The 72,089-nt window shown below is 41.2% G+C and overlaps 1 pseudogene; it reads right to left on the bottom strand.

Annotated features, from left to right (window-relative positions):
- Nucleotides 1-32,788: 32,788 nt before the first annotated feature.
- LOC129065675 (cyclin-Y-like protein 1) lies at nucleotides 32,789-67,938 on the bottom strand (annotated as a pseudogene).
- Between the last annotated feature and the right edge of the window lie 4,151 nt (nucleotides 67,939-72,089).

The following is a 72,089-nucleotide window of genomic DNA, read 5'->3' as shown; positions in this document are numbered from 1 at the left end:
GAAATAGAGTAAGATACAAAATAGTTACAACAAAACTGCTCAGGAAAGTCAAAGTAGCTCTCCTCTGATATGACCAATTATTAAAATACAATATACATGCCCAGAAATGTTAATGATTAATGGGGAGTGAAAAGAAAATAAAACCTGATTCAATTCTTTTTTTTTTCCCTTGCCCCCTCCCCTCTCTCCCTCCCTCAATCCTTCCCCTTGATTCAATTCTCAGAGGGCCCTAAAATGGGAATTTGGAAAAGGTAAAGGTAGCCAGAGTAGCGGAGACTCAGACTAGATATCAAACAGTAAACTGGGGAAATAAGTGAAGATAAAAACAGGGATTCAGAGGGGCTTAATAGTGCAGAAATGTGAACCAAGAGTGGGGAAGGAAAGAAAGAAAGAAAAAAAAAAAGAATGAAAGGAAGGAAGAAAAATAATTGCAGACACAATCTTTATATAATGTGGAAATAAAAATCTCAAAATGCTATAAAATGGTTTTAAGCTAGAAGAGCGGGAGTTTGAGTAGGATTCACAACTTCTGCGTATTAAGAAGGATCTTTTTTTACCCTTTTTTGATAAGGATAAAATGAACAAATAGTGAGAAAGATCCCTCCTGTTTCTAGGGAACAATCTATTTGAGATACGTTGCCTGGAGGCTGTTCTTCCTTTTAATAATCATGGAGTTAAAATAAATAGCTCTTTAAAGGAAAACTAAAATCAGAGACTCCAGGAATCTTGCGATGGGACAGTCAAAGCCATTGGCCATTGAGCTACTTGTCCACAGGGTTGGGTTGGTGTTCAGAGAAACAAAATGCCCTGAGAAACAGGAGGAAACAGAGTTGGAGAATCATGAGACACTTTGCTGAAGGTCACACCATTAAATATTGACATAGCAAATTCCATTGTAATTTAGGTACTGCTAAGGAATTCGTTGACTCTGGAGCAAGTTGTGGACTGATTTGCAGGAGTCAAATGAACAGGATGTGCTAGGGCTACACATTTAGATGTACTTTACATTTTTCCCAACCCCTGTTTCTGTATCTGTGAAATGATGACAATGGAATACATGGTTGGGACCCTTGCAAAGGCTAAGGAGGAGGCTAGGGCTGTGCCATTGGGGTGAATTGGCTGTTATCTAGATAATAATGGATCAGTCGTCTGGGTAGGGCTAGCAGAGGAATCCACAGGAATCAAGAAACTTAAGTGGTGGTGGGTCAAAGATGAAAGGGGGGCGGATATTTAGGACACAGCCTCCAAACAGGGTCAAATGGCCAAAGCTTTGGTATTTTGCTGGTAAGACATTTCTGCCTTGCTCTGCACCTGAGCCTTGATAGTCTCAAAGCAGCTATGTTTGAGAGTAGCTGCTAAAGAGACGTTGAATTTGTAAGACCAAGTTTGTAAGTATCAGAAAACAGTGGAGCAAAACTGGGAACTCATTATGAGACTAGAAGCAAAGACTGGAAGTCTGTTGGGACTTAGCGCCTCTAGGCTTTGATCCTCTGGTGTTTCTGCCGGGTCTGTTAGGCATAGCTTTATTAGAATCAACACTGTCAGTGCACAGCTGGAGTGCAGTATCCAGGCCCGGACTCTGCATCCTGAGGGGCACATGAAGACTGTTCAAAGGAGAGGGCCATAGGAATGCTTAAACAGTTTAAAAACCAAACCCAAACAAAAACCTAAGCCCGAGAGGAGAGGAGATAGGAAAGGACTGGGGATGATTCATCAAGGTCTGGCCCTGGCCGGGTGGGTCGGTGGGTTGGAGCATTGTCCCATACACCAGAAGTTTGCAGGTTCAATTCTCGGTCAGGGCATATTCCTAGGTTGCGGGTTCAGTCCCTGGTTGGGACATGTAGGAGAGGCAACTGATCAATGTTTCTTTCTCATATTAACGTTTCTCCCTCTTTCTCTCTCTTTCCTCCTCCCTCCCGTCCTCTCTAAAAATCAACAAACATACCCTTGAGTGAGAATTTAAAAAAAGAGAAAGGAAAAGGTCTGCTATTAGGCATAATACGGTCTTCAGTTTATGATGAATTATTAGTGTAAGAAAGTGACCAACTATTCTTTGTGTTCACCGACAATAAACTAAGAATGAACGGACTTACGTCCCAGCAAGATTCAGGTGAGACGCGCGGCGGGAGATGACAGCAGTGCGGGCTGCGGGCCTCTCGAGGCCTCCAGGGGGAAGCCGAAACCTTCCCTGCGCTCGCAAACCGAGGGCTCTTTTCCCTCTGGAATGGTGTTTGCTCTGTCTTGAGGCAGGGTGATGACCTGGAAGGACATGTCAGCCCTTCTTAATTTGGGGGACAGATATTTGGTTGGGCCATACAAGCTTTTAGTTTTTTGTTTGTTTGTTTCTGGTGAGTCAGTGTCTGCAGGGACTTCTGAGGCTCTGTGGTATTTTCTCAGACTTACAACGACACGGTGCCATGAAATAATTTTCTGCCTTCTGTTCATTAGTCTTAAGTTTCAGTGTTCGGCTTACAAAGTGCATTTATATTAGATTTTCAGATTTCGAATATGTTGCTGGTTATTTAGAAAATGATCAAATAGTATGATTAAGTTACCTGATGTCCAAGCCGTTGTATGCTTTCGCAGCATCCAGTGGCTATTTCATGCCTTTCCAATCACTTGATTTGATTTTTTTGAAATAAAAATAAATAATATATTCTCTCCAAGTGTAAAAGAAAAATATTTACTCTTTCCTCTTCTTAATTACTTTAAACTCCACATTTGCCTTATGCAGGTCCATATGACTAGTATTGAAAGCTGCTCAGCTCATAGCATAAGGGGGGAGTAACATTTTGTAATGAAAACCTCAAAAGCAAGTCTCTAAATTTTGGTTGTCTTATGTGTTAAATGAAAACCTTCAGGTGATAGCAAACAGTCAAGTGAAACTTTCATTTGGTATTTTTTGGGAAACATTGGCTTCAGATGTTTTCCAGCTAAATGCACTATGACAGAAAAATTGTAATGAAAGAGTAGGAGTGTTGTTATGGGTTGGTTAGTGCCTAGAAACTCATTAGAACACAACTCACCCTCCCATTTTGATTTCTCTTTCTAGTGCATTCATCTCTCAATTGCCTGTCTCTCTGTAGGGTGGGTGGTGGTGTCTCTGACCAGCTGGAAGTAGTTTCAGTGGTGAACAGGACTCTATTCTAATAAAATAAAGCTGCCACAAAACATGAGGCCTCTGAAAAACAATAAACAATGTCTATATCTGATAATTACATACACAATTTGTATGTGCCTGACACTTTGACACAAATAGACTATTTGCTTCCAGATGGATGCCAATGTATGTCACTCTATAATACCTTCTCCCACATACTACTGACTTCCCACCTGATGGTAGAATTTTCATAAATATCTCAAGTTATTATTGCCCAAATTGTTATATTTAGTGGCGGGGGGGGACTGTATTAGTGATAGGGGAACTCAAGAGTTGAAGGTTTTAGCTGCAGTTACAGTGGATAGGCTTACGTGATTAATGCCCGTGGAAAGCTGTTATTCCAGGGCCTGGCCTACAGGACCTACATGACTCCAGGGGGTCGATGAGCCATTCAGCCTTTGTGTTCCAGGGAGTGAATGTCCAGGACAGATAAAGAACTGTTGATCAACAGATAAAAGAAATACTAGGAAAATCACCCCCAGGGTTGCAACTCTTATCTGATTAACCTTTTTTAATTTTTATATTTTATTAACCTTTTCCCAAACCCCTAACCTACCCTTTTCTTCTCCTCATAAAAAGGTTGGCTTCACATGGGATGTTAAGACGGGTTTTAGGGTACAGAACCGCACCCCACCCTGTCTTTTCAGATGGTCGGCATCTGAATAACGCACCCATAAGGATTCAGTCCTTGTCTCTGCTTATTGGTCTGGTAGTGACAGGCAGCATGAATGCTGACTTCCATTTTCATTAGGTTTGGATGAAATGACAAAGAATTGGGTTCAGAGGTGTGCTAGCCTCCCACAGCACCCATCACTCAAGTGAGGGGAGTCTTTTTTTTTTAATCCTCACCCAAGGATATGTTCACTGATTTAAGAGAGGGAGAAAGAGAATAAGAGAGAGAAACAGCAATCACTTGCCTCCTGTATGCACACTGACCAGGGATCAAACTGAAACCTAGGTAGGTATGTGTCCTGACTGGGAATCAAGACTTCAACTTTCTGGTGCACAGGATGTCGCTCCAGCTAACTGAGCCAGGGTGATAGGTATCTTCGAAGAGAGTGTGTGCTGCTTGAAGCCACCAGCTGCTAAAAGGGTCTGGTGAGAGTGGACAGGAGAGGATTAAAGGCAGCCTGTGCTGTTGCGATGGGCTTGTGTGGTCCAGGAGAATAGACTGGGTGCAGTGAGAACAGGTGGAGAAGTGGCTTCTCTCTGCGGTGGGGCAGGCAGGGTGAGGCCGGAGAAAACTCCCAGGGCACAGAGAAGCCTGCAGGAGTGGAATTCAGACAGTCTTGTTTTGGATGAACAACTGATACGGGTGTTGGAGACTTTGCTGCTGCTGGAGCAACGTCCTACCCTACAGGCCTTCACCCCAATTTTCCCTGAAGTCCTTTTAGAAATGTTGGCACTCTTATTAAACAAGGCATTTTATTCTAATTTCAGATTATCCCCCACGGCATTAGTCTGGAAACCATTAGATTTTTTTCCTTGTTTTTCTTATGATAACATTCTTTATTCCAGTACCATGTTGTTTTAGCAAACAGCCCAAGGCACAAACTGAACACCAGGCCTTTAGTGTTTATGCAGCCCAGCAGCCCAGCAGCCCAGCAGCCCTTGGGTGTGAGGCAAGCCTGGAAGTTATAGACTCTCATTTTTCCTGATCATGCTTAGGCTTTGCTTTCAGTTAGATGGACTTTTCCAAAGCATAGGCTGAGGGTCCTTTTAGGCAATGCCTGTCCTGTGTAAAGCAACCCAATTGGGTTATGAATCTTTGTCACTGGTCCATATTCAGTGAGGGAAAAGCAGACAGATTCATTGAAACAAAGCTGGTCCACCACATTACCCTTTAGATGGCATTTATTCCCCTAACTTTAAAAGTAGAGCTCTCTAAGATGATTAATCTATTTCGTAGAGATTTTATACAGCAAATGGAAATACACATTTTTGTGGTGTTTCTCTTAACATGGAAAATGGGCCAGCTGTCACGTAGCTACTGAAGCAACAGCACCTTTCCTAAGTCACCTGGCGAGGGTAGATTGTGCCCAAGTCCTACCACTGAACTGTGCTGTGCTGTTTAATGTCTCTTGTTAGCTCTGGGGGCTTTAAGTCCTGTGCACACAGAGTGGAATAGGAATGCAGGTGGGTGAGTGAAAGAGGATTGGCAAAATATTTAAGCAGATAGGTGTTGGGGGAAAGGGGTTAGACGGCTTCAGGAGAGCCAAAGATTTGTTCTGAAAGGTATGAGCTGTGTACTTGGAGCCCACATGTGGCTGAGTGAGGAGTGAGCCAGCCAGCCCACGGGCAAAGCCAAAGGAACTAACCAGGATGGAGAGAATCCTCAAAAAATCAACCAACTCCTGCTGCCTGACTTTATGGACAAATTCTTAGCACAGGGTGACCTCATGTTCTAAGTGGCCAACAGCATGTGGCTCTGTCTTGGAGCTGGGGAGAAAGGATTTGCCAGAGAAGAGCCTGGGAAAGTCTCCATTCCAGGCTCTGGAATAAAGGAAGAAAGTCTTGCTACCTGGCATAGTGACAGCTCAAAATCAAGAGGGAGACTTCTGTCTGGGAGTCATGACCTTTCCCGTCACATCTCCACATTCTGGCCGACTGCTGGAGAGGAGATTTGTGTGACAGGCTCACCTTTCAGCACGCCCCAATCACACCACTCAGATCACTGAAGGGAAGAGGCGGGAGAGAGAAGAGAGCTGGCCCCTGCTTCCTAAACACGTCCACACCAGCCAGGCCCCGGTTGCAGAGGTCACCGGTCCCGTGGTAACTTCCTGTCGATAAGGCAGACCACTCTCCCCTAATCCCCTCTGAATGTGGCTGGCGTTTGCCTTGGTTACTAAAGGAGGGATGTTTATCTCACCCGGGGCCCTGTCCATACATACCCCGGGCCCGCTCTCCACCCGCAGCCCTCAGAATCCCGGCATCCACGGCGAGGAACTCTTGATTTTTAATTATGCAGAAAACCACGTTCCCTCGCTCCCTTTTTACAAATGATAAATGACTTTGGAGAAGCAGACACAACTGTGTCTTTTCAGGATTGTTTAGGAGATTTGGAGGTAGAAATATGATGGATTGGGTTTGAATTCGCTTAGCTCTGACTGAGATAAATTGTCACTGAAATTCTAAGGTTGCATATTTTCACCATCAAGCCCATTTCATTTTTGAAACCAGCTATTCTCTATAGGCTTTTTGTCAGCAACAGGAAAGGAATGGTATAATAATGATCAGATTAGAGGAATAGCATTAAAAGCACGGAGGCAGGCCATCTGCCTGTTTGAAATATTTGGTTAGGCTGCTGGCCTCCTTGCTTCCTGTCTCGTCACTTGCCCCACAGCAGGAAGAGTGAGGCAACGCTTGGTCCCTGGGGCCGCCGCTATAATGAAACGTCCACATACCGGTCACAGCAAGCACCATGATGTTCCAACAATACATTGAAAGTGACCTCTGTTCACATCATTAAAAAGCATGCATTTCTAATTCATTTTTATAGTACTCAGGTAAAAACAATAGCCTTGTTCTGGGCAAAATTTTCTCCCAGATGATACATCTGTAATAACTTAGATGCACAGGCCACTTTTGAAATAATGCATAATAAATTGGTGACTTTGGCTGCCTTTGTAAAGGGGAACTGGATGGGGAGGGAAGTGGGCAATTGTTTAATATGTGAAAAATTACCCATTACAATATTACCCATGAAAATGAAAAAAATTTAAATTTCTTTTAAATATTTTCCTTTATTGAAAAGTGGACACCATGCTGGCTGGTTTGCCTTTGGTGGGTGATCGACCCATAGCATACATTCACCCGCCCTGCCTTGTGTTGAAGACAGATACAAAGACGTAGGCTCAGACCTAGCAAAAGATACAGAAAGCACGATCTATCAAAATAATTATTCCACCACATCTCCCTGTTTATCTGTTTCTATATATCACACATGACTGGGCATGTGTGATAGTGCCAACTAAGTTCTCTCTAAAGGCCAGGCAAATAACATCAATGTGTGAAATCAACTGTATATAAGGTAAATTAGAGAATGATGAGGATTATGCTAAATTGGAGAGTTTATATTTAGCCTAAATATACTTAAAGTTTAATAATGTGTGGCTAAGTATTATAATCTTTAGGCTGGATTTACCAGTTTATTTCACTGGAGGTAAACAAGGTTAGTTTTTTGCTCTGTATCCTTTCAGATATATCGTGTGTGTGTGTGTGTGTGTGTGTGTGTGTGTGTGTATTATATATGTGCACAAACATATGAATCCATCTTGCTTCCCCATTTTCTGTTAAGCAAGTGATAGCATGTCAGTTGCAATTTTCACTCCAATCACAACTGAACCTTTTGCTGACAGTTTGTTGCCCTGACTGCATTATCACATGTTACTTCTCTTCTGATTATTTCCTAGATCCTTTTTGGTCCTCTTTCCAAGATCAGGACAAGAGTGTAGGTGTTCTTCCCTACTATAATATATTTGCATTTCTTTTTTAGTGGAAAATCTCCCTACTTTAAACATTATGCAATTCTTTGCCTGTTTCTCTTCACTTTAAACCTTAAACCGTATCAAGTTCCTTTTACTTTCTTTTCCCTGCCTTGTTAATACTTTGATCACCTCTCAGTTACGATTATCTTCAGATTCTATTAGCATTCTGTTACACGTGCTGCAAGAATCATAAGGGATGTTAATAGGACTAAGCCTGAGCTTGACCCTTGGGTCCCCCTATTAGACTCAACCACCTTCCCCAAATGGAATGCAATATCATCCATCATTGTAAATTCTAAATGTTCTTGCCAACAGCTTTTAGCTTTAAGGAGCTGCTTTCAATATCTACCATCTGCTACCAACCTCCATCTAACCATGTAACAAATTTAATGAAGACTCTCGTTCAACTAATAAGATTATTAGGCATGATTCTGTTGACAGTGCACACATTGGCAGCTTTCCTTGAGAGCTTTTAAAAAAATTGCTTGGCTGCAGATAATTTGTGTAAAGTAGCTCTTTCTTCCAAAGTGCTTAGAGTGAACAAAGTGAAGTGAAAAGAACTGAGTTCTAATCTTGCTTTGATTGATGTACAATCTTGGTAGGCATTTAACCGCGGAGCCTTGATTTCCCCACGGACAAGAGAGGGTTAGCAATACCCATTCCAGTGATGTCACAGGGTTATTGTAATAAAGTCACTACACAAATGCAAAAGCAACCTTGTTAAAGGCCTTTTGAATCGATCCTTTCCCACTTCAGGGCTGTTCAACAGTCCATTGAGAAGATAGGGTGGCAGTGGTATTGGTATTTAAAAATTATAGTTTCTCCACAAACCTCTCTATTTTCCTTTAACCTCTCCCCAATACTCCTTATTCAGCAGGAGATGTTGACCCTGACTTTTCAGAGGCTCTAGGTGAAGGTTTCCTGGGTATCTCTCTTCTCTGCCTCCAAAATCTCCACTTTCAGTCTTTCGCTGCTGTGTTGAAGGCAGTAGGCTCAGGTCCTCATCCTGATGCACCCCTTCACCTATGACCTGCCTCCTCTTTCAGGTCCTCCCTGACTTTGTCCCATCTTCCTCGGGCATAATTTTTTCCCCTTCTCCATTGGCTTCTTCTCCTACATATGTGCTCATGTTTCTTTTTCTAAAATCCTCCCCTTAGTGCAGCGAGTCCCTCAGGGCTACCACTTAACCCATCTTCCTCCTTCTTCTCACCACTAAATATCTGGCCCTTCCTAGTCACTTCCCACTCACTTTAGTCTTAGCTTCTCACAGCCCTGTTCCCTTCACAGTACGATGCTGAGTCAGATGCCTGGAAGGCCACATTCTAATTAATCAAATTGGCTGATTTTTACTCAGTTCTCATCTTTCTTGAATTTCTTACGTCATTTAACACTATTGGTAATAAAGGATAATCCTGTTTTCATTCTCACCTGCCCAATAAAGCCTTCTCTTTTTCCTTCTCTTTACATTTAGGTGTTTTTCAAAGTTCCATTCCCAAACCTTGGTGGTCTTATCAAGTCACACATCTTCTGTGGATAATCCCCAAATACCCAAGTCATATTCTAAGTGCAGTTTCAAATTCCAGACCTGCATTCCCAAAGGCTGACAGGGCATCTCCACAGGAAGGTCATGAGGAAGCCATTCAGACTCAACATTTTAAAGCAGAGCTTATCATCTCAAAGGTAGTCTGTACACTTGATTTCCCTACTTCCGTTCAGGTGATTTTTCCTATGAATTGATAATTACATCTAAAGCGGCAAAATAAATTGGACCCCAGACTTCTAAGCTGGTGAGGAATTAGGTGGAAAGCAAATCAGGAAAAATTTTTAGAGTGGTAGCAGTCTGAGTGAAATTAACATGAACCCCAAGAGAAAACCAGGCAGAACAGGAAATTAACATCAAGCATTTTGCTTAGTTGTAGTCAGAGGACCAGGACTACTCAATATGTCAGTGTTTGAATTTCTAATTTTTTATCAAGGCTCCCGACTAGCAGGTACAAAGCCTGGGCACTCACCACAGTAACTTATTATTTAAAAATTGCTGTGTGATAACAATATCTCTTTAGACTATCTAATTCCTTATATTCAGATTTTAAGTTTATACATTCTTCATTTTTTTCTTACTTATGAAATATTTTAAACATGCACAGAAGTATAGATAACAGATTTTTCATTACCATTAATCACTTTGTCATTTTGTCATGTTTGCTTTGGCTATTTATAACACATTTTTATCTTGACACAATTTCAGACTTTAAAAAATTACAAAAATAACATCTCTATATATCCTTCACCTAGTTTCCTCAAACATTAACACTTTACATAACCATAGCACAATGATCGAAACCATGAATTCACATTGATACAGTACTCTTAACTAATCTGCAGAATTTATTCAGATTTCACCAATTTCCCCCACTAATGTCTGTTTTCTGGTTTGAGATCCTTCATTGCCCTAGGCCAGCTCCTCACTCTTCTTTAGCCTTTTGTGATTGGATACTTTTTGAAAAGTACTGGCCAGTTATTTTGTGGAATGTTTCTCAATTTGGATTTGTCTGGTGTTTTCTTATGTTTAAATTCATGTTATGAATTTTTTAGCAAAAATACCACATAAGTGATTTTGCTCCCTTTTCAATGCCACAGGAATGTATCAGGAAGTTCTCAACCTTGAAATGTTCCGTTACTGGTGATACTCACTTTGATCACTTGGCTAAGGAGATGTTGTCCAGGTTTCTCCACTGTGAAGTTACTCTTTCCTCCTTTGTAGTTAGTAAGTATTAATAAGGATCTTGTGCAGGAATACACTGAAACTACATAAATATCCTGTTTTTCACCACATCTTTACTTACTAATTTTAGCGTCCATTGGTGATTTTTGCCTGTAACAATTACTCCTTTTGTGTTTGCAAATGGTGATTTTTCAAATATTTTCATCATGCCTTCTCTTCCATTTGCTTATTTAGTTATTTATTTATATCAACATGGACTTATGAAATTTGCCTTATCCTTTAAACTATGACCTATTACTATCATTATTTTGTCACCCAAAATGTCCTCAATTTAGCCATTGGTAGTTCCTTTAAGATGACTCCTACATCCTTTCCACATACACATGGTTTCTGAGTACTGCCGTATTTCCTGCCGTATTTCACAAGGTTTCCTAGGCTTATCTTGTAGTTTCCCGACTCCATCCCTAGATCAGTTTTTAAAAATAAACAAAATATCATGGAAATCCCCTTTGCCCAGTGAACACTTCCTTATTCAAATTTTCTTGTTTTCCTCATCAGATGTTTCTACTCTCCTGATTTGAACATAACCCTATAAAGATTCCCATCATGACTTTATACTTTGCATGTATGTGTATCTATAAATAATATAGCTTTCTTGTTTATTTTATAACACTAGATAAATGAAATAAAATTATAACTATATGTAAACAAACTTTTACAAATTCTATTTGGTACACATGGCTCAAAAGCGTACTTATTTTGACTGCTGTGTAATATCCCATTGTAGGATTATACCAAATTTATTTTTATTACTTGATAGACTTTTCAATTATACCTATTTTTTGCTATTTTGAACATATTCTTGTAAGTTATCTGCTTGAATTACTTTGTTAAACTTTCACTGGATTATATATTTAGAAGTGTAATTACTAGTCCTTAGAGTATAATGTCTTTAACTTCATTAGATTTTGTCTTCCAAATGTTTGTTTTTATTTATTCTGCTACCTGCCACGTGTGTCCCTAAACCTACACATCTTCACTAGCCTTCAGTATTGTCACTCATGAAATGGAGTTTTGTTTTTGTTTTTTTTTTAACCTGCATTTTCCTGACTATTAGTGGGGCTGAGCATTTTTTAATCTTATTGGCCATTTTTCTTCCATAAACCATTTGCAATCTTTTGCCTATTTTTCTGTTAGATTGTTGTTCTCTTTTTGATTCTCAGTTTGGTACTTTGCTGGTTCTTAGTCATTGGCTTGTTTTTAACATTGCTTGAAGTGTCTTTTCATCCTCCTCATTTCAATTCAGTCTTCCAAGTGGGCTTCCTAATTGGACATATTAATGAAGTGGCCTTTGGCATGCTCATTTATCAATTTCTTCCAACTAAATTTGTTCATCAAGAGTTTGAAACAACTGGATGAGTTAAAAATGAACTTTTGGATTCAAAGATTAGATACCCACTCAGAGATGTTGAAAAAAAATAAAAAAATAAAAAAAAAACAACTTTGATCTTTTCTCAAGTGAGGTATAACCTTCATCTGTTTCTTTGTAATAGGATCTGAGTCTGGGAAGGGGGCTCTTTGATACCTGTAATATCCAATATAAAATTTACTGAATTCTAGAAATAAAGAACTAGAAGGAACCATAGGGACCATCTGGCTCAACTTCCTTGTTTTATGGGAAATGGAGGCTCGGAGAGATGAAATAAAATATTCTTGGTTGAGATCTAGTTTCTTTCCCCCCAAAGATCCCAGTTCTTAAAAGGATGGATTTAGCCCTTCATTCTCCCAAAGGAATGTGATTCTTACAATCTGACTTGGGCACACATAATGTCCTAGAAGTTTCCCTCATCTTTTGAGACATTATATACTCCCCACCCTATTACTATCACTCCTGGAATTGAATATAAGTCCTGGTCAAATGCTTTGGACACATAACAATTCATATCATGCCCCCTCCCGCACCCGAACCTAATGGTTATTATAAATCAGTCTGCAGAATGGATGGGAGATTTCTGTTTTCTTCCTTTCTTGTTTCCTTCCTTCCTTCCTTCCTTCCTTCCTTCCTTCCTTCCTTCCTTCCTTCCTTCCTTCCTTCCTTCCTTCTTTTTCTCCTCTTCCTCCTTCTTCTATTAAGATCCATTTTCCTTCTCTAGGGAGAGAATACAGAATATTCTTTCTTGGATTTAGGAAACTTTGGTTAGAAGTAAATCTTTCCAATGGTTAGATGAGAGTCCCTTCAGCAAGACTAAAATGTCTCACTATTTTTTTTTTCTCCCACTTATTTTTCCTATGCAGGGTCTGCATCTAAATGGCCCAAAAGTTTATTTTGGTTAAATCAATTTTCTTTTCTAAACAAAGTGCTAAATGAGGGGTTATAGATCTAGTTAGAGTCATTTTTAGCTCTAAATGTCTGTGAGTCTAGGATAAGATACATTAAAAGGGTCCTAAGAAAAAGCAGCGAAAGTGACTGAATGTAAAAATCCTTTGGGACCACTAGTGATGACCGTCGATCGTAACTAGCCAGTGTTGTTAAATTGCCCCCAGATTCCTCCTAAGCCACTTTTTGAAGCAATTGTCAGACTTGTCTGGGTCTTTTCTTCAAAAATGTCTCCCGACAAACAACCAGCATGCCAGAGACCAGATGGCTAGCTCCCAGAGGACAGTAGCCATGTCACCTTTGTTTGTTAGTGCTGCCTAATGATGACAACGGTAATGATGATGGTGATGAAAATAAAAACAAAATAATTATGCTTACAACATGCCAAGAGCATTGTTCTAAGTATTTCACGTGTATGAATAATTCATTTAACCCTCACAAGTTTATGAATTAAGTTACTATTATTATCTCCATTTTCTAGGTAGAGGAATGGAGAAGTTAAGTAATGTACCCAGAGTCATACTGTTTATCAGTCAAGGTCCAAACAGAACATAGATGGCATATAAAAATAGTTAGCTTAGGAGGGTTTATTTACAAAGTGGGCTAATTACAAATGTGGGTTTAGGGGGAAGCATCGATGGGTGTGAATGAACAAGAGGAGGGAGCAGTCAGCAAAACTCAGAAGGAGAGGGAGGTGCTTGAAGCCAATTGTAACTTGCAGGAAGCAGTGACCTCTGGTTAAGGGCACTGTTAGTCCTTGGCAGCCTTACAGAGAAGGAGCCAAGCAAGGGAAAAACACCCTCATTGTTCTCTCCCTCTGGGCTCCTGCCAGGAGCCTTCAATGGTAGACTGAGGCAGAACTTTAAGTTTATTAAAGCCTGTTGATGTCATCCATACTGTCCAACATCGGGGCTGACAGCAGGGTCTGTCTGTCATATACCAGACATTAGTAGCAGAGCTGAGATTTGAACCCAGGCAGTTCAAGTCCACAGTCTGTATTCCAATCTACTGTGCCATACAATGCTCTGTAGATTGAGGAGGCAATACAGCCCTCACTGACTAGCAGTGGCTGGTTCAGTAAATCACTGGACAGTTTCACATGTTGCTAATGTTTGTCCCGGTGGCAAAAGAACCATCAGTATCATGTTGATTTCATTATTTACTTATTTTGATGTGCCTAGCTTGATGCAGAAAGGATTCCAAAGCTGTTTGGCTCACTTTCCTGTCTATCACTAATCATATACTGATTTTTGCTTTTTAGGCTGAGCAGAAAGTCTACTGATGTCCCTCCAATTGCATATTCTTTCTTTCTGTACTTGCATTCTCTTGTCGATTCTTCCCAAGTAATTGGATTATAGTTGATCTGTAGTTGAAGGTTGCTAAGGGTTAGATTGTTCCCTTTTAGTTACCAATTTTCACATAAATGTAGCTGAATGCAGGATCAAATTTTATAAGCAATTACTAATTACTTCAAGAATTACCCACCCCTGGGATAAAATATTTTGATATTAATGTTATTTTGCACTTAGTTTCTATTTTACATAATGGAAAAAATACTGGGGCACTACATGTTCATTCAGGAGTCGGAACACCGGCCAGTTAGGGGTTTTTGGTTCGCAGGAAATGTAATTGAGGCAGAGAATGGCAAGAGAGTTCCATTCTGGGGAAGTGGCCTGAAGGCAGATCACATATCAGAAGCTTCAGCAAGGAGGCAGCCCAAAGGGACTGCACAGCCTTAAGACAAAGGAAAGAAAATAGAAGTTTTTCTTCTATTTTCTGGGGGGAGTGCACACGAGTGTTGTTTTAGAAAGCTAAGTATGCCTTTAATTTTCTTTTTTAATCTTTTGGAGTTGAAAAATCACCAATAGGAATAAGAATTATGGTTCAAATAAGATTATTCAAGTTGCAGCTTATTCTGAAGTTTGAAAAACAGAGTAATGTAAGAAAGGCAGGTACAGCGCTCCAACCTCTTTAACTTGTGCACTCTACCAGCATTTGCCCAGCTGCTCCAAAGGGAAGAACCCTGGCACTCAGAGGGTGGCTAGTTCTGCTGAAATAAAGGAACTCAAAAGGCGCTAGACTTGAACATCTTTCCTCCCAATTACAGAAACACAAGGCTTGGCGTGGAAGCATGATTCACCTTCCTTTTTTTTTGAGGTGTAGATTATGTCAAATTGCCACAGACCATGGAGAACAGTGTCAGCGTCTCAGGCCCCTGAGGCCTGGTGTGCTCCGGGGTGGCGCGTGTCTGCGAGGTCCGGGAGGGGAGCACAGGCTCTGTGGGGTGGGGTGGGCTGCTCCACCCGAGATCGCATTCTGTGTTCCCACCGCTTCCCCTTCCTCCAGGAAGAGGAAGTTGCCAGCTGCTTCACATGCAGGCGAGGACAGGAAATAATTCTGGAGCACGTTTTTCCTGCTCTTTAAAAGTAGCACTTGCGTGGCTTCCCTTAGTTGTGAGTGTGAGTGAGTAGGCGTCCTGCTCTGGAGGAGGGGTGGGGAGATGGGGGGGCTCGTCCTCACGCAGCCTTCCGGGAGGCGTCTTGCTCACTTGAAAGTGGCTGCTTATGTGAATGGGAAGAACTGATTATTACTAAGGGGCTAACAGCCGTCACTCAGGACTTTGGAGGAAGGGGTCTGCATGCGGAGGGAGGGGCTGCCATGCCTTGAAGAACCACCATGAAGAACTGTCTTTGGCATCCTTGGTGGCAGCTAGAACTCAGGCCTCAGTGGCGACACCTCGCTTTGGACTCAGCGTTTTGGGTAGCTCTGCGGGTGCAGGTAGCACTTCCCCTCCGTCTGGCTTCAGTCTCCCCGTTTGGCCGCAGCCTGCATCGACACTTTCCCACCCCTGTGAGAACTGACCTCTGAGGCCTCCTTACCTGACTTACCTGGGACAGGTTGGCTCCTGGTAGATGGAGCAGAATAAGAAAATGAAAAAAGGCCTGAATCCAAAGGGCCCCGGCTGATTTGGGAGGAAGCCTCTTTCTTGAACTTAAATATGGGGTGTGGACAGCCCAGCCCTGAAGAGCTGCTGCCACCTTAGCCCCCGTGTTTCCTATGGGAACTAGAGACATCGCTCAGCATCTCTGCAGTTGGAAAATGATTCATCAGTTGAACCCCACCCGCAGCCTCTGCTCCAGTCTGTGTCTTGTGATGGGGCTCTGCTGGGTTGGACTTGCTCTCTGGACACCTGAGGGGCCTGAGCAATTCTAGGGCAGGAGGAAGAGTGGAAGGGGTGTGGGGCCTTGGATAGTTTGTAAGTCCTACTATGTACCCCCACATGGATGCTTCAGCATTACTGTCTAGGAATTACCGGTAAGTGTTGTTTTCACTCCAAACTGTGTTGCTTGTTTGTGGTTTATATAGCATATAATCCCACTCCCATAAAAGAGTCCCTATTTGTAAAATTGTCTGTAAAAAATATAAAAGATAGTTAGACATTTTAACCCGTGCTAAGTGACTTGAATACATGGGTGCAAGGCACTGGATGAGTTAATTTTAAATATATATTTTAAACAAAAATACTATAGGAAAGGGGTACCCTCTTTCCAGACATTTACTTGAAATTGGATTCAAAAACTGTCAGGTTTCTCTTGGAAAGGCTTGTGCTGGCCCAGAATTTCTTCAGCGAGCATCTACGAGGAGCCTGTTGGTGCTGCTGGTGCAGATTCCTGAGACAAGCATTGAGAAGAGCGTATTCCTACCTGACCTAGTGGCTTAAGCGCTTGACGTTAGCAGGTGTGGTGGGGATACACCCAGACTGAAACAGAGGCCTGCTTTATGCTTCAGGGCTGAGCAGCAGAGCAGAGTCAGAGCGGGACTCAAGGAGAGGCTGCTACACTTCCAGCGCTACGGCTTTTTCCCACAAGATGGTTAGAGCAAAGAGAAAGCTAGAGCATTAGGATTTAGCAGCAATGGGACTGAGCTAAAATACACAGTTCCACACTGGGCTGGCAAAAAGGAAATCACCAGGTATGCTCTGAACAAATGAAAGAAAAATCCCTTTTCCTGCCACTCGGAAAGGCATGTGCTTGAGTCCTGCATCGTCGTCTTTTGTTTCCTTAAGTTGAAAGGACAAACTGTGATCTCTTTTCAGGTGACGCAGAGGCTCTATCTCTGGACTTTTAAATTAGAGCTCTTCTAAATCAGGTCGTTCACATTAGACATGGACATGGGGTACTTTTTTGTAAGGTGGAGATCTCATGAGAGATTATAGGAGAGGAAATGGGAAGTCAGAGTGGGTCTGGTGAGACAGGTGTTCACTGCCAGGCCCCTGTGGAATGTCTGACCCGTACTAGGTCCCAATTCAGTGGGCATTTATTTTTCCTCTGTATGTCAGGCACATACATGTGTCTGCACAGCACATCTATGTGCAGGTTATAATATACTGCCTTTCCCTCAAGGGACATAACTTTTTGTTCTCTCCTTACAACTTTTTTTGGAGACCAGGAGTCATTGGAGATACGATTTCGTGATTTGAGGATTCAGTTAAACTCAAAGCGTTTATTGGATATCTGCTTTGTACCTAACTCTGGGCTAGTACTCTTCAGATACTTTATTAAAAATTATTCTTGCCTTCCAGAGACCTGTACTCGAGACAAGAAAGGAACAGAAAATAATGTGGGAGTAAATGTTATTGAATGCTCTATTAACCAGGCACGTAAAGGCTGCTCTGCCTGAAGATTTTGTCCACAAGGAAGGCAATATTGTTCGTGGAGGAAATCAAATCTCTTTAACCTTCCCTTCCTCTCTTTGTTTCATAGAAGAGTTGCTTCAGTGGCTTTGTGGTAGTAATTGGTTGTGAATACTTTCCTTTTATGCATTAATTCATTTGTATGTGTATATGTTCAACAACTATCTGAGTGCCTCCCCTGTGTGAGGTGGGTGTGGTATTGTGGTGGGCATGGGAGAGGGAGCAGAGAGCAAGACAGTGTTTCTCTGGCCCATGGAGCTTACTTTCATTCAGGAGAGACAGCTGTTAAACACATAATTACATATTGAGTTAATTGTATGTGCTAAACGGAGGAGCAAAATACATGTTATAGGAACATATAACAAAGGACTCGCCCTGGTTTGGAGAATTAGGGAAGGTCTTTAAAGTGAAGGATGTTTGAACTGAGCTTTGAAGGATGAGTGGGAATTAATTAAACAAAGGAGTAGGGAGAAACATCTGAGCCAGAAAGAACAGTATGTGCAAAGGCCTGGCGTAGGCGAGATCATAAAGTGGTTTGATGGATGTTAGATCTTATCACTGCTTGTACAATGAGAAGGCTTTGAAGGATTTTAGGTATCACAGCATCATGAGCTAATGTGCATTTTGAAGCTATGGTTCGGGGCACAGTGTAGAGAATGGGTTGGAGGGAGAAGAGAGTGGAGCCGTTTGGGTTTGTGCAGGGAAGAGACGAAGGTTTCTTAAATAGTGTGGTAGAGATGGAAGGATGTGAACAGATTCAGAAGGGGCTTAGGAGGTAAAATAGGATTTGGAGATTGATTAAGTCCAGGGGTGAAGGGAAGAAAGGCATCAAGAAAGCCAGACTGTGATGGAGAAGGGCTGGGCTTCGGGGGACAGAGGCATTGATGAGTTGAGAATGGGACATGAAGATTTGAAGGTGCCTCTTTAATCCTCACATTAAATGCACATAGATTTGGCAATATGGCTCTCTTTGCTTAAAGGCGACACCCTGTCAGCAGAGCATTTTTAGAATCCAGTTGTTCCACACACTTGAGAAGTGAGGAGTAAGCTCAGCTTCCCTGAGCAGAATGCTCTCTCAGTCATACCCATTGGCTTGTTCTTTCATTTAGCTTTTACATATTTAAAGTCAGACACTTCTCGACCTGCTCCTTGCACATTGTTTCAGTGTAGATGCTAATTCCAGGACCTTGTGGGATAAGGAAAAGAAAATAATTTTGATTCCCTTTTTTGCTGGCTTTAGCCCATTCCTTAGGTATGGTTTTGGTAACTTCCAGGAATATTGAGTATTATGGGTTAGAGGTAAGCATGGTTCGTTTTAGAAATAGGATTACACATCTCTTTCGGTGGTATTTACAGTGTAGAACCTCTGGTCAATTATTTAATTAGCGAGTGGCCAGTAAATCCTGCTGTTTAACATGTTATTACGGGATCTGAATGGAACTCAAGGTCACAGACCAAAGTGGTGTTTAACTGTCAGGTGGGTGGTGTCTAGTCAATAACCAAAGCAAACATACATACAGTTCAAACATATGTAATTGGGTATGATTGTCAGACATTTATTGAGCCTTTACCATCGGGCATCATGGTAGGTGCTGGGAGTATACATTACTGTTATACAAACCATGACATCTGAGTTTGAAAGGCTCACAGTGTCTTTGGAGATTTGGAACCTCCATGAAGAGAGATGACAGTGAGAGGGAGCATGTCTGAGTTTGTAGACGTCTGTTTTATCCGGCTTCATGGCAGGTTCTGTTTTTAAGATCCTGGGCCCTAGGAGGAGACATCATGAAAGGAAGGGTTTGTGAGGTGTCTCAAACAAGTGTGAGGCTTGGGTAGGTAGGGTAAATTGTGAGGTGGAAATGGGAGAGCGGGAGAAATCCACAGAGCTGGGGGAGGCGTTCTGGCTTGCTGGCATTTTGCCTAGGTTTAGTAAGTAGGGTGTTATATAAAAGGAAGCGAGAGAAGTAGGTTGGGGCCAGGCCTCAGATGCCTTTGACTTCTAGGCTGTGGCATTTAGAGGTTCATCTGGTGTATAGATGGCCTCTGATGACAGTTTTCAGATGGCATTTTGAAAAGATTGATGTATTTAAATAAGATGTTGTGTATCTAAACAACGGAATATTACTTGGCCTTAAAAAAAATGAAATCTTACCATTTGTGACAGCATGGATGGACCCAGAGGATATTATGCTCAGTGAAATAAGTTAGTCACAGAAAAATAAATGCTATATGATTTCACATATATGTGGAATTTAAAGAACAAAATAAATGAACAAACAGAATTGAAACGGACTCATAGACACAGAGAGTGGACTGGTGATTGGGGAAGTTGGGGGAGCTGGGAGAAAAAGGCGAAGAGATCACGAAGTACAAATTGGTAGTTGCAAAATAATCATGGGGATGTAAAGTGCAGCATAGGGAATATAGTAATAATATTGCAATCACTATGTTTGGTGCCAGTTGGGTACTGGAAATATTGGGGGGGGGACCGCTATAGAAAGTATATGGTTGTCTAGCCACTGTGCCGTACACCTGAAACCAATACAAAATAATTTTGAGGGTAGATTGTAATTGAAAAAAAGATTAATATATCACTGTTGTGCGATACGAACTGGAGTGCTGGAGAAACTAGATGTATGGGAAATACTTAAGAGACATTTAGCTGCAATTTTAGGTGCAAGATTTAAAAAAAATTAAATCTAAGGACGAAGAAGCAAGTTGATTGTCACTAAGCAGCTGGGATGAAGCCAAAGCCAGGCAGCCAAGAATTTATCACTGCAAAATGAAGTTTTCTTTTTGATTTACTATTGTGGAAAATAAATAAGGATTGGATCTGGACTGTGATAGATGTGTACATCCACAAGTCATCTCTGGATGCGGGTGGGTGTTAGTATTAAATGAGAGGCGCTCCTATTCCCTGGAAGGTGAGTCGTTCTGTGTGTGCTGTGGCCGTCTTTGTACCCAGATGTCCTCCGTACAGCAGAGTGCAGTGCCTGGCAAACTTGTGGTGCTTGTCAGTCTTCCCTGAGTAACTGAGCACCAGTAAAAAGAGCCAGAGGAAAGGTGAAGAAAGAGAATAAGGAGGTAATCCAGAGAAATGGGAAGTTTCCTTCAAGTGGGGGAAATTGGAGCTTAAAAGTTATAGAACATGTTAAGGACATTGTGTTGCAAGAGGCAGGGACAGAGCCAGATCTGCTTACTTTAGTTAAAAAGGGTTTATGATAAGGACTTCAGGGAGAATCAAGGAAGACAAGAAATAACCTCAGTATAGTTAGTCCTCGACTATCTGGTCAAGGGTTCACTTATTCAATGAAGGTTAATAAGTTCTTACTCCAAGGAAACTAAGCAGCTGGGGTGCTTGGATTGAGGGAGCAGCATTTGCAAAAGCATGAAGGTATGAAAAAGCAGGGTGTCAGTAGATACTCCCAAGTGTTTGGGAATTGCGAGAGTGAACAAAAGTTGCAAACTCGCAGCCCACAGAAGTGTAGTATTTGGCTGGAAACTGTTTTGTTTTGTGTTTTAAATTTATATTCATCGTCAGTGCTATAATTGGAGGATTTCACACAAAAACACCTCTTTCGTTTATCTATTACTGTGTAAGAAATCGCCCCAAACTCAGTGGTGTAAAATGTAACTTTTATTTTTGTAACTCTCACAGTTCTGAGAATTGACTGGATTCAAAAAGGAGATTTTTCATCTGGGGTCTTTCATGCGGTTGCAGGCAGAGGGTGGCTGGAACTCGAGTCGTCTGGGAAAATTTTCACCCACATCCCTGGGGGTTGATAGGACTTTAGCAGGAGCTGTCAGCGAGAACCCCTACACATGGCCTCCCCATGTGGCCTGCCCTTCTTCTCAGCATGGCTGGTGGGTTCCAAGAGCAAGCGTCGCAGAAACAGGAAGTGGAAGCTCCGAGTTTCTTAAAGTTCCGGCCTGGAAACTCACTGGAACATCACTGCCACCACATGCCATTGGTCAAGCAGTATTATGGGCTGAATTGTTTTTCCCCCAGATATGTTGAAGTTCTAATCCCCAGTACTTCAGAATGTAGTGGATTTGGACATAGAGACTTTAAAGAGGTTATTAAGGTAAAAGGGGGCCATTTGGGCCAGCCTTAGTCCAAGATGACTGGTATCCTTATAAGAAGGGGAGATTAGGACAGAGAGAGATACCAGACACATAGATTGAGGGGTGACGACGTGAGGACGCAGCAAGAAGGCCGACCTCTGATGGCCAGGGAGAAAGGCCTCCAGAGAAGCCAAACCTGCCTCCATAACGTCCAGCCTCCATAATTGTAAGAGAATTAATTTCTATTAAGTCATCCAGTCTGTGGTATTTTTTTTTATAGCAGCCTGCGTGGCCTAATACACATAACTATTGGAGGATTTGGGTCTCTCTCCATCCACTCACCCACCTGCCGAAGGCTGGTGGTCAGAGGCGCGGGGTCCTGCTAGGGAGTTCTTTCAGTAGTCAGGTGAGTGGCAGGTGACGAAGAGGCATATTGAGAATGGGAGAAGCAGGCAAAGCAGATGTAACATTGGCACTAGTTAGTGATTAGATATTTTGGGTGGGGGATTCATCAGAGGAAAACGCCGAAGAATACCAGATGGGGAGTCATACCAGATGGGGATCGCATGGAGGGGGAGATTTGGTTGGCAACATTCCAGTAGCACCATTGATTGATAGAAATTTATCATGGCATGAAGTAATATAAGATGCACATGACTGTGCCCCAGAGATTAGAGCCCCTTATTTCACCTTCCTTCTAGGTAAGGGGGCTAAGGTTCTGAGTCATGGAGAGATGGGGGAGGGTTACTGACAAAGAGCATTCTCTGTTTTTCCAGGGGGACCTTGAGCATGCCCATGCCTCGCACCCACAAGGTACATCAGCCTGGGAGAGTAGCTCTGTGTCCAGCTGGGCTGGGCTCTGGCCCCACAGGCATGTCCAGGACCAGGGACAGAGATGGAACCTCCTCTGCCTCATAGCAGCTGCCACCAAGACAGCTCATCCTCATTCTCTCAGTGCCCTGGTTGGCTTTGTTCCCAGGGACCTTGTTAATAAGTCACCATTATAAAGCAGCTATGATGGTAAAACCGTATTTGTGGAGCAATATTTGACCAGTAAAAATGGATTAATTTGGACTTTATGATCATTTGTAATAGGAGCTAAAGTTGACAATTTTAAAAGAAATATCGGGGGGGAAAAAGAGGAAAAAAATAACCAAATAAGTAGAATAGACAAGATATCAAGAGGATGTTTATCTCCTTGAGGAAAGGAAGCATTTCTAGTGCTTCAGAAAAAGTCATTTGCACATAAACAAAGCCCTTCTGGGCTGAGGCCAGCATGGCTCAAGCTGCCCTCTCAGAGTTAATTATGTCATTTTTCTCCTTTAACTAAAAAGCCATGTCTCTTCCACTGCACCTTCATTGCTTTGGTGATGCCTGCACTTGAAATTAAGAAAATCACATTTCCTTATTCACAGATACCATTTCAGATTTTTTAAATTTATGCACGTCTTCTTTCCCAAATACTGGAATACAAATTAGGGAGGAGAAAAAAATGGATGAAAAGAATTTACAAAACTTAAATACAAATGAATGTTGTTTGATCTGTTCTCCCACCACCCCCATCTCCTTAATTTCTATTTGCTGCTGGAAGCCCGAGCTGGGCACAGTGCCCTGGGCTTCCCTGGGCTTCCACGAACATGTTCACAGCCAGCGAGAGGGCTCTTCTTCCCAAATTGTATCTCTGGCAAGTTGCGAACACTCCATGTCTTATGTGGAAACCATATTGAGAATTACCCTTCTAAAAGATGCAAGAGATTATTTTGATTAAAAGAAAAAAAAAGTCTAGATCGTTTCACTTAAGATTGCAACACCCTCCTATCATGTTATGCACATCCACAATGCCACCGCTGTTTTCTTTCCCTGACCTTTAGATTCCTGGTCTGGCACTTCCATTCTAAGGTCTGAACGTGAACACAATGACTTCTTGAACCGCCACTCTGGGCACATACAGCCCTCAAGCTCGCTCTCTCTGACTTTTTTTTTCCTTTTTCTTCTCATATCTGTTTAAATATTTCAGCTCAGCATGCAACGTGTTTGAAAATGGCTCGAATGTAATTACGAACAGTGTTACCTCTCTGCTGAAGCCTGTAATTCCCTCTTGATTAAGATGGCGATATTGATTTGGCTGGGATTGCATGCAAATAAACTGAGAGCAGGAGAGGTGCAGTTTTCCAGTTTGCAGTGTGTCTGTGATTTCGGTCTAGTAGTCAAGTTTCCCCCACCCATATGGTTTGCCTACAGCATTAATGTGGATTAATACTTGTCTTCGAGGCTCAGATGGAAACTATAGCCTTTGCAAGTTCTCATCTGGAGCCTTTGTTTCATTTTGCCTATCAGCCAGAGCCATCTCTGTTCCTACATTTATCAGAGTAATTGAAGAGGAATGGGCTGGCTGTCGGAACGTCAAGGTTCTTCAGAAGGAGACAGGTGGAGGAGGGGATTGGGAAAATACTTAAAGGCTATGAACTGATTTGGTAATTCACCACCACAGGAGAGTGTGTGCTACATTCTCTAGTCAGGCATGGAAGACTATGGTTTCTTAAAGTAAATGGTCACCTGTTCATTGTTATTCGGAACACAGTTTGTGGCTATGAGTCCTTTTGAAGATAAGAAAAAAAATGCTTTTGTAGGATGTAAATATACCTACCCACCAAAGAGACTTTGTGTTGGCCAGACTTCTGGTGTAAGGGGGCTCAGGAAGGATGTGGGATGTCGGGGGGGAAATCTGGGGCCATCAGTTGGCAGAGGTTCCTTGGCAAAATTAATTTGGAAAATGTGTAATTTAAATACATTGTCTGAATGAAGACAAATGCCTTTTTGAGTTGTGTGTGGAATTATTTTGTGGAATTAATTTGTTCCCAATTAAAGGAGACTAAAGAGACAAGACTACTAAAGGCAATACGTGATTCTAGACTGGATCGTGCATTGGAGGAGAAGAATGCTTCAAAGGACGTTATGAGGTCAACAGGCAAAATTGGGATATGGACAATATATGAGATCAAATAATTTTGTCAGTGTTAAAATGGCTTACATTGGCAACCGTGATGTAGTTACATAGGAATATATCCTTATTTTAAGAAATACACGTGATGTGCACAACTTACTCTTAAGTGATTAAAAAGCTGTATGTATATGTTATGTGTATATATCTTATACATATGAGAGAAAGGGAAAGAGGACAAATGACAAAATAAATATGTAAAATAGTAGGTGAATTTGAGTAGAGGGTGTATGGGTGGGGCTTTTTTCCTATTCTTAGATTTGCAATTTTTCTGAAAGTTTGAAATTATTTCCAAATAAAAAGTTAACAACAACAACAACAACAACAACAGGGAGGCATACATTTAGATGTCTGACCCAAAGCTTGTCTAATCCCAAACTCTTTGCTATGAGTTAAGTAAAAATTCTGGCCTGCCTTTTTTGGTGTCATTGAACAAGTATTTGTGTGCTACTTTCCTGTTTCCTCTTTTCTACACAGACACTTAACTGGGAGACAACAGCAAAGCCTCGTTTGTTGATGAGGTAGATGTTGAGTTATCAGGATGAAGACAAGAACAGCTATATTTTGCTAAAGTCAAAATCCTAACCGGATGAAAGAAGCCTGTGTGTGCATGTGCCTGTTGATTCAGCTGCCAGGAACACTATTAGGAGAGAATCTATCTGGCTATTCTCCCTTTCTCCCCTCTCGCCACCAGACTCCCTCCTCGCTGTTAGCATTATCTGCATCCAGCATAGGTTTCCTCTCATGATCTCCTTGTTCAGCCACTTAGAATTCCTTCTGTCCATGCTTTGTCTATTCTCACAGTCCAGTTCCTAGAGTCTAGTCATCCCAGACTAGAACTTTCCTTTATTTCTGTTAACCATTTCAAGCCAAATTTCATACACTTCCACTGACCAAATCTCTCTGATTACATGTATTTTCTTTCTTTCATATAAAGTGACTTTTTGTTATAGATGATTTGGAAAACATAGAAAAGTGCATAAAGAAAATAAATAAGTCACTGATAATACCACCAGTTACAACTGATAATCCCATCACTCAAGACAACCACTAAATTTTGATCTATTTGCTTTTCTGTATATGTGTATAGATTATACATTATATAAGGCCTTTTATCCTTTTTCCACTTAACTTTCTACTGTAATATCATTAAACTTTATTTAAAAACATAATTTTTAACAGTTGTATGATTTGCAGGTAAATGGGGGGACCCCTAGGTTTATATGCAGCTGTTATACAACATAGTGGCTATTGGTAGGATTATTTGCATCTTCAGTCCAGTTGGTTGGTGCATCTGTTATGATTAGTTGGCCACTTGGTTTTGATTGGTTGGTGTGTTGGTTATAATTATATATGGTGTTGCCTGTGCCATTACAGTTTTAAAATATTTTGAATATAACCATCATAGAGTTAATTTTTCTCCTACCACTGGACATTTAGATTGTATTTAATTCATGCTATTATAAGTAATTCTATAAAAAAACCTTACATGATAAATATTTTTTGTAAATGGCTGATAATTTTCTATGGCTAAATTTATAGAAATTCAATAACAGGCAAAAGATATGATTATTTTAAAGGCTTTGATGCATATCGCCCTGCAGAAACATTAGATGCATTTGCAATATACTCCTGCCAGAAGGATACATGGGTTTCACTGAACCCTGCAAGACAGAATATTATCAAAAAATCTTTGCCAATCTGACAGTTGCAAAATAGTATCTCCCTTTAATTTTTATTTCTTTTGGTTATATTCTTAATGTGAATATTTGAATATTTTTTACAATGTGTTTTGCCATATTTCTCTGCTCACTTTTCTGCTCTGTATTTTATCAGCGTTTCCCTGCTCTGTCTTCACTTTTTTAGTAGATGTGACAGCTGTCCCCTCCCTGATTGCCAGGATTCACTTGGCTACTCTCCTTGGCAAGACTAGTGCCACTTTCATCCTTTATTGTACAGACCCAGTTGCAGGCCTAAAGTAGTTCCTTAGTTGGAGAAGATTGTTTTTGTATTTGAAGATGAATTGTGTTGTATTTGGGCGATGAATTATTTCTGTGGGTGTGCTGCTGCCTCACTTGTAAGTTCTCCAAGGACATGGCCTTTGACTTTTTATAAAAATAAAATGTTTCTTTGGAACTGGTTTGATTATCTATGGTGTTGTAACAAACCACACCGAAACTTAGAGGTTTACATCAATTTATTGTCTCTCATATCTCTCATGTTTTGTGTGTGTGTAGTGTGCATGAGTGTGTTAGCTGGGCTGTTCTTGCTTGAGGTCTCTCTCTCTCGGCAGTTGTAGTCACATGGTGGAAGAGACTAGAGTCATCTGAAGGCTTGACTGGATTGGACATACAAAATAGTTTCTTGTCCCGCATATCTGATTCCTCATATGAAATAGCTGAAATAGCTAAGGGCTGTCTGGGCATCTCTCTCTCTCTCTGCCTTTCTTTGTGGTCTTAGGGTTTTGACCTTCTTTCTTACCTGGCGGCTGGCTTCTCCCAGAGCAAGTACTCCAAAGAAGTTGAGGTGGAAGCTGGAAAGTTTCTGATGATTTAGTCTGAGAAATCATGCAGCTTTACAGCAGCCATGTTCTATTGTTCAAAAGCAGCCACAGGGTCTCGAAAATGACAGCCCTGATTAAAGAGGAGGGAACTATATAGGGGAGTGAGTAAACACCGGAAGGCAAGGTTGGAGGGGTATCTTTGGAGACAAGCTGCCGCAGGTGCCCAGTGTTGATTATGTTAGGTCCATATTTAGCATTCAATAAACTCTTATTAAATGAAAACCTAGAAACTTGAGATAAATTGTTTTCTGAAAGTGCCATTTGACCTTTAATTTCCTTTGCTGATGGGGTGGGCCCAGGGAGTGAGCCATGAAAAATGAGACTTTGGCATAGCTGCAATCTAATCTCTGAAGAGCAAGCAACCTCGAAGAAATTCACTTATGGGTGTAATTATATCCTACTGACAACTGGATATTTTATTCTGAGATTCTATTATCCTTAGTTATCTAACCAATATTTTCCTATTTATTCTCATTTTCTACCTCTGAGCAGGGAGGCAGCTGAACCGATGCCAAATGTCCCATCACATATGCTGTTGTTAGACGTTATAAAGTTACTGTGATGCCATTGTACATCCTTTCTAATTCACAACATTAGAAGTTTGGTGTGGGTTACAGTGACAGCCTGTCTTCTCACAAGAGACCTAGAGCTCAAGGTTTGTTTCTGAATGTCAGTAGGGAGCAGGGGCAACCATTGTATCTCTGCCTGTCTCAGTCAGAGATTTTTTTGGTCAACTCTGCTTTGGCCTAAGTGTAAAACTGAGCCATTCATTTCCCACACAATAACAACTTCTGATTATCTTCAAATCGAAAACACATGTTTTAAGATTTTATTAATTCAGTTAAAGATGATTTCTTTGTTCGTAAATCCTCCCCTGAGGATATGTTCACTGATGGGGGGGGGGAGAGAGAGAGAGAAGAAGAAGAAGAAGAAGAAGAAGGAGGAGGGGGGGGGAGGGAGGGAGGGAGGGGGGGAGAGAGAGAGAGAGAGAGACATCATTCAGCTGCCTCCCACACAAGCCCCTACTGGGGATCAAACCCACAGCCTAGGAATGTGCCCTCTCCTGGAATCAAACCTGCAACCTTTTGGTGTACTGGATGATGTTCAACCAACTGAGCTACCCAGCCAGGGCAGAGATGATTTCTCATTAACTCTGTTTAAGATTATACTACAGGTCTCCTAGGAACATAGAGTGGAGAAAGAGATAAGACATATATATCTAGATGCAACACCAGACAACCCACACTAAAAGCCATATAGATGATATAGACGTGAAAGGAATGCTATAGGGATTCCAGGGTGGGAAGAAATTACTCAGATTTGAGTGGCATTTGTTGACTTCTGAAAAGGGTTTCAATAGATAAGTTTGTCTAATTTCAGAGCTGAAAACAGTCTCAACACACAACCTAGCACAACTGGGAAAGGGATGGAGCTTTGTATCTCTGGCAGCATTTTCTAAGTGTGCTTAGGCAGCAAGAGGAGACCAAAGTGGGTTAACCCGCTCCGTGCCCTCTCCTCAGAAACCAGCCAACCAGAGGAGGAGCCTCTGTGAACTTGGGCCAATATTTGAAACATCAGAGGGCGTGTCGGTTTTTCTGCTGTGGGTTTGCAGGTCCCCCCGTTGGGTGGGGGGGCCTGGCAGAGGAACAATCCCAGCACACAGGCGGAAACAAATGTTCGAATGTCCATCTGGGCCCTTGAACAGCAAGCATGCACATGCTCTCAGCCCTGGCGTCTGTGAAGTTTCCTAGCAGGGAAGTGGTTAATGTGTCACAGCGCTTTTCAAGCCAGAAGAATCTCTCCGCCCCTTCCCCCATCGGGGGCTGGCTTCTAGCTGAGTTTAGAGGATTTGGAGGGGATTTGAGGTGGGTGTGGTTCTGGTGGTTCAGTTTCTAGGAAATAAAACAATCCTTTCCTTTGACCTTTCATGGGATTCAGATCCGCGTTGCCTTGGCATGCAGCCTTTTCTGTGCAGCCGGTTTGCTGTGAGTGCAGCCACTCGACTTCAGTTTTATGCGGCTTCTGTCAGCAGCGGCCTGAATTCTGAGTGGGGAGCCCGGAGACTCAGAGCTCAACCTCTGCCTCTGGTATTGGCTGATGCCCGAGAAGTTCAAAACCTGGCTCAAAGCCTGACTCCTCAGATAATTGCTTCTCCTCCCTTATCTGTAAATGAGGGAGGGCGATAGGCCTCCTTTAACACGTGGTGGATGGCAAAATTGCAGGGGGCTTAAGTAAGGACTTATAACTAGTGATTGGATGGTCTGGAGCCACACTTTGGAATTATCACCTGATCCCAAATGGCATGCATCATACTCTCCGGAGGGAAGTTGAAAAGCAAGAATCAAAGAAATTAAAGACAAAGGAATGTACAATAAACTCCCTCACAAACCAGGGATTTGATTAATCCCAATGGAGTCATGAATCTGAGGGGAGTTTGTTTTCCATGTATTTCATGATGCGTGGTTGCCCCTCTATAGAAACAGAAATCCTGTCATATATTGGGTGTTGCCTTTCCCCTTCTGATCTGGTGTTATAATATGTTTCGGCTGTGCAATTTGTAGCTAAGAAAGAACACATTTTTACATAGCACCCACAATAAAATCTAGCCTAGGTTATCAGGTAGCTTTTGAAGTCTGTAAAAACTCAATATAAGAAAGATAATTTTTTTATTGTTAAGGAAACACAGATTTTTGTTTAATCAATGGAGATAAACAAGTTTAACTACAAAATCAACAGAATTTTTTGACAGCCCATACTGTGATAAAGACAACTGTGCAAACTGAAGTCAATATGCCCAGGAGCATTGTAAAAGCAGGAAGGATTGCGGTGGTTCTCAGACATCAGTGAACATAAGAGGTTTCATTGGGACTTGTTAGAGATGCAAGTTCCCAGAGATTCTGATTCAGCAACCCGATTTTAAGGTCAAAGAACCAGAGTTTTAAGTAAGTACCCCAGGTTATTCTGATAGTCTGAGAAATGGACTAGAAATCTAAAGTGGATTTTGATCTATGCAAAAAAAGCCAAAACAGAAAGTTAGAACCCAGGTAATTTAAACTATACTCAGGATCCATTCCTGAAATCCTCCTATTACCCTCACTGAGTTCAACAATCTTTTTGTTAGGGAATGTATTCGGCTGTGACTTATAGAAACCTGGAAAACTGTGGCTTACACTAATAAGGATTTTTATTTTTTATTTTTGGAGGGGAGAGGGTAGTAAGTAAGAAGTCTTGAGGTGGGCAATCCAGGTGTAATGGACCCCCAAAGGGTGTGTCCATTTCCCAAACCTGAGACTGTGAATATTACCTTATTTGGAAATAGGGTCTTTGCAGGTGTGTTTAAGTTAAATCTCTTGAGGACATCCTGGATTACCTGGGTAGGCTCTAAATCCAATGACAAATGTCCTTACAAGAGTGAAGCAGAGGATGATTATGCTAGATAGGACAAGGTCTCAAGGTCTTGGCCATTTGTACTAAATATTATTTTTTGCCAACTGTTAAAACTGTAACATAGCATTTTGTAGATGCTCCTATAAACAGGATGAGCTGACCAAAACTCAGTGGATGAATGTAGCCAATTGCAAATAAGAAATCAGCATGTAATTAACCAAAGAGTGTATATAAAAGATGGATAAGGCTCCCTTCAGGGAGGCACAGCTTTGGATTTGAAAACCCTGTCTCCTTTACTTGCTGCAAATAAATAAAACCACCTTGCAACAACTATGTCTCATTCTCCAAAAGAGCACCCAGAGTGGGGAACTCCTTGAATTTGGTAGCAAACAGACAGACAGAAGAGGAAGCAGAATGTGATTGCAGAGGGGGTTTGGAGTGATGTGGCCACAAGCCCAGGAGCAGCCACCAGATGCTGGAAGAGGCAGGGGATGAGTTCTCCCCTAAGGTCCCGGAGTATGGCCCTACTTGACTTTCTACTTCTGGCCTCCAGAACTGTGAGAAAATAAATTGATGTTGTTTTCAGCCAGCCAGTTTATGATAATTTGTTATAGCAGCTGAAGGAAACTAATACACCAGTGATGGTACAGAGCCTCTACCGGGAACCATGGGCTTGTTTCCTCCGGGTTATGAGACAGCTGTTTTGATCTCTTGTATGATGTCTGTGCTCCAGGCAAGAGGAATAAGAGCCCAGGGAAAGGCATCGGTAATGAACCTGCCTCTATTTTAAGAAGACTTTCAGAAGCCCCACCTAATAATTTTCTATTATCTCTCATTGGCTAGAACTGGGTCAAATAGCCATCTCACCCACTTGGGAAAGGGAAGCTTGGGAAAGTACCTTTAAAAAAAAAAAAAAAAAAACAACGGTTAGGTAAATTGTCACGTCCAACAAAATTGGGGTTTTATTAGTAAAGGGGAAGATGAATGGATGGCTATTGCCTAGATAACCAGAAAACTCTGCCAAGGCAGGTGTTCCCAACACACCCTGGTGCCTGGTAAAGTGACTCTTCCTTCGAACCTGGATAGCAAGACGCTAAGACTGATTGGTCTGAGTTAACTTGAAAACACTAAATGAGGAGCAGAGATTCCTTCTTGACCAGTCCTTGGTGATTAATACATTCATATCTTAAAGGGGTCAACCTTAAAGTAAAGGAGGCTCTGTGACCTGTTGACTTTGTTTTGTTCTTAAAAGGAATTTGCTTTTGAGCCAAAATAACACGTTTCTTGCCTGTGACCCACACGTTTTGCAAACTTGGATTCCTTAGAATTCTTTTTTATTCCCCCTTTTTAAAGAAGATTTCATGTATTTATTTTTAGAGAGTGGGGAAGGGAAGTAGAGAGAGTGGGTGAGAAACATCAGTGTGTGGTTGCCTCTCACATGTCCCCAACTGAGGACCTGGCCTGCAACCCAGGCATGTGCCCTGACCATGAATTGAACCAGCGACCCTTTGGTCTGCAGGCTAGTGCTCAGACCACTGAGCCACACCAGCCAGGGCAGATTCCTTAGAATTCTTAATAAAAACATCTCTTTAAAAACAATTTTTTTTTGCAGATAAGCAATGACTGGTACTTTCTCTTATTATCCCAAACATGCTAATATGCTAATAAGTAGTGCTTGCAAAGAATTTGAATGACTGCGCTATTCAGCAGCTTTTTGGTTTAAACTAATTGCAAATAATGACTAGCAGCTTTGATGATGTAGTAGAAGGAATCCTTGAATACCTAATGATGTCACAGTCTGTTCATAAGTGGCTTTGTGAGTTGTTATAAGTCCCATGTTTTAATGGCAATACTGCACTGATTGTACAGGAATATGCAGCAATAGTGGGAAGGGTCCTTTTTTGGGGGAGAGGTGTTTCTTTCTTTCTTTTTCTTTTTTGGCAGGGAATTTCAGAGAAATAATAAAGACATAAAAGTTATATAGTTAGTATCTTTCAAGTCTCAAAATTTAAACTTCAGTTAAAAACTCACATAGTTCACAGTTATCAGCCTACACTGTAAGCAAATATCTGTGTGTGGACTGGGAGGTTTTGCTGTGGTGCGGTTTTTGTAATTCTGTTTACATTAAAAAGGACAAGGAGTGTGTTGCCTTGACAAGGTTCCATTCTTTTCTAAGAGCATAGCCCTTGCCATCCACCAGTCTCTTGAATTTGATGTCTGTCTTTTAGGTGAAAATACTAACTTTGCTGGTATTTGAGCAGGAGGGGTGACATTTCTCAGTCCTGTTGATAAGGGGCTCGAGATGTTATACGCAACCCCTCATTTCTCCCTTAAGACAGGAGGGCTTCAGAGCACTAAATACCAATGAGACTACCAGCGCTGAGAGAGTTTCTCACAGCAGCTCTGCACAGGCCTTTGTCTTCGCACAGTCTAGAAACGGCCTCAAGGTTCTGTGCTCTTTCTTTGCTGAGAGAAGCAAATACAAAAGGCAGGTTGCTGTTATCTGCTTAGGAGTGAAGGTCAAAGTAATATTTGGCATAAACACTGGCTGGAACATTAATATTAAACTGAAGTAGCTCCCAAAAATGTCTTTCATCTTATTCATGTCCTCAACTATAATGTCCTTGAGGATCTGGCAGTCATCCACATTCCATACGACCTCATTGTCTTGAACCTTGGTGGCGAGAAGAATGGCTCCCAGAACAATCTTTTCCAGTTAGTGGAACAAATGTCGATCTCGTTAAAAGCCTTTCTAAGTAAACCAAAGTTACTATTGCACACTCAGCTGTTAGCTGGGCGGCACTGAAAAGAGTACGAACAAATCTGTAAATAAATTTGTATTCAGTGTCATGGTTAAAGTGTTCCTCTGGAGCTGTTTCTCTTGAGTGGATGTGCTCTCTGGTCAAAAATATCCAAAGATCTGTTTGCGTCTCTGTTCTTTACGCTATGTTGCCTCAGTCACATATTTTACTGTGGTTCTAAGATTATGCTGGCTGACAGTGCTGCGATCTAGAAATTTCATTGAACATGAACTATACTTTTTAGTAAGGCACCCTAGAGATACATGGTTTAATAGTTGCTCTTCCTCTTTTCTTGCACATCCATGTGAGTTTTGCTCAGGAAAATTGTGCTTGTCTTCAGATGGTCAGAAGGCTTTGATTCCAGAACTAACTCTCCCGGTCCCGGACATGCTGCAGGCCCTCGTTGGCTTCAAAATCCATCTCCAGGCCCCAGGCAGCGGGAGGGGCCCTGCTGCCACTGTATCCCCGGCTACCACCTTGTAGACCCAGTGCGGGGAGTGCCATGTGCAGGCACACACTCGCCCACTGTTTGCCCGTCCCCTGAGCCACTACTGCCTCTTTTGAGTTGATGAGTCTAAAAAAACAATTCCTTTTAAAACACCATGATTTTTCTCATTTGTTTCCTTTAATTAGAAGACATGAACTTGGTACCGCGGTTGCCCAGGAGGGCTGATGTGGTGGAAGCAATAGGGTAGTTATTTTTCCTCAGCTGTGGGGACAGGACTGTGGTCCTTTGAGTAAGGACTGAGTGTAGCGAAGAAGCCTGTGTTCCTTAGAATTAAAGCTCAACTTTTCTGGCCAGCCTTTGGTTACTGAACGCTTGGGCCAAAGGGGCTTCTGCAGTGGTGGTAAAACTCTGGTCCCACTGTTGTTGGACTGTGAGCAAAGCTGCCTAATCATTGCCTGGCAACAGGCAATGGCTGCTGATGGCCCTTCACTGCCTCCTTCCCTGGTCTGACAGTCATACACACACACACACACACACATACACACACACACACACACACACACACACTTGATTTTTTTTTTTTTTGCAGAACATATTTATATAAAACAGGATTCCTTGAGCCAAGCTTTTACTTTGAATGGTTCTCAATGGGGAGATATTTCACAATGTTGGGAGGCATTTTTGGTTCTCACAGCTCCGAGTGGTGAGGTGGTGCTGCTGGTATCTAGAAAGGAGAGGCCAGGGATGCTGCTCACCACCGTACAACGCATAGAACAGCCCCATAACAAAGAATTATCCAACTCTGGATGTCAGTAGGGCTGAGGTTGAGAAACCCTAACATAAACAAGCGATAACTCTTAAAGGTAAAAATTAAAAAAAAAAACCAACTTAAGTTAAAAAAAACACACAACCCTTTTCCTAACATTCTTCCAATTCCTCCATGAAACACAAAGAGGCAGGTGAGACCCAATCTGGCTGCTAGCTATAGATGGGAATATTCTTCTTATTATCTGAATGAGGAAGAGTCTATTTCTAAGTCAGATGACAGTAGGTAAAGTTTTTCAAAGATAAATAGTTGATAGCTTCACAGTGCTACTTGCTTGACTTTTGTACAAGCTTTAAAAGAAGAGCATTTATATTGCCACGACTGTCGGCGTTAGTCATCCCGACAGCACTTCCTGGGAGGGGCGTGGCTGACATCAGCCTGCCAGGATCTTCTGACAAGTCCCAGACCATCCTCTGACCGTCAAGATGGGCTGATTTGCTTTCTGTTCAGTACAAATGGAACAAAGGGTCTAGAGCCAGGCAGTTATTAATTATTATGAATGCATCAGCACATATTGGTCAAAGGGGTAAAGGCTGTTGCACAATTTAACCAGACATTCTTGAGAAAGCTTGTGTAATGCTGTGGACTAATGTTCCTAATCTATACTGTGTGCTTTTTTTTTCCCCCTTTCCATTTGCTGGCCTCTTCAGTACATATCCAAGTGAGGATCTGGTAAGTAGATTAACTTAAACCCAAGAGAGAAACTATTACTGTTTGAGGCATTGCATTGCAAACAAGCATGAGATGGCTACAGCTTTTCCAGTTAATTTACAGTAAAAGTTGTATTCCAATGAGTTGATTGCATACAAATCAAGCGCATCAAATAATGTTCCTTGATGGTTTTCAAGTTGCTTCATTATCTTTCCACTGCAGCTTTTGTCCACAGCCCTCCAGGGTTAGTAGACAGACGACTTAATCAGATGCTTAAAAATAGTCACACCTACTTGGATGCTCCAAGAGGAAAAGTTGGTAAAAACATCTGTGGACAATCCAGTCCTTCGCTGACTTCCGGGAGGATTAACCACATGAGACAACCCTTATGAATCATGTTTATTCCTCATTTTAGGCATTATTTGTATCCAAGCTTTTCAAAGCCCAAATCCAAAAGATAAGTTTCTTTTCCTGAGTATTGTTAGTTAAATAACTATCGGGACCTTGGAGTTTAAGCTCATAAAAGCCAATAAGAAAATGCCCTTCTTAATCATTTTAAAATTGTAGATGATCTTTGGCTCCATTACAGCATTTGCATTTTGGGAAGAGAAGTCTATTAAATGTTTGCTTTTGCCTGTAAAATATAACTGAGCTTGGCTAACTGCTTGATTATTAAGACTGAATTCTCTCTGGGCAGACCTAAGCCTGTTTCAGTCTCTGACCCACGGTGAAGAAATGCAAATACACGTGCACTTACATGGAAAATCATTCCTGTACCAATGGATACATATGTGGAGTTGATTTCCCCTCCCCAGTCTCTAAGTAGATGCATCTTTTCTATTTCTCCTCCCCCTTTTCTCCTTCCTGTCTGTTTCCCACCATCTCTGCTAACCTATTGGCCCAACGTTGAGTGAATTCCTAGCTTTGCAAACAGACTCCCTTGCTGCTTCTAGTTGCAGAGGGATTTGTTCAGCCACATATTGACTCAGATGCAAACTGTCATGCTTTGAAGGATTTTGATTTGATATAAAAGATTTCTTAAACCCCATGGTACTTTGTGTCTTTGGGTTATCTTAGAAATTCCCACCTGGAACTTTTTACAACCTCAGTTATTTGAAAGCAAATGGAACAGTTTGTGTTGATTTAGGACATCGCTTCTCCAATTAACTACAAAAGGCCTGCATCTTAAGCCATAATACTTCAATCAAGAAAGATTTTCACAATTTGCACAGTTAGAACCATGTAATTTGGGCAGGTCATTTAACATCTGTGGGTCTGTTTCCTTATCTATAACATGAGAGAAATTGCATTAATTTGGGCGAGTCATTTAACCTCTGTGGGGTTGTTTCCTCTATGAGAGAAATTGTGCTAAGTGACCTTGAATGGTTCTTCAAGGTCTAAAATTATGTGATTCTATGATTTATTTTTCCATATGCATATTATCCTTCATTGAATTGAAGTTGAAGGTCTGTAGCACACACCAGAAATAAATAAAATCCAGTTTACAGACGAGGGGTAATATTTTAGCTTCCCACCACTTATTTGAATATAAACTACTTATGTACTTTTCTGAGGTGAGTTATTTTATCCATGATGTGGGGAAAGTATTGCCTATCTCAAAAGATTCCCCTTAGAATCAAGAGATATTTTAATTAATGAAATAAATTTAATTAAAGAGATGATTTTCAAGTGCCTAAAATAGTACCTGGCACTTAGTAGATATTCAGTGAATGTTATTTCCCTTCTCTTTTAGAGCATAATAAAAAAACTCTCTTAAGTGCTCTGATTTCTTCCAAGTTTTCAAATTATTCCTCATCAAATAGACATTGTTGTGGCTGCCCCTGTTTACTAAAGGTAGGGTAAGAGAGACAAGGTAAAATCCAGCCCAAAGGGTCTGTCTCTTACTACAGACACAACTTCCTCATCTGTGTCATTACGAGCCCTCAGCAGCAAAGCAACTTGAGATTTAACAGGAAAAAGCTATCAGCCAGAATGATGCCTGCCAAAAGCTCCATGTCAATAACCATTGACAAGAAGTGAAGCTTGATAAATATGTCTTCATTCCAAGAAATATGTGACAATGGCAGCTTTGTGTCTGGTGTGAAGGTCTTTTGGGGTCATTTTTCTGTTCAGCATCAATTTCTCTCCAGTATAGAAGTAATTGAAATGAAGCATCTATGAAGATTTTTTTTGGTATATTTTATTGATTATGTTATTACAGTTGTCCCACTTTTTTCCCCTTTGCCTACCTCCACCTCCAGCTGGTACCCTCTTTCCCTCCAGCAATTGCCCCTCTTAGTTCATGTCCATGGTTGTGCATATAAGTTCTTTGGCTTCTCCATTTCCTATACTATTCTAAACATCTCCCTCTCTATTTTGTATGTACCAATTATGCTTTTTAATCCCTGTAACTTTATTCCCATTCTCTCCCTCCCCGCTCCCAGCTGATAACCCTCCAAATGATCTCCATACCTATGATTCTGTTCCTGTTCTGATTGCTTGCTTAGTTAGATTTTTTTGTTGTTGTTATTGTTTTTTAGATTCAGTTGTGGATAGTTGCAAATTTGTTGCCTTTTTAATATTCATAATTTTGATCTTTTTTTAAAATAAGTCCTTTTAACATTTCATGTAATAATGGCTTGGTGATGATGAACTCCTTCAGTGTTACCTTGTCTGGGAAGCACTTCATCTGCCCTTCTATCCTAAATGATAGCTTTGCTGGATAGAGTAATATATAGGTTGTAGGTCCTTGCTTTTCATCACTTGAATACTTCTTGCCAGTCTCTTCTTGCTTGCAAAGTTTGAGAAATCAGCTGATGGTCTTATGGGTACTCCTTTATAGGTAACTGTCTGCTTCTCTCTTGCTGTTTTTAAGATTATTTCTTTAGCTTTAACCTTTGGCATTTTAATTATGTGTCTTGGTGTGGTCCTCTTTGGGTCTAACTTGTTTGAAACTCTGTGTTTCCTGGATTTGTATGTCTATTTACTTTGCAAAATTAGGGAGTTTTCCTTCATTATTTTTTCAAATAAGTTTTCAATTTCTTGCTCTTCCTCTTCTTTTTCTGTTATCCCTATGATTTGGATGTTAGTACATTTGAAGATGTCCCAGAGTCTTCATATACTACCCTCATTTTTTAAAATTCTTGTTTCTTCTTTCTGTTCTGGTTGAATGTTTATTTCTTTATGTTCCAAATCATTTATTTGAATGCTGGCTTCCTTCCCTTCACTGTTGGTTCTCTGTAGGTTTTTCTTTATTTAACTTAGTGTAACCTTCATTTCTTCCTTTATGTTGTTGCCATACTCAATGAGTTCCTTGAGCATCCTGATCACTAGAGTTTTGAACTCTACATCTGATAGGTTGGCTATCTTCATTTCTTTTAGTGTGATTTCTGGGTTTTTTTTTTTCTATCCTTTCATTTGAGCCATATTTCCTTGTCTCCTTAATTTGGCAGCCTCCCTGTGTTTGTTTCTGTGTATTAGGTAGAGCTGCTTTGACTCCCTGTAGAAGACACCCATCTCGATAAATGTGGCTTCTTTAAATCCTTGGTTGTTGGATTTCCATACAGTTCGATTTACTGACAGTTTTGGGTGTTGTTTTGAGATTTAGTTGTAATTCCTTTTGTAGTTGCACAAGGAGGCAAAGCACGTCTACCTACATTTCCATCTTTTAAGAATTTTATAGATAGCAACACTGACTTGTTTTTAACCAGGAAAACAGTGAGAACTAAGAACTAAGAATCCTTACCTTCCTGCTGACGATGAACCTAACATTCTTCATGCTGGTCAAACATAGCTCAGATTTATTTTGGCCAAAGAAAACTCTATTTAGACTCTCTTATGCTGTTGGAATTGTAGGATTCCAGAGCTGAAAGAGAACTCAGAACTGATGGTGTGAATCCTCTTCCTTCCCCTTCTTGCAAGTGAATGAAATGAGCATAACTACGCTGTTAGTGTAGCAGTCAGGGCCCAACCTAGAGGATGGTGTCCGAGGGTGAGTCAGACTCTTCATCCTTTCAGGTGAGTCAAGAGACAGGAACAGTAGTCAACCTCCTAACAGATGGGGCTGAAAGAGAGGCTGGGGATAGAGTCAAGTGAGGGGAACAAACTGAGCTAGAAGAAAAGGAAGGAGGGTCCTGACCCATTGCTCCAAAGAGTAGACATGTTTGTACCTTACAGTTGGCAGGTGCCTGGGGTGCCAGCTTGAAAATTCAGGCAGATGATAAAGTCCAACCTCATCATTTTTTGAAGAGATACCTGCTGCCCAGAGAAGCTAAGAGATAACGCCAACATTGACACTGCTTGTTGGTGGCAGATAGACCTCGCTCTGGGATCTCCAGATTTCTTGTTTATCTCTCTTTCCATGACTTATTTTTTGCTTTGTTATTTAGTTCATGAACCTCCATGTATACTTGAAACATTGTGCTTATTACAGCGATTTTCTGTTTTGTTTACATTTCTTGTTTAAGGTGAGTAGAGGGTGATTTTCTGTTCAGGGTAGCCTATTTCTTATTGCAAGACAAAGTTGTAGTTACACTATGTACGTTCAGTAACCTCCCTATCAGCAGTGGATTCTTCACACAGCATGGCATTCATAAAGATGGAGAGTGAATTTAGAAATCGCAGAATAAGATATCTTCTTTCTTACAGTGTTCCACTGTTCTTTCTCTATGAGTTAAAGGAGGGTTTTATTTTGCTTTTTGCCTTATACTTCTCTAAGATCAAGGATAAGTTATATAAAATTTAAAAAATCTAATTAGAATATTTTCCTTAAATAATTTATATTAATGACATTGTTTTATTAATGCCAATTTATAACTTTATATTTTAAAATAATTAGTCCAGAGGAGTCTGATTACATGTGGCGGAATTTATATATCCTCATATCTTCAAGATAAAACTAAAGAACAAAGAATATGGGGGAAGCAGCATCACCATATAAGAGATGACCATAAAATTTGGAAATTAGAAGCAGTTGAATGAGCAGGAACTGACTTAGCAGAGTCTAGAACACTGAATTGCTAGGTGAGCAGATGGAGAATCCAACAAGCAGCACCCTAACTTGTGCTGCAGAACCCCCGAAAGGCTAGAAAATTGGTAGCACCCGCTACCTCTGAAGACAAAGAGCAGAAAACAGATTGGCTGCATCTTTAGCAGCTCTCCCCCAATACCTCTTGGTTAGTAAGAGCTGATAAGTTTCCAGTTTTCCTTTTTTAAATTCACAGTGATTTACTTTGCATATTATGTCGGACTGTGTCTCCACACACAGAGTGAATTGGGCAGAAATTGGATTTAAAAATGCTTATTTTGGAATTAGTTTAATTTAGCAAACATCTGAGTGTCTACCGTGCTGAGCTGATACAAAATGACTAAGCCCCAAATTCCTTCCCTCTGAGTCTCAGAGTCTAACTGGGGAGACAGACAGTCCAGCTAATTATAAACATGGAGAATGTGCATAAGGGCTGTGAGAGAGGCATGAGCTACCTTCTATAGGATCACAGAGAGGGGAGCCCCTAGTTAAGCCTGGGGGAGGCACAGGAGGGCTCAGAGAGAAGGGGTGTTGGGCTGCATCATGAAGTATGTGATTGGGGAGGAAGAGGCTTTTAAGGACAAAGACCTGGGGGCTTCTAAAGGATGTTCCTGGAAATACAGAGTTGTCAGCTATTGCGACTAACAAGCAGCATGAGACACACTTTACAGAAAAAAAGTACAAGGAAGGCTTATATTGTGAAAGAGATATAGAAATTTATCATACTGGACCTAGAGATGAGAAAAGGTTTGGTGTTTAGCTTCTTTCTCAGGCCATTCCTCTAACAGCCTCACACTGTCTGAATGTAAAGCTCCAGAGGAACGCAAGGAATTTTGTTTTCTGTTAGTGGGTCGTCCTTGCTATTATCGTTTAGTCCGGGGACTTAAAGGGATCTCCCAGGATGAGCAGGCTGTCGCAGATAACCTTGTCTGGAAGTGTCATTCTTTGGATATCCAGGAATTCATCTGAGGGTGAGTCCACTGATAGAGCTGTCAGACATCACCAAAGCCCTGAGGGAGATATCATGGGGCCCATGGGGCTAAGTGAGAGGAACTCAGTGGGCAGTCAGATTGGTCCTAACCTCCAGGCTGATTGACCCTGTGTAGCAGAGAACAGTAATAAGAAGACAGTGGACTGATGGAGCCCCGTGATCTGTTGTAGTGACTCCTGGAAATCGAGGACCATGGTTTACATAGCTTGGTTTCCCCAGAGCCCAGGTTGGTAACCTGCCAACTAGGAATAGTAGGAGTTAGTCATGACTTCACCTGTTCTACTAACTTAGCCACTCCATAGTGACTGACTAATTAGTTCAATAAATAATTATTTGAATAATTCGCATGTGCCAGGCACGGTTATGACTCATTCTCACCTCTAGAAAGCACACCAGCCTCCCTGGGCCCTGTGGGTTTTGCAAGGATGAGCCCATTCCTGAACTGGTGTTGCTAAAAGGCCCCTGAATGCTGGATAGCACAGACTTAAGTCACCATATTATGTTTTTCAGATTTTACGTTTTAAAAATTTATTATTTGACCATTAAGTTCTGAATTTTACTGGCTATTTATAAAGATTTATGTTCTACTTCTTTACCTAACCATTGGAGTTGTAAGAGTTGTTTCATAAGCATCATAATGGACTGGTCTGGATTAAGCATCCATTTGAAAAGTTTCTACTATTTGCTGCCAATCTAGAACTTAACAATTGCAAGGTTTATTTTGAAATCACAGCAGTGAAATTGTATGGCCTTCAGTGTCCATGAGGGAACAGATTTTCCCCCTCATTCCGGACCACAATTTATTATTGTTTAAGTCAATGCAGGACTCTTTGCATACCAGCCTGTACTTTGGGTCATACAGACGTAACCTCAGAACAAAATCACTTTGTTCAATGAAAAACAGGGCCCCTCCAGTCCTCTGGACCCCTTTCCATGTATTCCATAAGAAAAAAAGTTTATTTGACTGTGTGATAACCTCAAGCATAATTCCTCATAGAAGTAGACCTGACAAATGCCTTTCCCACCCAGCCGTGGCGGGCAAGTTAATGCCAGCTGCAGCTTTAACTCCTGCGGGGCAGGTAGACGGTACTTCAAAACAGTGGCCTACGAGGGTGGACACAAATTCCTAACAGAATTGTAGCAATGTAAAAATTCTTACAGTGTTCAAAGTTCTTTTATGTACACTCTCGATTTTATCTTTTCAAAAGTTCTGAGTCTTTCCTGATAATATGCTATGAAAAGCATTTTCTGGGATTACGGAAATGACTTTAGTTTTAGTTTTCCTAAAGCAAGGCGGTTAGTAGATGCGCAGGCTTTGAAAGTTTCTGGCACATCTGCAGTTTACCTCCGCTTTTGAGACGACGTTTTTCCAATAGCCCCATATTTTTGGTGTCGTCTTAGAGATGGAGGTGCTGATCCTTAAGGGGACACTTATGTGAATTTGAGTCCACCCTAGTATAATATTTTGTAATCTTGCTCAGTTAAAGGTATCTAAGATACTTAGGTGTAATGGGAAAACTCTTCAGTGTGTCTCTCCTTTACACTCACACAACTATACTCACAAAACTTCTGATACCAGATATGTTGATTTTTTTCCACACCAAGCGATTGTTTGCAACACCAGCTGGGTGTCCTATCATTGAATTCAATTCTGACATTAACTGGAGTTAGTGCAAGACCCCACAGGTTAAGGGCTCAGTTTCATGAGACTGTCCCCCAACTTCAGATGCCAGTGGCAAGTAATAGGTCTCCAGGTTACCCACAACTTCTCTCTGACTTGGCTTCAAGTTCGGGGTTCCCATGTTCCCTTCCTTGGATTCTATCATTGGCTAGAAGAGCCCACAGAACTCCGGGAAACATTTACTTATGTTTGTAAGTTTGTTGCATCATAGAGGGTACCAAGAGCCAGATGAAGAAGTGCATAAGGGGAAATGTGGAAGGGCTCTGACCAGGAGCTTCCGTCCCTGTGGAGTTGCAGTGTGCCACGCTCCTCGTCCGTGGATGTGTTCACGAACCCAAAGTTCTCTGAACTTTGTACTTTGGGATTTTTGTGGAGGCTTCATCACATGGGCAAGACTGATCATTAATTCTTATTTTCAGCCCCTCTTGCCTCTCTGGAAAATGGGGCAGGGTAGGTGGAGCGGGACTTAAATTTCCAGGTTTCTAATGACAGCTTGATCTTTCTGGTGACCACCCCCCATCTAGGAGCCCAGTAAGAGTCACCTTATTGGAACAAAAGACACTCCTATCACCCAGGAAATTCCAAGGGATTTAGGAGTGCTGGGTTGGGAACCAGGGTCAAAACCAAATATTAGAACAAAAGATGTTCCTAGTGCTCTTATCACATAGGAAATTACAAGGGTTTTGAGAGCTCTGTTCCAGAAGCTGGGGGCAGAGAACAAGAAATATTTCTTATGTTCCACATAGGAGAGATGATTTTATTATTTAAGCTATTTGAACTTTGTAGCTTGGAAGCTCCAGGGCTCTCTATATGTCTACTGTTTTGGATCTAGTAACCTTTGGGGCTGAGAAGCCAAGTATAGGAATAGTGCTTTATAAAATTGCAATAAGGCACCGCTTGCTCCCTGCTTCTCTACCTCTGGTATGATTATCAGTCACCCAAGGCCCTTATGGTCTGGTTTGCCTGGTCACTATGTGTTATTATCCCCATTATTCAGGACCTGTGTGTAGTGGGCACAAAGTGTTATATTTGTCCAGCATATCCTTTTTGTCTGAGAATAGCACTCCCCACCTCTCCTAAATTTTTTGAGAACTTCTCCTTCCCTTAGGCTCACCACGGGGTCCCAGTGAAAGCTGCTGTAATCTCTATGTGCAGGTACCATGGCCCCCATGGCCCCCATGGCCACAGCTGATGAGCCCACAGTTGGCATTGACTGAGTCTGGGCCAATCAGAGCGCTTCCCTGGGAATTTTTAAACTTTGAAAGAAGAGAGCTAATCTCTCTTTGGAGGTTCCAGTGTTGGGTCATAAAGCTCAGGAGAGCTCTTGAACCTTTGTTTCCTGCCATGTAGAGGAGACTGCTATGCAGTGAGAAATGGGGCTGGTATGTAGAGAGAAGCAGAAATGAAAGAGGGAATCAGGATTTGTGTTTCTGGTTCCAAGTGCTCCCAAGCAAAGCTGGATTCTTACCTTTCTCTCAGTTTGGTCCTTCAACTCTTCCTTAGATTTTGTGAACTAATAAATCCCCCTTTTAATTCTACCAGTTCAAATAAGATTTCTTTCACTTGGAACCAAAGTGCGTCTGATGCTCCCTCTTCCCCAAACCATTCATTCCTTCCAGCATTTGAAAGATACCTATCTTGCAACTCATCTTTTCTGTGCCCAAAACATCAACTATCTAATTTGATTAAATAACCAGTTACTGTAGTTTAGTGGAAACATAGGTAAGCTCCCTGGAGGTTCTGGGAAAGCTTCTCTGCTTTGTTATCTTATAAATTATTGACACTAAGGTGGGATTTTCAGGCTTGGCAGAGGGTTGTTAAGAGGCCTGGTGATGTGCCTCAAATCACACAAAGCCAGTATAATGGGGCCCTGCCATTGTATCAACACTTCCTGCTCTTGGTTGACTTGGCGTACTTTGCTGACTAAAGTATTGAAGAAAGGAGAACCTGAACGAATGAGTCTGATTTAGTTTTGCTAAACTGTATGGTTTATACCAATACAATATCTTGATAATATCTGGATCAGACTTTAAGGAGTTCTGTCTGTTCTACCTGGTGACTTTCTTCCTCAGACTTGCTTACCTTTTTCTCTACCTGGACGTTGTAACTTTCAGGTTTATCTAACTTTCTGGGAATAAACACATTAATGCCTCACATAAAAGAAAGTTGTGGCAGGAGTGAATTGGATAGAAAAGAAAGAAAATGTAGAATTTGAAAAAGACAAAAAGAATAGAGAAGAAACTCAGCACAAGAGATGGAAAAAATGAGTTAAAGAGTGATAAGCATCTTCTTGGCTGGTGTGGTTCAGTGAATTGAGCGCCAGCCTGTGAACCAAAGGGTCACTGGTTCAATTCCCAGTGAGGGCCCATGTCTGGGAATTGTTTCAGGCCAGGTCCCCAGTAGGGGGCGCACAAGAGGCAACCGCACATTGATGTTTCTCTCCCTTTCTCCCACTCTTCCTCTCTGTCTAAAAATAAATAATAAATCTTTTTAAAAAAAGAGTGATAAGTATCATGAAGCAGGAGAAAGGTTAGAAAGAGATCAGTGTAACCAAAAAAGGAAATGAAATAAGGAGCTTGAATCCTCTTCATGGATTTTGAAAGAAATGGAGAGCTTCTCATGCTTTCAGAAGAGAAAAAAGTCAGAAGTAACAGCAAAGTTTCAACCCACGGTTTCCTGTCCATCTGGAGTGAGTTGTTAGCTAAGGAATGGATGCCAGCAGTATTAGCCTAGTAGAATTTCCCACCCAGTTGCAGTGCAGGTTGGTTCCGATTTGGCTCTGGACATGATATTCTGAGCCAGAGTAAGTGCTCTTCAGTTTGGGACTGGATCCAGTTTCACCTGGATCCTTTGATCTAAAATGATGCTGCTGGGAACAGCCAGATATCCCCAAAGGACCATTCCCTGACCTTTCCTGCTGGAAATGGCTTGAAGACAGGGACTCCTGTAGCCCCTTGGCAAGCTTCCTCCTTGACTTAGAACTCTGGGCATGCGTCTGCCCGTCTCTCTGGAAACAGCTCCTAGGTTAGGTTTGGAGTGAATGAGCAATGTATTGTCCCCAGAAGGTGAAATATCTGTCTTGCAATCTCATTTTGCTCCTTTGTTTTCCTTTCTTTTCCATCTAGTATTGGTTAGATGAGTTGTTTTCTTACATTTTCATTAACTAATGCCTCCACCGGCTTATAAAGCACAAAGAATCAGCTGATTCATCTAGAAGACAGCTTCGTGCTCCTTACACACTGTGGATTCAGCATAAATACTGTTTAATCCTGTCACCTCCCAGACAAAGTCAGCCTTTCAGTTCTTGCTTTAAGGGTGAGCAAGAACAATATGAGTGTGTTTCAGTGGTTTCAGAATACTTGGGAGCAAGAATGTTACAAGGCATGGAATATACAAAACCTTTGCCAGCCAATATGTTTGATAGATGATAAATGTGTTTGTACAATAAATCCACGCTTGGGCAGAGGCCCATTATCAACAGCTGCAAAGCTTAAAGAGCATATCCTGCAGGGATATCTTTCACAAACACAAAAACACATGAATACCAGCGTTGTTTCAGATGGACTCTGTCACCATTAAAAAAATCACTTTTCAGAGATAAAATGTCACCAAGAGAATTTCATTGCTTCAAGAATGACCTTAGCTATGTTATTTGTGGATGTGAATGGGCGATGAAGCCTTTTCCTAATGTGCCCCTTTCTTGAGCTGGAAATCAAGTGGAGCCAAGATGGTGGAGTGGATTTGTTTGTTTTGTGTTGTGACAGAGCAGCATGAGGATCCCAACTGCTTAAACAGCTGTGTCATAAATAACCCACACAGAACAGATGCAGTGTGGGTGGGTGGATGAGGTGGGGGCCGCAGGATGCATTTGCAAATGGAATGGTTAGTCACATGAAACCCTTTATAAATATTGAAAGATAACTAAAATCACCCACACATTTTTTTTTTTAAAGACAGAGTTGGAAAGTTAGATCCAAGGCTTAATGTTAATGGAATGTCCAGTGTTCACGGATTTAGTATTTTAGTGAATCTGCATTCCATTTTATACAGTCCTCCACGCCGGAGACTGGAGGAGGAGTGTTCTGTCTCCTGCACCCTCCACATTCAGTCAGTCCTCAGGCCCATCATTTCTGTCACCTGGACACCTATGGAGTGTAGCCCCACCTCTTTTTTCTTTACTTTTATTTAGCTAGAATTGACACATGACATTGTATTTGTTTGAGGTGTACAACATAATGATTTGAAACATGTATCTGTTGTAAAATAATCACTACAGTAAGTTAACATCACCACCTCACAGTTACACTTTTTTTTTAACTTGTGATGAGAACTTTTAAGATCTTCTCTCTTAGCAGCTTTCAAATGTACAATTTAATACTGTTCACTACAGTCACCATGATGTACACTAGATCCCCAGAACTTATTTATCTAATAACAGGAAGTTTGTACCTTTTGATCACATTCACCCATTTCCCCAACTCCCTTTTCCCCTGCCTCTGGCAACCACCAATCTGTTCTCTGTTTCTGTAATTTATTTAATTTTTTTAGATTCCCCATAAAAGTGAGATCTACAAAATTTGTCTTTCTGTCTCTGCTATTTCACGTAGCATAATACCCTCAAGGTCCACCCATGTTGTTGCAAATGGCAGAATTTCCTTCTTTTTTATTAGCCTCGCTTCTTAATGTCCATGGCCAATGACCTTGGTTCAGGTTATATAAAATATTCTTGACTGAGATTCCACTCCATTCTCATAGCCCTTATTGCACCCATTTAATACTCTGTTGCTGCTCAAAGAGATCAAACCTTGGCTAAATATATCTATCTCAGTGCTCCCCATCTGTTCATGAAAAATAAAAATCTAAATTCCTGTGTATGTCCTATAAAGCCCCACGTGATTAACCTACTTTATAGTCTCAGTTATTGCAACCTCTCACAGGCACATTCGTACAAAACTTCTTTGACTCTCCTAGAAAAGATCAGACTTTTTGCCTGTCTACTGCATGTGTGCATAGTGTCCTCTTCAGTTTGGTTGGCCTCTCTACTCTCATCCCAGCCTTCTTTGGACTATCAAACTCCTACTCTTCCTTTACAACTTATTCCCAAAGTTGTTCCAGTCTCCTCTATTTAGCATTTCTTGATTATACCTACTGAATTTGCATAGCAAAATGGATGCTTATTAACTTTGCCATTCAGCACTTGCATACCCTTCTTGAGGACACATTTTTTTGTTTGATGACACCCCTTTCCCATTCTCAGTCCATGGGTTTCATGTGAGGCTGACTTCATCCCTGGACCTGAGGGAGTGGAGCAGGCGACTTAGGTGGAACCGATCTGAGCAGTTCATTCCCTTGGCCACAGCCATTGCTCGGGCATGAGCACATGATCAAAAGTGGACCAAAGTCAAATGAAATTCAATATGGCACTGCTGTTTGACCAACTGGGGAAACAGACTTTTGTCGAAGTAGGGGTTGTGAAGATAGGAACCTGAAACTGCTAGAAACCATCCTGTGGAATCAAAGATTGGAGCTTATCTAGAGGAAGAAGTACTGGAAGGAATAGCCCAGAAACATTGTTTGTGACTGTACCAAGCTCCTCCAGTAGGCAAGATCCAACACGGACTCCTCAGTGTTGCAAGTCCATAAAATACTCCTTTTCTTCTCCTGCTTAAGCCAGTTTGGGTTAGGTTTTTTTAACTACTTGTAACAAAAAGAACCTCAATTAATGCTTCAATTTTTCCCTCTGCTCAATGGCACCTTTTATACCCTTATTTTTTGCCCTTGCCCTACTGTGAAGAACTGACTAAAACATAAAGTCTGGGTGAAGATGAAACATCTAGGACTTTTCGCCTAAGGGAGGCATGGAAGTCAACCACGAGGGTCTCCCCTCAGTGCTACTGACTGAGCACATTCTTTATCGGGCACAGAACTGTATACCTGGAGGCAGAATGGATAAAAACTAGAGAAAGCAAAAGTAGAAGGAAGTAGGGCAAGGAGACATGTGGTTTCCTTACTAAATGGGGGAAGGTGGAATTATTTCTGGTTCTTTGCCTCTGTTCAGGTACAAAGTAAAAGAAGGGTTGAGGTGAGGAGGGAAGGGGCATGAAGGAGGAGTGTGAAGATTTCTCCTTCAGCTACTCACAATAGTGACGACTGGGAAGATATTGTCCTTCTGTTGATATTTGCAAAAAATATGGTGGCGGGAGTCAGACTTGACCTGCCTTAGTCATGGTTCGCATAGAAATCGATCGTGAGCATAGGCATTTTCACAGCTTTCACAAGGAGAGTCTTGACTAAGGCAATATAATTTCCTAAAGTGACAGTCTAGATTCTAGGGATTGACTTAATAGGTCATTTTAAGAACAATAGCTTAGTCGTCATGATGAGGTGCAAGAGGGTGCTGATGGCCCTCTTCCAATATTTGATTTGCTCCAGATGCCCTCAGGAGCTCTGTTTGATAGTCTTTACTCAGACTAAGCCCAGAATTTTTTAATTTGGGAATTATGAGTTTGGATAGTATACTCCACAGATCATATGGTAGATGCTGGAATAATAGCACATGAAGAGGAAGTATGTTATTTCAAAACTCCCTTGGATTAAAGAAGAGGCCAAAAACTCTTAGATGTCATTGCTAAAATATCCAATTAATGTTCCTTATTGTGGAAGGAAGAGGTACTATAGTTAATAACAAAGACTCCACAGTTAGCTAGTCAAACACACACATGGAATCAGAAACACTTCTAATTGACTATATCAGATCCAAGTGCTATATTCTATTTCCTTCCAAGTCTTCAGGGTGCTGGAAACTGGAAAATTCATAGTTTTAAGTACTTGGGACACATCCTGTGCTCAGCCATGTGGATAACTATGATTCTCTCTTTTACTCCCTCTCCTCATCACCTCTCTTTCTATTTTCTTGCCTTTCAGCTCCTCAGTGCTCTGTCCCCTTATTCTACCTTTCCACCCACCTCTTCTTGTCTTAATTTTGTGTCCAGCTTCTGGGGAGGGTTATTTGTTATTCTCTACTTTCCTGGGGGTGGGAGCAGGAATGAGGTGGGAGCTTTGGGTCCTAAATGCAGAGGTGGGATGGGAAATGTTTTGTCTGATGTTAAGCTTAGGGTAGAGGATTGAAATAATTGGATTGCAGATATTTATTTTCTGCTAGCACTTTCTCTTCTTAGATTAAAAGAATTTTTTTCCTCCTCAGCCTTGAGTTACCTTACAGAAACACCTTGTTTTGAGTGGGTACCAGGACTTAAGGGCAAGTATGGGAAAGAAGTGTTACATGAGAAAGGTAACTGCACAGAGAAGAGGGTCATCGCGCCTCTGAGATCTAGGGCAGGAGACGCCCAGATAGTCTCTTAGGCTTTTACTTGGCCACGGGGCATTTGCCACGTTTCATAGCTTTCGGATTAAATGTCCTAAACTGAGAAATCAAGGCAGCCATAGCATGTTTTCTTGGCTTCCCCTAGGAAAAGGAGTCATGGCCTGCGCAGGGATAGCAAGAGCATCCATCTCAAAGCAGATGGAGCCCTTGCACAACTGTCTCCTTGACTTCACTTAGGGCAGCTCTAGCTAAGTACATAATACTTTTCCCATTGTATTTAAATTATTTATTTACTTATTTATCTCTTCCTGTTAGACTGTAGGCCCCCAGAGGTCTGCCTTTTCACCTTTAAGTCCCCCTTGCCCAGCATGGTGCCTGAGGCATCACTGGTGCTTATATCTGTTGACTAAAAGGGTGAAGTAACCACATGGTAGAGAACAGCAGGAATGTTTATTTGAAAATTTTAGAAGGAATTTGGGGAATTTTTTTTTGGCTATATTCATATGTGGAACATCTTTACTGACAAAACTTTGTTTTTAAGGAAGCAATGATGAAAAATAAATATGAAGAGGTTGAATAAGCTAAAAAAAATATTCACCGTTGACCATATTTCTCAAAATGTGACCTACAGACCACCAGCTACTTCCTGAAAGCGTGGTTGTGGTCCACATCGCTGCTTTTTTCCTCTCATTCCATCTGTCCCTCCGCCCAAATATTACCCTATAAGGTATTAAATTAATTTGTTCTTGCTTTAAATCAAATAGATCATGTTGAAAATTTTTAAAAAAATTTATTTATTTTTCGAGAAAGGGTTTGAAAGGAGGGAGAAAGAGAGGGAGAGAAATATCAGTGTGCGAGAGATGAATCGATTGATTGCCTCTCACATGCCCCCAACTGGGGACCTGGCCTATGGCCCAGGCATCTGCCCTGATTGGGAATCATACTGGTAACTTTTGGTTGACAGGCCAGCACTCAGTCCATGGAGCCACACCAGCCAGGGCCATGCTGAATTTTTAGTCATCAGTTTTAGAGGGAGGAACTGAGACCATCGAAGTGCAGTGCCTTGCCCTAATGCCTAGTGAATCCCTGGTCTCGGACCTTCACACCTTACTGTTTTCACTGCTCCCCCAAACCCTGTTTTAAACATCCTGTTTAAGATTGGGCTGAGCGCCCTCCCCTGACCCATTTTGTAGCATTTGTAAGAAACAGCCGTGAAAAAGATGTGCAGATATATGAGTGTGTTTTCTGAAAAACTAATGTAACTCAAGGATTTTTCTTTTCTGTATTTTATTAATATGGTCACCACAAATACCCATCTGTATCAATGGATAGTTATTTTGCAAAGACGAAATAGTATATCTTCAGAAATACCAGCTATTTATAAATTTTACCCAGAAAAATTAGAAAATGGATGAGATGTATATGTTGTGTGTGTGTGTGTGTGTGTGTGTGTATTTACATACACATATTTGTTTCCTTTTTGGTTTGTTCTTGGTGGGTGATAGAATTATTTTGCTTGGCAAATTATGGAATAATTGCTCAATAAGCTTACAAATGGAGAAGTTAAAGTGGAAAAGGATTCATTCCTAGGCATACAAATTTTGCTTTAAGTAACCATGGACTTAAGCCTGATATTTTTAAGGATTAGTAATGACCAAAATGTGTCTCATCTGCTGAATGGTTGCCAAACACACGTTAACATTGGGAGAAGGATTCCCTTTATACCTTTTCCTCTTTTCTCTCCTCTTCTCCCCCTCTCTTCCTCTTCTCTCCTTTTCTCTTGTTTTCTTTTCAACAATACCTCATACTCTAAGAACAAACACCTATCTGAGTCTTTGTCTGGAGTAACATCTTGTCCTTACTGTTATTTGGGGACCCCTTTGTGGCCCAGGCAGCTAGGCTGCCTCATGCCTGGAAGGCTGCCCTAAGGCACTCGTGCTTCGGATAAGCTGAGGTTACCACAGGCCTGCGAGAGAAGCATTGGGATGTTTCTATTTTATATTCTCAGTGACTGTGGGGTCGAGTCTAACGGGTGGAATGAGGAATGATTTTTGGCCGGAGACAGAAAGGTAGTGGAGGGGATAAGAAAAACTTCACTGATGACAATGCTAAGATGGAGGCAGAATTTTACATTTGCAATCAATCAGCATTCTTTTAAAAAGTTTTAATAACTTGAGAAAGTAATGTGTAACCTCAAGAAGCTAACAGTATCACTCTCTTCTGTTGGTTTTATGTTTTCCTGGACAAGAGTTTCAATAAAATGTATGTACCATTGACCTTCCTCCATGGGTGTCTGGAAGAAAACAAAGGAATCATAAAAGAGTTTTTCTATCCTTGCATAAAAAGTGCCATAATACTACAAAGTGCTGCTCTGTTTTGTAATGGGAACCCTGAAGTAATAGAAGCTTTATGATGCGATTTCTTGGAATTTTTAATGCATGTAGGTTTGAAGATGCAGATGGGATGTATGTTATTAAACATCAAGACCATGGCAATAAAGATGCCACTGTTCTTTTGATAATGTACAGACCTTAGTATTTTTGTGTGTGCATGTCTGTGTGGGCCTTCATTTCAAAAGATAAATATGCTTTTAAAGCTTTGACAAATAAAGTGTTTTTTGACTGTGAGTTAAGGCAAAAAAAAAAAAAAAGAGCGAGAGAGAAAGAAAAAGAAAACCCATATACAAAAAAATCGATGGCATGAAATCAGTCTTGTGCCAGTGACTGAGTGGATTCCACAATCATATTGAGAGTAAAGCCCTCTTAAGATGCTCTTATGAAAAAGTTTTTCCATATGATATATTCAGAGTTTTTTTAATATGTCTATATTTTAAAATTTTTACCCCTATAAATTTTCTCTTGTAAGATATTTTTTGTTAACTGCAGTTTCTTGGAATAATGTTTAAAAAATCATAAAGTATATGGGAGGTAACCCTCCAAAAACAAGGAATTTATTTATTAAAAAATTATATATTTATTCTTACATGTTTAAACCTCAGCCACCTGCAAAGTGCTCTCCATTTGATGCAATATACTTATCAAGATGTTTTTTCCACAGCTGAAAACAGCTTTTGAACTCATCAATGTTGATGTTTTTTAGTGCTTCTGCCGTTCTTTGTTTCACCTCTTCCACATCAGCAAAATGTTGCCCTTTGAGGACACTTTTCATCCAGGGAAACAATAAAAGGGTTACTTGGGGTGATGTCAGGTGAATAAGGAGGGTGTGCAGGAGGGTTCATACTGTTTTTAGTCTAAAACTGCCGAACACTTAGCGCAGTGTGGGCAGGTGTGCTTGTAAATCACCTAATTCCAAAATGGACAAACACGTTGAGTCTTCAAAAAAAAAAAATCACAAGTGGAACGCAGCCTCTCACAACTCACCTCACAGGAGAAACCTGTACTACAAGGGACCTGCCCTCCAGAAGATAATTCCATTTTTTGGGATCCCCCCCCTCATGTAAGTATGGGAGTGAAATATTTTGAAATTTCCTTGTATTTTTTTTCCTTAAAAGTCAAGAAAACTTTGAAGATCAAAGGACTCTCTTTTTCAGATTGTCCAGGAGTAGAATTTGGGATTTTATTTTATGAGAAGTCCAGTCAGAGAATGTAAAAAGTAAAACAATGAAACTCCCAGCTGGAGTGAGAACTATCAAACCCTCTCAGACATTTTTGACTGTGGCCACTTGGTGACTTTCCAACAGGATCTGTCTTTTGAAATCTGGTTTTCTCTCTTCAAAATTAAACCCCAGTTGTGTCTTAAAAAGGAAGGGCTTCACCATTCTGTCCATCAAGACTCTCAATAAACTTTCTTTCATGAAGAAACAGGAGAGTGCTCTGAGAGTCTTGGAATGGCCAACAAGGTGATTTCACAGTGGAATTCGCATTCTCTGCATTTTCCTGTGTAATATAGCTTTAGCCTAAAATAAATTCTATATTGAGACCTCAGTAGCATCAAAAATCTTTCTTGAGACCAAGAAGTCTCAACTGTTCATGGTGACACAGTATAATATTCGTAGAGTGTTTATAAGTGAACTTTAAGTTTCATATTATTAATCTTAACTGATGACCTGTTTGAGTCATCGAACTTCGGTCTAGTGAAATGTTTGAGGATAATCTGCTATTGAGAGAAGGCAACCAATACTGCTGAAGACAAAAAGTAAACAGTGTGTCTGTATCAATCATGTACATTCTCCGTACCTTCCAAAGTGCAAGGTGCTGTAGGGAACGTAGCAGATGGCACAGCCCCTGTCTCTGAGAAATGGGAGTCTGGAAGGAGATTCAGAGGCAAAAAGGTATTAGCATGTTTGGAGGCAGAGGTTTCAGCTAATGGGGAGAGAAAGGAAGGCAAGAAACAATTCTCAGATGTCAGAAGACAGGTTAGTGTAAAATATTACAATCTTACTTTGAATGTAATGCTTTTTGAATTTGCTTTTAGTAATTTGCAGTCACCACATTTTGCTTTTCACATGGCTGCAGCTTCCTTTTGGCATTGTCATGAGTTGATCCCCTTATATCTAATATCTGTCTCTTAAGGACCCAGGAGCTTAGATAATGAGTGTTTGCAAGTATCACCAGTAATTACTACCCTCCTCACTTGATAGATGTGCTCTGCTGTAGGGCAGGAGAGGAGTTAGTAGAGACCACCATTATCAGAAATAATTAGCCATTTAGCCAGAGGGGAAGGCTTAGTGGGCTAACTATGGCCTCACTCATCCAGGTGGGATCAGGGGCTCTATTCTTTAGATAACCTCTTCAGCCTCATTATCTCAGAACCAGCAAGTTTGCTATTTGTGTCTTTTGGCTAGGAATTTTTCCTTCCGTGAAAGTCTTTGAGCAGTCACCAGAGTACCAGCTAAGACAAGCATACCTGACTTTGGGGGCACGAAGCAGCTGCCTCCTTCATTAAGGTAATGAAGTTGCCCTCCAGTCCCTCTTGCGGCACATGGTTTCCTGGTTTAACTGCTCCAACAGTGATGCCCCAGGAGCCGGAGTGACGACACAATCATTCCTGCAAGAAGAGCAGAACAGGAATAACAACGGGCAGCCTGCGGGACAGCTAAAGAGAGAGGCATGCCATCTCTATTACTCTCCAAGGACAGGGAAAATGAAGAGTGGGGTCAAGATGGAACCCCAAACTGAAAGACATGCTGAGATACAGCAGTTCATTTAGCATAAAGCCATTTCTCACATAGACATTTCTATGGAGGATGCTCCAGGCTGAGCACTCACTCACAGGTGCTTATTTAATGAACACTAGTTATTATTATTTTTTAATGCTCATCTGAGGACTTTTTTTTCATTGTTTTTAGAGGGAGAGAAAGGGAGAGCAGAAGGGAGAGAGAGAAACATTGATGCGAGAGATAAACATCAGTTGGTTGCCTCCTGTATGCACCCAGACCAGGGATCAGTGCCCAGATGGGGGATGGAACCTGCAACCTAGGTGTGCACCCTGACCAGGGATCGAACCTGCAACCTTTTGGTTATGGGATGACACTCCAGCCAACTGAGCCACACTGGCCAGAGCAACACTAATCATTTTTTAAACTGTCAATCTCCAAAAGAAATAAAGTATGTACAGCATATGGAAAACTTTCTAGCAGGTACATGGGAGGCTCAGTGGATTGAGTGCCAGCCTGTGAACCAAAGGATGGCTGGTTCAATTCCGAGCCAGGGTTCACACCTGAACTGCAGGGACGCGCAAGAGGCAACCACACATTGCTGTTTCTCTCCATCTCTTTCTTCCACCCTTCCCCTCTCTCTAAAAATAAATAAATAAAATATTTTTTAAAAAAGTGAAAAGAAACAGGTAAAATTAATTTTAGTAATGCATTTCATTTAACCCAGTATATTCAAAACATCATTTTAGCATGTAACGAATATGACTATTATTAAGATATTTTTTGTTATTTTTTCTTCTGTACTAGGTCTTCAAATTTTGATGTGAATTTTATACTTACAACACATCTCAATTTGGTCTAGCGCATTTCAAATGCTCTATACCATTCCTACCAGCTCAATTCTATATGAAGTACTCCAGGGTAACAATAACAGTGTATTAATTTACCTCTGGCTGGAGGTCCTGCTAAGTGAGGTAGGGAAGGCCAGCTTTCTGAAAGCAGGCAGACATGTAGGCCCCTCACACTCAGTGGGAGAAAGGACTAAGACAAATTTATCTTCTTTTCTGCCCTGCGCAGACATTCGGCCTAGATGGATTCGTTTGCTGACCAGGGTCTGTATGTCCCAGTGCCTTTTGCCGAGGGATGGCACACTATTGGAACCACTTACTTGAGGGATAAAAATGATTAGGGAATATGGAATAAAAGCTCTTTGCAGTAGAATGAACAATGGTTGTTGGCTTGCTATCCTTGTTTTTCCCCCATACCAAAATATTCAAAGTGGGTTTTTGAACTAGGTTTAAAAAGCATTTGGAGAAAGAGGACCTTCCCTATGCGAGCTGTTACAGCACTAATTCACCAGGCACCATTGTTTTTCCTCAGAAAACCCAGGTGATAAAAAACGATAAAGTTGGTTTTGTACTGTTGCACAGTAAGAATTTGAGTTGTAGTAAAACGGACTCCCTGCTTACAGGTGACTTTTTGATTTTTGTCTTTCTATTATAAAAGTGATTTTATAGAAAACTGGAAAATTCCAAAAAGTATAAAGAAAAAAATACAAAATAACTCATTAGTGATATACCAATATGATGTGAACAGTCATGGAGACTTTTACTCTGCAAATGTAAATATATTTGTGTTGGTATTATAAATAAATTTGTTCTTTTTCACCTGTTAAATAGCATAAACATTTTACCATGTTTTAAGTCATTCTTTAAAAAAATTTTTTACTTATTATTTTTAGAGAGAGTGGAAGGGAGGGAGAAAGCAAGGGAGAAAAATGTTTTTCACACATGCGTCAATGGCAGGGTGTGTGTGGGGAGCTGTGACCGAACCAGCAACCCAGGCAAGAGCCCTGACCAGGGATTTAACTGGCAATCTTTCACTTTGGGGAACCATGTCCAACCATACTGATCAGGGCTAAATCACTGTTTATAAACTATACATTTACATAGTATGACAGTATATTCATTCTTTCCCTTATTGTTGGGCTTTGACATTTTCTCTAATGGTTCCTAAGTGACACGCAGAAAAAAATTTTAATTTACCTCATTGAAACCTTAAATAGCTTGGTTTAAATATCACTACTTGTCATCTAGCAGTGAAATAATAAGCTGTCAGGAGAAGATAAAGTGAAAACCTTTTATTTCGTAGCCATTGCCTTGTCTCTAGGAACTCTTCACTGAAGTCAAGTTGTGAACTGTGTCTTGAAAGGAGCAACTACTAATTTCTTGCAAGTCAGTGAGAATTTTTTTCTGGTCATAGGCTTTTTGAGTTGTTAAACAAAACAGTGATGGACAGTGTGTGTCAAAAGAAAAGCTCTCTGGATCATGACATGTTCTACCTCACACCCAGGAGTTATCTAGTTGGCGGTATATATTCTTACCATGGCATTTGATTCTTAAATGCACTTTTTCTGTAAAACTATCTTTATAAAAAGTGCTGATGACATTGACTAAATATCAAGAGACTACCATTTATTTTCTAGCTTTTCATCGTGGAAATTGCAAATAGATGCAAAAAGAATAATATAATGACACTCATGTACCCATCATTAAGCTTCAGCAATTATTGATATTCTGCCCTTCTTGCTTCATCTGTACTTTTACCCAATATCCATACCTTCCACTTCATACACAGCCATTTCTCACGTCCCTGTCACAATATAGAACATTTCTATCACCCCAGAGAATTCCCTTCTGTCGTTTCCCATGCAGTCTCCCTGCCCATCCCCCTCTCCCAAAAGGCAACCACTACTCTGATAATTTTCACCTTAGGTTTGCTTTGCCTTAGAATTTCATGTAAATGGTATCATACAGTGTGTGCTCTTTGTGTCAATTTCTGAGATCCATCAGTAGTTGGTTCATTTTTATTGTCGAGTAATATTCTATCATAGAGATGTATCACAATCTGTTTATTCATTCTTCTAATAACCAATATTTGCATTATTCCCAGATCAGAGCTATGAGAATTCTTAGGTAAGTCTTAAGGTGTACACAAGTTTTCAATACCTTTGGGTCAATAAATATGTAGATGTAGAATTGCTGGGTCAAAGGGTGGGTATATTTTAACTCTAGAATAAACTGCCAACTCTTTTTTCCATTCCTGCCAGCCATGTATGACAGTTCTGGTCCCTCTGTTTCCTTGCCAGCATTTGTTGTTGTCAGTCTTTTTAATTTTAGCCGTTCTGGTGGGTGTGTAATAGTATCGTGTAGTGGTTTTATTTTGCATTTCCCTGATGACTAACAATATCAAGCATATTTTTTTCATGGGCTTATTGTCCATTTGTGAGGTATCTGTTCAAGAAAGACTTAATTTTTTTTTAGACCAGCTGGACTAAGCCTTTGTCCCAGGCATTATTTCTTTGACTGTACCAGGGCCCAGGCTAGACGTCCTTTTTTCAAAGCAGGATGCACAGGAAAGCTCTGCAGGGTCACAGCTTGCGTCTATGCTTTGTTATAGATTTCGCTCTCATTTGGGGTGCCTCTTCCAACTCTCTGATATCACTCATTCCCTAAACTTACCTTCTGTCTGGGGCTGTGATTCCCTTTGCTTTTGCTCTGTCTGCCTCGGGCAAGGTTCACTGGGAACAAACCGTTGCCAAGATCCTTCATGCTGTGTAGTATTAGCATCTTAAAAAGTCCACTGAGAACTCAGGATCCTATTCTAATCCAGAGTCATGAGAACTAAAAATACCTCAAAGAACTCTATTTTTGAATCATTGGAATTGAATCAAGATGTAATATATTTTGCAATTGCCAAGTGACACCAACATTATTCATAGAAACTTAAGAGCATTTGAAGAAAGATTGTGATTTATATCTAAATCACTGTGCTTACGCTCCAAGCTAAATAATGTTCCTTAAATTCTGTGGTGAAGGATAAGACTTCTAAAAAAATTTCCAATTCATCATGGACTAATACTTTTATAAATTAAAGAAAAAAAGTTGCAGCAATGTCTGCTTGTCATGAAGGTTGCTAGGCATGTACAATACTTTCAAGTTTTCCTCGCAAACAGGCAATAGTTTATTGATTGGAACCAGTCTGTGGGCCAGTCCTTGAGCAGCCCTGATTCACAGCACCACGTGGGAGGCAGGCTGCTTAGGTTTGAACCCTGATTTCATCACTTGCTAGCTGGGCGGCCAGAAGGCAGCTTTTTGTCTCAGTTTCCTCATTAATAAAATGAAGATAATTTTGATAATAACAACACTTGCTGCATAGGATGGTACTGAAGACTAAATGGATTAATATATAGAAAGCATTTACAACAGTAAGTGCTGTGTAGGGTTAGCTGTTATGATCATTATCATTTCCTAAGTCCTATGTCAGCCAGGATACTTTCAGTTATAATGAACAGAAACCCAGTTCAAATTAACTTAAACAACAACAACAACAACAACAACAAAAGCATATGTTGCTGGTTGTGCCTAGGTGCCCACAAAGTGTTATCTGATACTTCACTTCTTTCTTCTGGTAGGCTCTGCTCTCAGATTGCCTCTCTCTGTGGGTGCCAACCAGTTGTTCCCAACTTATATCTTACCAGCTTAGCAACCCAGTGAAAAGAGAGTCCCACCTTCTTACTCTCCCCAGTTTTAGGTTATTCTTTTTCCTGACTTGGTCTGTTTCATTTCATGACCTAACAAGGCACACAAGAACTAAGAATTCAAGACAGGTAGCCCTCTGAAGAAACATGCAGTGCTGTTACCAGAATACGAGAGAATGGTTGTTTTCATCAAATAGGTGAGGAAGTGGGTTAGAATCTTCTGGCTCTGTGGGTGGATAATAGTTCTGACCCATTGGGGAGCTTTTAGGAAAATATGCCCCACAAGAGGAGAACACCATTTCTTCCTAAGCTTCCAGGCTAGGAGGTAGAAGGGTGTACATAGCAACCCAATAAAAAGCATGATTTGGAGCTCCTAAAATACGGTCTTCTGAGCAACAGGATATAGTGTGTGTTAGAAATATTTAGTAAAAATGCCTTTATAAAATTAGTCAACATGAACCAGAGGAGTCTAACCTCTCACCACTAAGAAATTTAAAAAGTCTTAGTGTGGAAAAGCTGAGTCCAGTGGTCACCAACAGGGCACCTGCAATTGAGGAAAAAAAAGACATTGACATTTTGCGGAAATCATACGAGATGGTGAGTGGGTGCCCTTTCCATTGCATCATTTGTTGGGAAAGTCTGTGCTGAGAACTCTGTACGTTTTTTGTATGATGTGATGGAGGAAATGAATTGTGAATGTTCTCATTTCTGCCCTTAACACTTGCAAGATTATGAAAGGTTGGGAAGAAATTGATTGATGCAGGACATTGAAACGTAGTTTATTTTTCTGCAGGCAGATGGCTAAGCGGTGGAAATTTATTGGAAAGATGGAATTTTTTGAGATGCTTTCTTAGATCAAGGTCTTTGGAGGCTTAAGAGGCTCTTAGAGACCCAATTTATTGGATCCCAGAGACTCACAAGATTGAACTTCTTTGCTAATGAGAGAAGACATATGAACACATTCAACCTGAAACTACAGAGGGAAAACCTAAGACTTTCTGATAGTGGTTAAGGACGTGTAGGTGTGCACACTCTCACACTATGGGCAATTGGATCCTACATTCATTTCCCATTGCTGAATAGCTTTGAGCCCCTAGAATTATAACATTTGGAAAACTACCTGGCTATTTAGTAGAGATAAAATCCCATTTGAGGACCAATTTCACAAATTTTGATTCGTTTGAATCCTACGTTAAATCTCTTCACCTGTCCATTGGAGTATAAACCTCAAGGTGTATCTGAATTATCACACTGAAAATATTCAGTGATTTTTAAGCATGTTTAAGACTCCTTGCCACTCAAAGTATAGACCATTATCATAGTTGTAATCTAGAAACTCGTTAAGAGATGTAAAATCTCAGCCTGTCCACTCTTCCTGCAGAACTGCTGATTCAGAATGTGCACTTTAACATGATGTTCAAGTACTTCCAATGCACTCATAGTTTGAGATGTATTGGCATATGATTTTGGGATGATGATTAAATGGAATTGCTTTAGGAGCTTTCAAGTTTATATATTTTTGAATAGTTAACAAGTAATATTTTACTGGCTGTAGCAATAAAACCTCATGTCACTCCCCCGTCCCCCACCCCAGCCCACCCCTCTCTACATACATTCACTGTGATAACTATTGGGAGAAAAAATGCGATGTGTTGGCTACTATGGAAACTCTTTGATACATCATGATATCATGAATGGGAATTGTAAAATCAGGGAAAAGGCTGTTGGTTTGAGGACGTATTGCTACTTATAAAATAGTAAGTAGAAGTGTTCAGCTGCCAGATGGAAATGTGAGTCCAGGGCCAAGAAGCTCTCTACCCAAAATATGATAACTGAAGCCACAGCAGGAAGAACCCATCAAAGGAGGGAGTATCTGGGGAAGTAGAAATGGATCAATGATGAAAGTCAGAGGCCATCCACATTCGGGGGTGAGAGGAAGAGAAAGAATCTTTAAGGAAGTGAAAGGAAGACCAGAAAGGTTGGAGTGGGATGAGGCAGTGCTATGTTGTGAATGTCAGAGGGAGCTTTCCAATGAAGCAGAAGAGCAACAGTATTAAATAGTAGAGCAGAATTAAGAAAGATCAGGCATGAGATAAAGCAGTCAGAACAGGCAATTAAGTGATTCTGGTGACCAAGGAGGGAAACCATTTTAGGAGAGCAGAGGGGACTGAAGCCAGATCACAAGGACTTAAAAACAATGAGTGAATACTTCAGCTGGGAAGGCAAGGAGCAGAGGTGGCTCCCTGAAGGAAGTGTTGGTGAATCAAAGGGGACATAGAAGAAAGAAGGAGAAAATAGGACTACAGAATTGATACACAAATTTTAATGGAATAACCAAGAGTTTATTAGAAAATAGAGAAGATGGACCCCAAAGTGGGGGGAAATGGATGTAATCATGCTTGGTGTAATTTATGGTACACAGGTTGCAGATGGCCTGGACGGGTGGGAAGGGATGTAATCAAATGCAGGCTGAGCACTGTTTCTCCTGCAGAGACAAGCTGCTCCCAGGGACAGCCCTTCCCTACTCTCAGGGAGTCCAACCTAGTAAGAGAGATGAGACGTGCTCCGAGTACATAGCTAAAAAGGGGTTTCGCTACATAATCGTACAGACTCACCTCCATCCTGTCTTCACGAAGATTCTCCCTTTGTATCTAAAGCCATGAGGGTAGCATGAAGAGATTTATTCTGAGTCACGTGATTTTTTTTTTTTTTTAAAGCTTCAGCAAAGGCAGAATCTTCTCTCAATCTCGGGAACTCTAGTGGGTTCCTCCATTCCCCGCCCCCCACCCCAGTGTATTGGTAGCTTGTGTAAGAATATTGTCGATAGAGATGCGAGTTTACAGTAAGGAGTGGACTGCATCCTATTTAGGCATATTGATCATTGTCTTGGGAAAAGTTAACCAGTGTCTCTGAGCCTCAGTTCAGTTTGTATGTGAAATCGTGGGTGGTAACTGCTTCAAAAGGTGGCCATGAGCATTTCATGAGATGTATGTATAAAGAGGGAACGTGGCACATGCACTCCTGTCGCTGGGCACTCAGTGAATGCTCTTTGAGAGGAGACTCAGTGAGTTCCCTGATGGCAGAGACTGTCTCTGTGCTCGTCTCCCATGGTAAGGGGGCGGCGCATCTTCCCGGAAAAAGCATCCTATTGTGTTAACCTCTTACTGGGTTACTTTCTCCTTCAACTGTTGCCTCCCATTTTCCTTCCCTTTTTGGTGTCATCCTCTCTCTCTGTGCTTTCATTGCTCTCAGGCTGAACATTTTGAAATTGTTACCAATTCACTGTCCATGGTGAATTTCTGATGTTTCAAGGAATGTGTTAATTTTAGGAGAGGATGGTGGGAAGAGGACAATGCTTGAAACTGGGAACCAAAGTGCTCAGGGTGGGCAGAATTTTCACAACAACCTCTTAATCACATAAAAGTACTGCCACTGTCCCAGCACAGGTCAAACCCACAAATGTGGCCCATGGGCATGCATCTTTAGCATCACCTGGGAACTTGTAAGAAATGCAGAGTCTCAGGCCGCATTCAAAACCACTGAATCAGAATCTGTGTGTTAACAAGATCACCTTGCGATTTATATGAACATTAAAGTTGGAGAAGCACTGTTTTAGGGGAAGAGCTATGTCATAAGGTGGTTGTGGGGATTTAATGAGAAGGCATGCCCAGAGCACCTAATACATATGGGTGTATAAGTGGGTGCTTAATAAATATTCTTGGTAAATCCCAAGCAAGCAGAAGGAGTTGTGTGTGTGTGTGTGTGTGTGTGTGTGTGTCCAGGATTCATAATGTATAAGGCAGATAAGGGAAAAAAATGTAGTACTTTTTAGAACACTAAAAAAAAAAAAAAAAAGAGGGTGTGTGTGTGTGTGTGTGTGTGTGTGTGTGTGTTGCCAGAGAAAGCAGAAATAATGTAGGCAGAGTAAGGAATGAACATAACTAGTAAATAAGAGCTGTGGAATAGAAAAACAAGGTACTTAGGAATAAAATACCTGAAGGTGGTGAAAGAAGAAATAAACAAGGGGTAAAGGGCTCTTAATATGCACACTGCTGAAAATCTGGATGAAGGGAAAACTAGGTTTCTTCAGATTGGCAGGGAGGTGTGAGTGTGTGATGTGTAGAGAGAGACAGCCAAACCCAAGTGATTTAGCAGAAGGCTGGCTTAAACAGTTTAATAGCCCTCGTGTAACATGGTAAGCTTGTGTTTTGAATTTTCACTCAAGGACATCTTTGTACAGAAGAACAGCGTGGTTTGGTTTTGTGCCCAGTTGACAGGAATGAGTGGGAGGCAAGTGGCCAAAAGGGAGACTGTGGGGTTGTGTTGAGGTGTCAGTAAACAGGCAGGGGAAGTGCTGGCCCTCAACAGCAGATCCTTTTGGGGGCCCAGCTGACTAGGTGGGTCTACTGTTAAATCAGCTCCACACAAAAATGGGTGGGAACTAAGTCACAGCCCCCCACGTCATGGGACGATTGCCAGTGTAGGGTGAGTTAGGGACGTGGAGGCTTCTCTAGGAAGCCTCAGGACAGCAGGTAGTAAGATATGGGGGTCCACATTAAGAAAGGTGGAGAGAGGAATTCTGGTCCCCTCTGTCCCACTGCAAGGTATCCCAAGGCAGGATGGGGAAGAAGGAGAGTCTGGAAATATGGAGAATGAGAGACATTAGTCCTTGGTTCTGTGAGGAAGCCCTGAGTGAGGCACCTAACTTCTGAGTCTCTGCTTTTTGTGTCATGCTCTGCAACATGTGTCATGCTTCTCAAGGATGTCATGAGATGAAATGGTGTCAGTTCTGAGAGAGCTTAGCCTGAGCTCAAGATGGGAACGTAGATACCTTGTAGAGGCAAATTCCTTCCTGTTGCAGGCAGGAACTGAGGCCACGATAAGTCAAGCAACTTGCGTTGGGACAGAGTTACTTTACAACTGACCTAAGAGCAGAACTCAGGTCTCTGGAGTCCCAACCTAGTCAGGGCTTAAAACACTTAGAATCTCATTCTACTGTCTTTTATGTTAAATTCTGGAGATAAAAGTACTTGCACTTTAATTTCTGGATTGTTGACTTTTTGACTTTCAGAGCTAAGGCAAGAATGCTTAATGGTAAGTGTTTTAACAGCTAGTAATTTTGTGTCCGACTTTTCATTTTACTGAAAGGGATAAGCCTTACATTGTATCCAAATTTTAACTTTTGGCTTGCCTTATTTTTCAAAATTTTAAATTCCAGTGCACTCAGCACGCTTTACTGTTATGGATATTTGTTGGTATCTTGAAAAGAGCATGGATGGGCTTTGGAGTCACAGGGTGCTGGCTCAGATCCTGCCTCTGCCACTCACTTACTCACTATGTCAGGGCAAGTTCATTGACTGCTCCGAGCCACAGCTTCTGTTACAACAGTGTGTTAGTCAGGGTTCTCTAGAGAAACAGAACCTACCTGATTACATAATCAAGGAGGCTGAGAAATCCCTTGACCCTGGAGACCTAGGAAAGTCAGTGGTGTAATTCAGTTGGAGTCTGAAGGCCTGAGAACCAGGGGAGCTGATAGTGTAAATCCCAGCCTGAGGTCTGGAGAGGATGAGATAAAATTACCCAGCCCAATCAGTGAGACAAAGAAAATAATTGGCAAATGCCGCCTTCCCCACCTTTGGTTCTGTCAGGCATCCAACCGGTTGGATGATGCCCATCCACACTGGGTAGGTCTCCATTGAGTCCACCCATTTAAATGCTAATCTCCTCCAGAAACACCCTCACAGACATACCCAGAAGCAGCTAATCTGTGTGCTTCGTGGCCATCACAAATTAACCATCACAATAGGTTCTATCTTACCTTATGGGGTTGTCTGTTAATCATTTGAAATAATGTTTAAAGGTGCTTAGAAGAGGATCTGGAATGTAATAGGAGCTCAATAAATGTTAGCTATCATGATCAACATGGACTTATTGAGTACCTAAATGAATGAAGCATGAGGGTTGATTTGGAGCTCAGCCTCGCAGGCGGACAATATATACCAGGTGTCTTCACTCATCTGCCAGAGTGTTTACATTACAGGTAGCAAACCCAATGATATAATAGTCTATTATCAGGCCCCATTCAAAAACCGGTGAACCTCTGATTACAGGTAATTTTTTTTAAATACTCAAATAAACGTTTTCTGTGGCAAGTTAGCCATCCTTCTTTCCCATAGTTCCTCCAGATTTTCCTGCTTAAGTCTTCCTGGTGACTCCCACACTAGGTTGGTGGCTGCTCTCCCTTCAGGAGGTTCACCTGTCCAAGAAGGAGGGTGAGGTGTTGCTCTTTTCCTGGGTCACTCATTGCATTGTTGTCTTTCCGTTGAGATGTCTCCCTTGCACCTTAAACCGCAGCTTCACATTTCCATGGAAAGTCTCCTGTTGGCCCCCGTGTGGGTAGGCTGGCTGGGGATTCTAGGGAATGGGGTAAAGTTACAGCAACAGCTGCTTTCACACAAAAAAGGGCAGAAGTGGTCTACTTGTCTGCTTTTTTTTTAAGAAAGGAAAACTCACTTTTACTAGTTTGGGCTTCATGCATATTGATGAGTGGTAAATTGGCTATTCATGTGGGTCAACTGGGAAGTGGCTTTTGTGACCCAAATAGGAAGAGACATGCTAATGTGATAAGGGGCAAAGATTTCCTTTTCACCCTGTGATTGGTCTCTCTGTCCAGCAGACACGCAAATGCAGCTCTAGAGTACTGGCAAACGGTAGCATTAGTATTCAGTGAAAAACCCTGATCTGTTGGTCTTGGAATAATGGTGTGAAGAGGGATAGAGAATGAATAATTAGAATGTAAGCTAATATTAGCAGCTATGGACTAGCTTCCTGTGAGGTGGATTTAGGGATGCTTCGATTCTTAATACCATCAACATGAAATTGAAATATACACACACACATCAGACACTGGGTCACAGCTGGTATGCCACTGGGTGTTTTCAAGAAAGGAAGTAAAGGATTTACAGGGGGCAGAAATAAGTAAGCCACATTTCCCCTTGTCTGTGTCGCGCCAGACAGGGAGACTGTATATTTGTAAAATAATCCATTTCTCTGTATGTTTCTTAATGTCTTAATGTGCACAGAGGAAATGCTGTCCGTTCCCTTTCAAATATTATACCATTGCCTTCATAACTTAGGGTGAAATGCCCTTCATCACTCTAAGGCTGGGTAAGTGCCCCACTAACTTGGGCCGGTGGGCGCTTAATGTATTAAGATATATTTTCATGTGATGATCTGAAGGCCAACAGACCCAACTTGGGGGTATCTTACCCATAATCAAAAGCCTGATTCAAACAGAGACTTGAAAAATAGATGTTCAAATTGCAGAAGCAATTCTATTTAATATCCAGTATGACATTTAGGGCTTACGGGGAAATACAGAACTGCGTATGGGAGTCATCAAACAAAAGAATGAGATCTTGATTTTCTCTACACTCAGGGAAGAGTGAAGGGAGTGGATCTCAGGCTTTTGTTTTATTTTGCACTCAGCATGCATCAGAACTCAAGCTGAGTTGTGACTAGCATCCACTGTGACTGATTTATGTTCAAATGGAGCCATAAAAACTGTGGTAACCATGAGGCAATTCAGGAAGGATCAAAGCAAAGTTAGCTCTCAGACATCTTGTCTCAGAAAATATAATCAGTACTGCAATGGTTTTCTGTTCTGGCGATCGTATTGATTGTGCCAGTCTGATGTATTTCTGGAAAACCTGTTGGTCCCTTGCTCAAGCAGGTTCCTGCTAGCCTTGATTAATTTGGTCTTTCCAAGCCACATTCCACTGTTGCTTGTGTATGAAGCTTTTGGAAAGTCTGCTTGGTGGGTGGTGAATTCTCAAAACTCCAGTCCATCAATCTTTTACTTTCAGAAGGCAGAAGATCCCGTGCATTATCTTCTCTTCAACGGCCAGATTTTAGGGAAGATAAGCCCAAGGACAGCTCTTACTGGTTTCGCCTGGAACTGACTTCGGCACACTCCAGCAGCTGGGGTGGGGGCGGGAAGTATGATGCAGCGTTCCTGAGTGCAGCTCGTTTCTCAGGGGCTGCTTTGGAACAGGACATCGAAACACTGATCTCCATTTGCGGGGCTGTAGCTTAGCGATCTCTCACGACCACAGGGGAGACAGAGTGATTCTTCTTGTGGCAAGAAATAATGGTTTATGGACGGGCAGAATGAATAAAGATGGCCCCCGGTGCAAAATCAAATGTCCTCCTGCCTAGGCGACCAAAATGCCTCCCTGTCCTTTTCTCCTTTGAGCAGCGGTAGTGGGTTTGACTAAGCAGAGATGAGGTTCTACGTGGTGGGTGAGCTGGTTATCCTATGGGAAGGAAGGGAGTCCTGTGGGATAAGGAGAGGCTGTAGGGGACCCAGGATGGAAGGAAGAAATGCTAAGACAGAGAGGACAGACCTGCCCTCCTCACTTCCATCCCCAGAGGGGGTGAAGAGGCCCCAGGTGGTCACACACAAAGCCTGTGTCAAGGCCTCTTTCTCACCCTGACACAATTGTGCCATTGCCTCACCCTTTGTGCCCAGGGCACTGCTGCCTTGGTGTGGTCTCATCGTTTCCGCAAGGCCCAGGCAAAGTAAAGACAGCTCACCTGCAAGTTTTGAATCTAGCCAGTTTCTGAGGCTGCTTCTCTTCCGGTGAAGTCCCTTGTTTGGCATTTACTGTTAGCAATCTTGTTGGAAATCTCCGTCTCTGTCTCTTCTCTTTGCAAATATGTCATGCAATCCAGAGAAGTTATTTGTACAGTTTTTTACTTCCTCTCCTGGAGTAGAGATAGTGGGAAATAGCCAGAGGTGTCTCAGACTTCTCTGGTTATTTATAAGAAGACATCAATTCAAAATTGAGGCCACTGTGACTGTGAATGGATCCCTTACAAAAGATCTCGGGAAGATTGGTAACTTTTCATATCTCAGAGCTAAGAATATAGTCTCATTTGCTGCATTTGGCTTCTTCAGAGAAGTGACTTGAAATGTATTCTATGTATAATAAATGACAAGGACTTAGATAGTTCACAGCGAGGTTACAAATGTGTCATCTGAGTTTGCAAGTGGAATGCTAGGTGGCAGTTGTCACTGCATTATTATGGCTTTTATCCATGAACTTCACAGCCCCAGTAGCTCATTATGTTCATAGCATCTTGATGAATAAGTAACACATAGGAATATCCTTGTTTTGCAGATGAAATGAAGGCAGAGAAAGGAGTTCTTAGGACTAGGAAACCTGGATTTGTGCCCATTTCTTATTAATCACAGACTTTCAGAGAGCTCACTTTCCCAACAGGGCTTCTTTGCTCCAAAATAGCAAATATTGCCACTGGTAACATAGATTGCTAATGGTGCTTATATTATTCACATGGGGATTAATTGAGAGGAGATATCAAATTTCTGAGCTGCAAGTTGGCTCCTAAATGGCAGAGACTAATTATATTCAGAGTAGAGGGGGAGAGAGTGCAAGAATTTCTATTTTTGTCATTAAAATGGTATAAGAAATAGAGTCAGTTCAGTTGGTCATTTTTCACCCAGCAGGCAACAGACTAAACAGTCCTAACTCAGCCAATTATTTTAGTAATAATAATTTTAGTTTTCTTTGAGTGATTTGAAAATGCTTAATGAAACAGAAATATTTCTTCGTAGCCAATTTCCCCCATTCAACCATAAGAGTATTCATGAATTGAGTAACCTCTGGGATGGAGATGAGCAGAAAGGGAGGCCCCAATGGGCAGCCCTGGATGACTTGGGGGCTGGACAAGCCTTCCTTAGAGGAGAAACTTCACAGCCACCACCTCGCTCCCCTCTGGGTTAGCTCGCCTTGCTCTCACTCGGCTAAGTTTTGCCATCTAGGCCAACCACGAGCAGACCTCCTGGGATACTGGGTAGCCACAGTGGCTCAGAAGGCAGATATAGAAGCTAATTTTATTTGCTGCAAAAAGTAAGAAGACTTGGGTTTATTGAGTGATAATTGAGTTTGTTAAATTTGCTTTAACATTGCCCAAGACCAAGAAAAAGCACATAATGAAAAAGGGACCAATTTTTCACTTTTCTGTGTTAGAGGCTGAAAAATAGTCATTGACAAAATTGTAGATGGTTAAGAGATCATGAACTATTGACCTCTTTTCTTTTTCTCTATGACACATCCTGAATGGTAGCTTGATTTTATTTTGAAGAATGAATTCTGAGCATGCCAGGGAGAGAAACAGCAAGGAAACCACCTATGCAGGTTTTACCCTTCTTTCCTACTCTACAAAAATATTTTTGTTAGATTTATATTCAACACAAAGGCTCAGTGAGTATTTATGGAGTAATCACTTGCTTATTACTTATTTTACATATTATAATCATTTGTGTATGCATGACCCTTTGAAACCTTAATTTATACCATGCATTCCCAAGAAACCCTTACCGATGCCAGAACTAGAGCATAATCAAAACTTTCATCAACTCAACTACTTTTCCTTATTATGTCTTCTTCGCTCACCCACTGAGGTATTTCTTATTCAGTTGATTTTTTTTTTTGGTTTATGATAATGTATTATTTAGCTTTATTCATTTTTAAACTTTATATAAAGAGCACCATACTATGTGAAGTCTTCTGGAATTTGCCTTCCTCATTAAACATTATGACACTAAAAATATTCTGTGTTATTGAACTTAGCTGTAGTTTATTTTTTCTGCTGTATAATATTTTATTACATTGCTACATTACTATTTATTTATTTATCCTACTTTTGATACGTATTTGGTTATTTCCAGTTTTTTAGTATTCCACTGCTCAATACCCTGAGCATTCTCTTTTGGTAAATATGTGTGTTTCTCTTGGGTGTTTATCTAGGAATGGAGTGCTGAGGTACAGGAAATAGAAATGGTCAACTTTAAAAGATAATGCCAGCTGGTCTTCCAGGAGGTGTATTTTTTACTTAAGAATAAATCTAACTTAATTCTCTATAGTATGCAACAGATCTGTTCTTTTGGAGGTCTCATGAGAAATGTGAATATAATCTTGAGGGTGAGTGCTCAGTGGGTTATGGCAGTGGGTAAATAAAGCAATATGGCAAATTTGGCAACGTTTTAAAGACGTCTTGTCAGACAGATGTTTTCAGAGCGTAAATAAGTCAGAGAGTTGTTTACCTTTGGACCAAAGCCAGTGTCTTCTGGACCTGACTGATTTGGATGGAGAGGGGTCAGTGAAACATCTCCCACAGAAGTTCTGACAAAATGAGGGATGGAATTGTGCTATCCGTAGAGTCAGAAGCAAGGGCTTCTGCAGGCTTGATCATCTTGACTGAATACTCTTCTTACCATGTAGTTAAGTTTGCTACTTTGAAGTCCCAGGGCCACAGAGGTCCACTCACAGATTTATCACCTGCTCTCACTGAAACTTCAGAGCTTCTCAGTGCTGCGGTTTAACAGCCTGCCAGGGATAAAATCACACAGCGGAAATTGAAGCTATGTCTTCATTTTTGCTTGTGCAATGGTTAGAAAATGTTTGAGTTAGTAAGGGGAATCTACAGACCTCTCACAACCTCCTTTTTGTAGGTAGGGCTCCTTTCCCCTTCGTGACAATTACCTTTCCATCTCCTGGGGCCTTTTATCAGGGAAGTACCATTCTTTGGGGCAATGTTCTCTCTTTTTTTCAACTTTCCATGAGCCAGTGGCTAATGGTCTATATATTTTTCTGTCAAACCAAAGGAACCGGATTTCTTATTTTTCTTTGTCTCCTTCCCATACAGTGTCCCATCGAAATTTGAAATAAAGTCATGCCATTGCACATCTAAATTGATACCTGGAACTCCTGGGTCGGAGTAAAGTTTGAATTAGTAGGGGGAATAGGATTGCTAACTCCTCCCATGGATCTTTAAGGTCTGAGACAGACCACCCACTGGTTGAGAAGGGTTAGAGTTAGATAGAGTCCTGTTTGAAGACAAAGGAACTAAAGTGTGAGTACCGACTTTTCCAGCTGTAAGATTCAAGTCTCTGCCTGGTTTGTTCTGAGATCCTCCTTGAGCCCAGCTGGGGAGCTGCCCTTAGGGATTTGCTCTCTCCATGCCTTGCTCCTTCTCCCCATGTGCCTCCCTTTCCCACCCCTTCTTCCCACCCCAGCCCCCTTCCTTGCTTTCATGTCTTCTGGCAGTTAGTCCCCAGAAGAAGTGAATTAGCCAGAAGAAAACCATTAGCTAAGACAGTCGTCAATTCGAACAGTGTTCTGTTCACCTGTTTTGGGTCTTGT

The sequence above is a fragment of the Pteronotus mesoamericanus genome, unplaced genomic scaffold, assembly GCF_021234165.1.
Source record: "Pteronotus mesoamericanus isolate MK-2021 breed Mesoamerican mustached bat unplaced genomic scaffold, CSHL_Meso_final contig_182, whole genome shotgun sequence".
Classification (NCBI taxonomy): domain Eukaryota; kingdom Metazoa; phylum Chordata; class Mammalia; order Chiroptera; family Mormoopidae; genus Pteronotus; species Pteronotus mesoamericanus.
Note: the sequence above shows the minus strand (reverse complement) of the source record. Positions and strands in the feature narration are given on the sequence as shown.